Source organism: Hippocampus bargibanti, linkage group LG07 (assembly GCF_051943395.1).
Source record: "Hippocampus bargibanti isolate YZ-2025 linkage group LG07, ASM5194339v1, whole genome shotgun sequence".
Classification (NCBI taxonomy): Eukaryota; Metazoa; Chordata; class Actinopteri; order Syngnathiformes; family Syngnathidae; genus Hippocampus; species Hippocampus bargibanti.
In genome coordinates this window covers 10140393-10212481 of record NC_142740.1, presented here as the reverse complement: position 1 = coordinate 10212481, position 72089 = coordinate 10140393, and the positions used below count along the sequence as shown (strand labels likewise).

Sequence of the window (72089 nt, the reverse complement as noted above, 5' to 3'; positions counted from 1 at the left end):
AATCCGGTTATTACGGTGCTCCTTTTCATCCCCCGCCGGCCATTTTTGTTGTTTATATCGATATATCCGTCGCGCCATTGGTCAACTTGGTCACGTGTCTTGTTACGTGAGCCGCCATGGGTCGCGCCATTGGTCGACTTGGTCACATGAGCCGCCATCGGTCGCGCTATTGGTCGACTTGGCCGTGTGACTTTGTCACGTGACACGCTATCGGTCGCGCCATTGGTCAACTTGGTCACGTGTCTTGGTTACGTGTCACGCCATCAGTCGCGCCATTGGTCGACTTGGTCAGGTGACTTGGTTACGTGCCCAGCACCCGTGTAGCAGAGCCATTTTCATTTTCAGACGCTAGCTCGTGTGTAGCAGACGAGATTGAAGTGTTTGTGTTAAAAGGTAAAAATGGGAAGCAGAAGAAGATTGATGACTTTTTTAAATTGTTTACATAATACAGTAAGATGTAAGCGTTGCAGTTTCCCTGTTGTGTTATGTACATGCCCACTGTACTGTATATGAATGCAATCGTTTTTTTGAAACAATGTTTCTTGTTTTGTCTGCTGAAGCGCGATGATTTTGAAAATTATTAACATTCCATACTGTGTATTAAAGGACAGCCGATGTCACTTTTTATTCAAATGCAAATAAAAATGACTTCACGCCAAGACGTCTTGCATTGCTTGTGAATCCAAACAATGGCTTCAGATTCGGATAATATGCTTTCTTGTTACACATCCAGTTATGAATATGTTTCAAATACACTGTAGTTCTGAAGATTAAAGCATACATGTTTACAATCATTAAAGAATTATATGTGCCATTTTGAGGCAACATTGGGGGAACATCTCTCACCCAAAAAAAAGGGAGCTAATGGCCAGCTCCGTTTCTTATATGGCGCTTGGCTGCCCTCTTTTGGCGGCTTTTGTTTAATGCAGTTCGGCGCAGGATCGGATATATCGATAGTCCCGGTTATATCGATATTTTTTCGGACTCCCTTGAATATCGATATAATGAGACTTTACTGTATATATATATATATATATATTGTTAGGTTAAAATATTACAGGCTCCTATTAGCATTTTACGGTTATCTTTAAAATTGTAAATATTATGAACGGAATTAAATATTTACCTTATTGCGCAATGTTATAACCTAACAATTGGCATGTTCGTTGTGAGAGAGATCACCAAAGAAGCCGGCAAGTTACTCACAGATGATTTATTCCTAACAAATTGATCTAATGAAGAATTCTGGGTCTCAGCTCCCTGACACAGAAAATATTCGTGTGCCCCAAATCAGTAAGAGAGACAAAAGACAAAGACTGAGACTGAGCAGCCCAGATTTAAAGGTGTCCCACATGCATATTCAAATTTGGCTCAAACTAAGAAATCAGCAGTTGATTGGATCCCTCTCCTCTGATGTCGTCATCCTTTTGGTGGGGTGTTGTGGAGACGGCTCCAGTTGCCTTTGCCAAGATAGCGTTGGTTTATGTTGTATCCCTTCACCTCCTTCCTTCAGCCTTGGTCAGGTCGTAACTTTTCCTCTCCTTTTGGTGATACGAATCAGCTTGGAGACGTCTCGAGTTGCTCCTGCCAGGTCAGCGTTTGGTCAGGTCGTAACCTTTCAGCTCCTTCGTGCAGTGTCGGCTAAGTCGTAACTTTTCTACTTCCTTGGGTGACAAGGACCAGCTGACCCCTCGACCCCTCAGTGCCTGCAAAAACAGAACTCCGACACACATTCCACATCTCCTTCCTCATCCATCCACTGGAAACAAAGCACCATTGCTTATTAACTATATATATATATATATATATACAGTAAAGTCTCGTTATATCGATATTCAAGGGAGTCCGAAAAAATATTGATATAACCGGGACTATCGATATATCCGATCCTGCACCGTACTGCATTAAACAAAAGCCGCCAAAAGAGGGCAGCCAAGCGCCATATAAGAAACAGAGCTGGCCATTAGCTCCCTTTTTTTTGGGTCAGAGATGTTCCCCCAATGTTGCCTCAAAATGGCACATATAATTCTTTAATGATTGTAAACATGTATGCTTTAATCTTCAGAACTACAGTGTATTTGAAACATATTCATAACTGGATGTGTAACAAGAAAGCATATTATCCGAATCTGAAGCCATTGTTTGGATTCACAAGCAATGCAAGACGTCTTGGCGTGAAGTCATTTTTATTTGCATTTGAATAAAAAGTGACATCGGCTGTCCTTTAATACACAGTATGGAATGTTAATAATTTTCAAAATCATCGCGCTTCAGCAGACAAAACAAGAAACATTGTTGCAAAAAACGATTGCATTCATATACAATACAGTGGGCATGTACATAACACAACAGGGAAACTGCAACGCTTACATCTTACTGTATTATGTATACAATTTAAAAAAGTCATCAATCTTCTTCTGCTTCCCATTTTTACCTTTTAACACAAACACTTCAATCTCGTCTGCTACACACGAGCTAGCGTCTGAAAATGAAAATGGCTTTGCTACACGGGTGCTGGGCACGTAACCAAGTCACCTGACCAAGTCGACCAATGGCGCGACTGATGGCGTGACACGTAACCAAGACACGTGACCAAGTTGACCAATGGCGCGACAGATGGCGTGTCACGTGACAAAGTCACACGGCCAAGTCGACCAATAGCGCGACCGATGGCGGCTCATGTGACCAAGTCGACCAATGGCGCGACCGATGGCGGCTCACGTAACAAGACACGTGACCAAGTTCACCAATGGCGCGACGGATATATCGATATAAACAACAAAAATGGCCGGCGGGGGATGAAAAGGAGCACCGTAATAACCGGATTATCATAATAACCGGGTATCGTACTAAACGGTACTAATTATACATAAAAAGACTAGAAATGTGCAAGGGAAATGAAAATAGTATCGTAATAAGCGGTACTATCGATATAACCGATATCGATATAACGAGACTTTTATATATATATATATATATATATATATATATATATATATATATATATATATATATATATATATATATATATATATATATACAGTACAAGGAGATGAAGCGCACGCTTAAACAAAAGGTGGCAAAGGCCAAACAAGAGTTTATGATGACTTGTATGCTAGGCTGGACAGCAAGGAAGACGAGACTGATCTTTACAGGCTGGCGAGACAGAGAGACAAAGATGGTAAGGACTTGCAGCAGGTTAGGGTGATTAAGGATAGAGATGGCAATGTATTAACAGGTGCCAGTAGTGTGATAGCAAGATGGAAAGCGTACTTTGAAGAATTGATGAATGAGGAAAATGAGAAGGAACAAAGAGTAGAAGACGTGACTGTTGTGGACCAAGACGTAGCAAACATTAGCAAGGATGAAGTGAGGAGGGCGCTGAAAAGGATGAAGGGGGAAAGGCACTCGAGCCTGATCATTTACCAATCGAGGTATGGAAGTGTCTTGGAGAGGTGGCGGTGGTGTTCCAGACAGGGGTTATTCAACAAGATCTTAGATGGTGAACAAATGCCTGAAAAATGGAGACGAAGTGTACTTGTGCCCATTTTTAAGAACAAAGGAGATGTGCAGAGTTGTACGAACTACAGAGGAATAAAGTTCATGAGCCATACAATGAAACTATGGGGAAGAGTAGTTGAAGCTAAACTAAGTGCAGAAGTGAACATTTGTGAGCAGCAGTATGACTTCTTGCCAAAAAAGACTACAACAGATGAAGTGTTTGCTTTAAGAATGCTGATAGAGAAGTACATAGAAGGTCAGAAGGAATTGCATTGTGTCTTTGTAGATCTGGAGAAAGCATATGACAGTGTGCCCAGAGAAGAGCTGCTCTATTGTATGAGGAAGTCTGGAGTGACAGAAAAGTATGTCAGAGCGGTGCAAGACATGTATCATATGAATGGAACTGTATAGTGCCACTTAGCAGTTTTTTTGACAACGATACTAGTGCAGCGTGTTCTACCGGAAACAAATTCCTTGTGTGTCCTACATACTTGGCAATAAAGATGATTCTGATTCTGATTCTGATTCTGATTCTGATCATGACTGGAAAACAGTTGTAAGGTGTGCTGTCAGTGTGACAGAGGAATTCAAGGTGGAGGTGGGACTCCACCAGGGGTCAGCTCTGAGTCCCTTCTTGTTTGCTATGGTGATGGACAGGCTGACAGACGATGTTAGACAAGAATCTCCTTGGACCATGATGTTTGCAGATGACATTGTGATCTGTAGCGAGAACAGGGAACAGGTGGCGGAGAAACTAGAGATGTGGAGATATGCCCTGGAAAGGAGAGGAATGAAGATCAGTCGCAGCAAGACGGAATATGTGTGAATGAGAGGGATCCATGTGCAAGAGTGATGCTAAAAAAGTATGAATGTTGTAAACGGATTTTGAAAAAAAAATATGTTTGTATTCAAAAATATCTTCAACGTTTTTTTACTCAGAATTTTTTTGAATTCACTTATCAATTGGTTCTGATTTCCAGTTCACCTCGTCTACAAAAGGTGGTCATTTTATGTATCTGCATATTTTTCGAGGACATTAAAAATGATTGTCTTCATCAATAGGATGCAATGATTAACTATAACCATCAGATAGTAGCAATCACTCCTGACCTGCATGGGCAAAGAGAGTTAACGCAATTTTCGATCAAAATAAAAACAAGAAAAGAAAAGAAAATGTCACTATCCAGCCAATAAAACATAATATTTTGTCTTTCAGGAAATCCCAAAAGTTTATGCCACTGTTTTGCTTTGTGTCATCCCTGTTTTCCAATGTCTGTCTACTCTCCAGCAGTAAATATCTTACTTTCTGTCTCATCTGACCCATGGTGGACATATCCTTGTGTTGAAAACATTGCCATAAAAGTGAAATAGATCAATGAAGACATGTGTGTTTTGCTTCTTTTGTTATTACCTTTATTTCAACTTTATTTGACGCATGGGTCATTATGACCAGTAGACCATATTCAGTGACATGCATTCAGGGGAGGCAGGTGAGGCTGTGCCTCACTTGTCATCATGGAAATATCAACTGACAAAATAAATTAAACAGTTATATTTATTTAGTGATTTGTACTTTAACGTACCTTTCCATTTAATGTCACCATTTTTTGATTATTTTTTTTTTCAAAATCGCTGAATTTTCACATTTACCGTTCAAATACTAAGTGGAGACGAGAGGTGAGGCAGCAGCTGGCTGAGCTGTAATGTACAGTCACTGTACATTAAAACTGTGCTACAGTGTTTATTTTATTTAATTTTTATCAAAACGGTGTTCCTTGGTGAGGCACACAGTCCTCCTGCCTCATGACAGGGGGCGCTGGTGATTAGAGATTCTTCTTGCGACTCCTCGGCTGCAGAATAATAGAATTAGTGACAGCAAGCTACAGTAAAGAGTTAGCAAGTTAAGTGCAACCATCCATTCATTTTTTCATGTTGCTTGGCCTTATTTTCAGAATGGTGGATTACATATCTAAATTGAAAGAATTTTCTAAACTGAACATTCAATCAAAGCAGGAGATAATAATTAAAGGAAGACCAACACAGGACTAGAACTGCTTCATGTCATCACAAAGAGGGTACATCAAGTCCTGAAGAATGAATGACTGTGTGTCTTTGTGTTGTCATATTTGTTATTTTTGTTTAGTTTTTTTTTTCCCAAGATGGCGGCGCGTGAACACGCAGCGGTGCCCCTCTCCCGGCAAATTGGCATTTTCATGTTTATTATGTTTGTTAAAGTCGTTATAAGTGCCTTGCATGCTGGGTCCGAGAGGACAGTAATTTCATCTGTGCTATATGTCATACATATTAGCATATTTGACAATAAAGCTGACTTTGACTTTGACTGTATAGCTCACAAACGGCGAGGGATGAATGTAAATCTCCTGGACAGATTCTCAGCTTTTTGGCCAAGAAGGATCTCATTGAAACTATTCCTGAAGCGACAAAGTTGCTCCAGCTCGTGCTCACTGTTCCAGCTACTACAGCATCAGTGGAGCGGCCATTCTCAGCACTGAAAAGACTGAAAAAATACAGTCAGAACAGGACTGATCAAGGACGACTTTCTTCACTGGCAGTGATCGCCATTGAGACAGAGAGACTTGGACTTCATTTACAAGTAAAGGTAACTGTTGAGTGTGCTTGTGTAAATGTGTGTGTGAGGCAAAGACACGATTGAGGAAATTTCATGATTGATATCACCTGCGAAACGAGCTGATCATGTGATACCCGGAAATTGTGAAGCATTTTAAAGAGCATGCGCAGAATAAAATGTTTGTAGAGTTCCCAGACCAATGATTGACACTGCTGTGCATCATTTCTCTCGTGAGTACATTCAATCGCTACGAAAAGTTACCATTTTGGTTACTGTTAAAACTCTAGGACTGCTGCCAGAATGACGAGTGCATCAGGTTATGGGCCCAGTACCACAGGCCAAAGATGGTTTAGACTTTTGTTCGATGGCGATGAGAAAAACTACGAGCTCTGGGAGACGAGGTTCCTGGTGCACATGGAGTTGCGAGGCCTCAGAGACGTTATTTTGGGCGTCCCGAACATTGAGGAAGACAGCGAAGAAGCTCTCGCCGAAGACAAGGCTAAGAATGGAGAGGCATATGCAGAGTTGGTGCAATGTCTGGACAATAAGAGCCTATCACTGGTCATGAAAGACGCAAAACATGATGGGAGAAGAGCACTGGAGATTCTCCGTGAGCATTAAGTTGGAAAGGACAAACCACGGGCGGTGAGTTTGTATTGCGAACTTTCCTCACTCCGAAAAGGCAGCTATGAGACAGTCACAGACTACGTTATTCGAGCAGAGACTGTATTCACCTCATTAAGAAGAGCAGAAGAGCACATTAGCGACGGGCTTCAGATAGCCATGGTGCTAAAAGGGCTTCCTCACTCTTACAAACCGTTCTTTGTGCACGTCACCCAGTCTAATGACAAAATAACTTATGGCGAATTCAAAACTAAGCTCAGAAGTTTTGAGAATACCGAAAAGTATGGAAAAGGTGACCAGAGGTCCAACGAAGACAACATAATGAAGACCAGTGGGACTACAAGACCACATGGGAGAGGGAGAGACAAGGACATGTCCTCACACTTCCCAACCAAGAAGAGAGGAAAGAAGGTGGGACACTCCACATCAAGGCCGATGCGGTCGAGGACGAGGCCGCGACGTCATGAATGGAGCTGCTGACGAGATCGAGTCAGAGCACACATTCTTCTTCAATCTAAATGATCATCCGACAAGTGGAAACAAGAGAGGCTTTATGGTCGACAGTGGCGCCACAGCACATATGGTCAACGACACCACGAAGTTCAAAACAGTCGACAAGAGCTTGAAACCCGAGGAACACATCATTGAGCTCGCAGACGGAACCAAGGTGAGCGGAATGGCAAAGATGAGAGGAGAGGCTGAGGTCTACTTGCTGGACAGCAAGGGATGACGCGTGAAGAGGAGACTCAAGCAAGCACTTTACATCCCAGCATTTCCGCAGAACATCTTCTCCCTCAAAGCAGCAACAGCGAGTGGAGCAGAGGTCCACTTCAAAGACGGTGATGACTGGTTAGTCCATAGGGATGGGACAAAATTCAAAATGGAGGTACTGTATTTGGTAGAAAGTATTACCTAAACACAATAGAAGAGAAAAATGTTGACGAAGCATATGGTTGTTATGATATCCAAACTTGGCACAAAATATGGGGTCATTGTCACTTCGAAGATGTTGCTAAATTAGAAAAAGTGGTTAAATGAATGTCTATTAGTGGGAAACACGAGCCTAATCAAAACTGTGAAATATGCACACAGGGCAAGCTGACACAGAGCAGGAACATACATGCAGATGCTGAAGCTGCAACTGTGCTACAGCTAGTGCACACAGACCTTTGCGGTCCTATAGAACCGACAGATAAAAATGGCAACAGGTACTCAATAGCATTCACTGATAACCACAGTGGGATGATTTTTCCATATTTTATTAATGCAAAGGCTGACACGACAAAGGCTACAGAAAAAAAAATCATAGCCGAAAATAAAATGCATCCGATCCAACAACGGCACTGGGTTCACTGGGCAAGAGTTTCAATCTTTACTAAGTAAGAATGGGATAATACTTGAGACAAGTGCCCCCTACTCGCCCCATCAGAACGGTACTGCCGAGAGAGATTGGTGAACACTATTAGAGATGTCTAGATGCATGCTGTTGGAAAGTAACCTTCCCAAGCAACTATGGACATATGCTATACAAACGGCCACTCAAATTCGCAACAGATGCTACAATAAGCGGCTACAGCAGACACCTTACCAGGCTTTTACAGGAAAGGTAACCAACCTTTCTAACATGCAAATATTTGGCTGTGAATGTTACGTGGATAAACTGGACAAAAAGAATTTAGATTCCAGATGTGAGGAGGGTATTTTCATAGGCTATGATAAGTATAGTCCAGTCAATAATGTGTACTACCCCGAGACAAGAAAAGTCCTGAAACATAGACTGGTGAAATTTGTAATGAAAAACAATACAGGTGGTCAAACTCAAATGGGTTGTGACTTGTGGGACGATATTCAGAGCTACAGTAAAGTACCCCTGAGGGAAATCAAACCGAGTCAAGATCAACTTGAGAATAGCAAAGAACAGAGTGCTGAAGAAACAGTAGAAACAGGCAATATTCAGACTGAACAGGGAAGGAGGTTTCCTAAAAGACAAAAAAGGGCTCCAGAATATTTAAAAGAGTACATATGTAAAACTAAGTGTGATGATGACAAAGCTGAAAATATCGACTATTTCTACAAAGTAACTAATGGTGTACCTAGAACTTTTAAAGAGGCTATCCAATCTGAAAAGCCAAAAATGTGGGCAACTGCAATGGAAGAGGAGATGGAATCCCTGACAGAAAATGAGGCTTTCACTCTGACCCCGCTACCGAAGGGCAAACAAGCAGTGGGAGGTCGCTGGGTGCATACGGTGAAAGAAAACCCAGATGGATCTGAGACTTGTAAAGCCAGATTTGTGGCAAAAGGATTTGGTCAAGTAGAAGGAATTGACTACAGAGAGACAGCTAACATTACTTCCGTTCGAGCACTGATGCAGGTGGCTGTGCAAGAAGATCTCACCCTACACCAAATGGACGTGAAGACTGCATATCTCCATGCCCCAATGGACTGTGAATTATATTTGGAGCAACCTGAAGGTTTTGAGACCAGGTCACAAACAGGAGAATGTTTGGTAAGGAAGCTCAACAAATCACTGTATGGCTTAGAGCAGTCATGGCTTAACTGGAACATGTTACTAAACAATCACCCCATAAAGAATGGTTTTATACCAAATGATGCTGATCACTGTGTTTACTGTAGAGAATCCGAAAATGAAAAGGTCATTTTGTTAGTGTGGGTGGATGACTTAATCATAGCGGCGAGTAACGATACCCTACTCAGTGAAGTAAAAGAAATGCTAAAAAGAAGGTTCAAAATGAAAGATATGGGTCCACTTAGACCAGGGGTGGGCAAACTTTTTGACTCGGGCCGCATTGGGTTCTAAAATTTGACAGAGGGGCCAGGCCAGGAGCATTTGGAGGGAGTGTTTGGGCAGGAAATACTAAACCGAAAGCGTTAAAGGACAACCGACGCCTCCGGACAAGTTATGTCCATAATTTGTAAAATCACTTCAAATGACTTCGACTGAGCGTATTTTACAAAGATTCCACAGCATATAGCTATAGTTTACGTTTTAAGACTTGCGCTGAATATTCATGAAGTCTTGTTTTCGAGTTGATGACGATCCCCACGTGACGTCACGTTTGGACCGCCCCTGACCGAGAAAGCGACACACAATGCATTTTGCGGTACTTTGTTTAGTCTGAAAACTTCGTGTTGATCCGTGTTGATGGCGAAATTAGAAGGAAAACACATAAATAACACGATGGTGAATCGTTGTGTGTTGCACCAAGACAACTAATTGATATTCGCTGACACAAATTCCCAGCTGACTAATCAGCCCTTTTCCAATGGAGCTTGGGAGCCATCTTCTGCATTTTCTGGGTGCTACATTGCTGTCATTGACGGCTCGAATTGATATGGGAGGACTCCTTGAATCAATTGCAAACATTTATGCTTTCGTTTTCAGAACTATTTGAATCATATTCATAACTGGTTGAGTAAAGAGAAAGCATCTTCTCCGAATCTGAAGCGATTGTTTTGATTCTCGAGCAAGGCAAGACGTCTTGGCGTGACATCACGAACAAGCGGGTGGGACCTTCTGAAACTGGCCATTTCCGGATTCATTTTGAAGTCATTTTTATTGGTGTTTTTCATTTAACTAAAAATATCATCCTGCCTGTTTTGGGTATTTTAGATGCTATAAAACGTTTTTGTGATGTCAGTGGGAAACCAAAAAAAAAAATGGTGCCGGTTGTCCTTTAAATGTAGTGTGTACAAACCTCATAGCACAGTAAGTACACTACAACCCAATTTATTAACTGTCTTTCGAATGTGAAAAATATCCCTGATCAGTTAATACATTTGTCTCAAGGAATATGCAAGATATGGCGTTTACATACTATTTCGCAGATACTTATTGGAGGAAATGGAAATAGATTAAAATAACATATGCACTGTGATTTATCAAGATTGCGTCTGTTTTTAATATGTTTCCATCGAAGGGGCAAAGTTAAAGATATCAACATTTATTGAAAAATGGAATCACTTTCACATTCAAAACATATTATTACACAACGAAATATTCAAGCTCAATAATACCTACTTGTATTAAATTCCGCAAAATCATGGATGGTTTGTCCTGACTGCGCGCTCTACAAACTCTCCACTGACGCCCTCGCCTTCACGCGCAAACAATACATGTGTACCATCGCCGAGCACACAGACATAGGCTACCTGCAGTTGAAATTTTCATACTCGGCACGGCAGCCAATCAGAAGCCTGCTTCTTTCTTCCGGACTTTCGCAAGCGTTCTAAGGTCGTGCATTTGCATATCATTTTCCAAAATAGATGCACAGAACCTCAGCCCAGAAGAAAGATTCAAAAGAAGCTAACAACATATGTATGTGACGCTACAAAACGTAAATTTACATTAAACCGTGACTGTAAACTGTACGCGAGACTTATGAAAGGGTGGCTTGTAGCAAGCAACGCAAACGTTGCATTGTGCACAATGATGACAAATGACTACTGCAGTAAAATCTACACTGTAGATTTGTCGTATATTATACTCTTTCATAACTGCCTCAGTTTCAGTGCAGATCAAACATACACACTTCCCCTTGAATTCTTTGAAGAAATATTTGCTTTCCCGCCGTGTCTGAAATTTTCTGCACTCACTCTCTACCTTTCTCTTCTTTGGTTCTGCCATGTTTAATTACGGGTAAATTCTTCTGGGATTGGCCTTTTTGGTGGAGCAACTGCCTTGATCAACAGTAGCTCCCCCTGGTGTTAAAATTTAGAAGTGCGGGCAAAATTTTAAGTGCGAGCCATATACCATTCTGTTTATAAAATTTCTTGCGGGCCAATTAAAAATGGACTGCGAACCGCAGTTGGCCCGCGGACCGTAGTTTGGACACGAGTGACTTAGACACTTCCTAGGTATCGATTTTAAACAAAGTAAAGGATAGATCAAAATAACTCAAAAGAAAATCATTGAGAGAATGTTGAAAAAATTTGGAATGGCTGAGTGCAAAGTAAGAAGCACCCCTTGTGAACAGAAATTGGACTTTAACAGTGAGGGTGAAATTGTCAACTCAACAGGGTACAGAGAGATATTGGGTAGCCTAATATACATAATGACATGTACCAGACCCGATTTAAGCTGGGTTGTTCGCAAACTCTCACGACACCTAGCTGAACCAAAACAGCAGCATTGGACTGCAGTTAAACATTTACTAAAATATTTAAAATGTACTACAGATCAAGAGTTTAATTTCCGAAAATTTGAAGGGAAGTTAAGACTGGAATGATTTAGTGACCCTGATTGGGCTGCCGATATAAATGACAGGAGAAGCACAACCGGATATTGTTTTAGCCTAACTAAGGAAAGTCCAGCTATATCGTGGAAAAGTGGAAAACAGCCAACTGTGGCGTTATCAACCTGTGAAGCTGAGTATATGGCACTGGCGGCCACAACTCAAGAAAGCATGTGCCAGTTTGTACCTTGTGATAGAGTGCTTATGCACATTAGTAAACATATCATGTTATTTCATGTTTACATCAGTACATATTATGTTATTGCATGTTTAATTTAAACTACATGGATTTATGAAGCTTATTAGTTCAATAGTTGAGAAAGCAGAATGTAACAAGCATCAACTCTCAGTCTAATGTTCTTCCAAATACTTGTCCGTAGCTGATTAGACGACAGATCGCTGCTGTGTGACTTCCATTACTTGTCCGTAGCTGATTGGACGACAGATCGCTGCTGTGTGGCTTTAAACTAGTAGTTTGAGGAGGCGGGCTTTGTGCACTTTGCTTCCCGCTTCCGACGAGAGAAGGAAAACACATAAATAACACGATGGTCCTTTTTGTTTTACGAGAATAAAGTAGTTTTTTCTGTTCACCATCTATCGTCCCCGCTGGTATTCCATCTTCGCTGGTATTCCAACTTCGTTGAACTCCGAACCAGAAGAGAAACAGGAATTAGACTCCAACACCTTGTCCAATTATTAAAGGGGATAGACAGCAGTAACGCCACGTACCAGTAAAAATACATGAGGGCAATCAGGGGGCAATAGCTTTGTCCAAAAACCCAATGTGTAGGCAAAGAAGCAAACATGTAGATATTAAATATCATTTTGTACGGTCTGCGCACACCTAAGGGAAAATATCTATAAAATATTGTCCAACAGAAAACATGGTTGCGGATGTTTTTACTGAGGCGGTGACAAAAGTGAAATTTGAAAGATTCAAGAGATATTTGTCTGGAGAAATGTGAATATTTTGAAGCTTGCAGTGTTGCAAATATGTATGATGTTTTTATTTTTACAACAATGTATTTCTTGTTTCGATGTTTTTCGTGTTTTTCTTTTTGTATGCTGCATGAAATTGTGAACATGTCTTAGACTGGGAGTGTTGAGTGTGCGTGTGTAAATGTGTGTGTGAGGGAAAGACACGATTGAGGAAATTTCATGATTGATATCACCCGTGAAATGAGCTGATCATGTGATGCCCGGAAATTGTGAAGCCTTTTGAAGAGCATGCGCAAAATAAAATGTTTGTCGAGTTCCCAGACCAATGATTGACACTGCCGTGCACCATTTCTCTCGTGAGTACTTTCAATCGCTCCGAAAAGTTACCATTTTGGTTACTGTTAAAACGCTAGGACTGCTGCCAGAATGACTACAGTAACGAATGCGCAACAGTAACACGCTAATAACGTGTTTTTAATTCTTTTTTCTATGCTACAGTTTGTATACAGTATATAAAGAATGCTGACATGACATTTTAATCAAAACATATTAACTGTTGCCAATCAAATGGTGAATAAGCTACTCTGTTCATGTTTGTAAATCTGACTGTGATGACGCCAGTGCCTCACCAGCCATGAACCTCACCGCACGTCACTGACCATATTTGTACTTTCGTTTGTAAAGCAAACATGGACATGAAGTGTGAATAAAAACAAAAAAAAATGTGTTTTCTGTAGTTCGGGCCAATCTAGGAAAAGTAACAACATTTTAAGTTAAAAACACGTCATTTAGGGCGGATTTTTTGGCCATTTTTAACACGGTGTTGGGTCCTTTAGACCCGAAGACCACAGGATGGTTCACGATTACGTACAGTGCTTTATTACAGCTGCAGCTGTTGTAAAAGCACTATTTAAAGGACAACCGACATGAGTTTTTTGTTTCCTAACTCATCTCATCTCATGTCATTTTCCATACCGCTTATTCCTCATTAGGGTCGCGCGGGTGACATCAGAAAAACGTTTTATAGCATCAAAAATAACCAAAACATGCAGTATGATATTTTTAGTCAAATGCAATACAACAATAAAAATGACAAAGTGTCTAAAAACGACTTCAATTTCAAACTCGAAGTGGCCAGTTTCAGAATGTTCGTGGTGTCAGGCCAAGACATCTTGCCTTGCTCGAGAATCAAAACAATGGCTTCAGATTCGGAGAATAAGCTTTCTTGTTACTCATCCAGTTATGAATAGGATTCAAATATTTATGAAGAGGAAAGCATACATGTTTGCAATCGATTAAAACATTTATTCCGTGTCATGAGGTATCTGGGAGGGGTGATGTAGCACCCAAAAGAGGCAGAAGATGGCGACAAAGTCCGTGGAAACGGGCTGATTATTTCCTTAATTTTTATTGTCAGTGAATAAGAAATAGATGCTCGGTGCAACACACAATGATTCACCATCACGTTATTTATGTGTTATCCTTCTAATTTCGCCATCAACAAGGATCAACACAAAGTTTTCAGACCAAACAAAGTACCGCAAAATGCATTGGCGTGATGAAAGGACTGCTACAATGTGTCCTTTCTCGGTCAGGGGCGTCTCGTCAGTGATGTGACGTAAGGACTCATCACCAACTCAAAAACAAGACTTCAGGAATATTCAGTGCGAGTCTTAAAACATAAAATATGGCGATATGCGGCGGAATCTTTGTAAAATACTCTCAGTAGAAGTCATTTGAAGCGATTTACAAATTATGGACACAACTTGTCCGGAGACGTCGGTTGTCCTTTAAAGCAGGGGTCCCCAACCCCCAGGCCGCGGACCGGTGGGTCATTTGGTACCGGACCGCGAAGAAAGAATAAATAATGTACATAATTTCCGTTTTATTTATTATCGGAGTCCGACCCATATTTTATTTTGAAAAATGAAAAGGCACCGCTTGCAACGCATTTCCGTGACGAGGAATGGGTTGCAAAGCTCGCTTGTGCGAATATTCAACCTGCTCAATTAAATCAATCTGTCACTTCAGGGGAAAATGACAACTGTCTTCAAGTTGGCTGATAAAGTAGCTGCATTTAACGCCAAACTGGATTTGTGGGGACGGCGCGTGAATTGAATTATTTGACATGTTTCAAGCAGTGGCGGGGTTTTTGGAAGAGCCCGAGCCTTAATTCTCCCAGCTGATGCACGAGCACCTGTCTTTGCTTTTAAAAGTGTTCGAGCGCTACTTCCCAGCCACAAAAGACCCACGAAATGACAAGGAATGGATCCGCAACGCATTTGCCAACAAACCAGGTGAATCTCGCATGCCTGTGAGAGAGGAAGAACAACTGCTGGAGTTCGCAAATGATGGCGGATTTAAAAGTATATTTGAGACAACAACTATGCCGATGTTTTGGATTAAAGTGATGGCAGAATTCCCCGAAATCTCCACAACAGCACTGAAAACCCTGTTGGAGTTTCCGACATCTTATTTGTGCGAAGCCGGGTTTTCTGCAGTGACCGCATCCAAAACAAAACTACGGAGTGTAATTGACATAAGCTAGACACTTTGTCATGATCTGGTTGGCGACCAACGGGGGGCGCTGTCGGCCCCGCCTGCACCTGCACAGGTGCTGGTCGTCCCGATCAAATTGGCGACCAGCGGGTAGCGACGTCAGCCCTGCCGGCAGCCTCGCAGGTGCTGGTCGTTATAATCAATGACACTTAAAAGGACACCTGGCACGATCATCCGGTGCCGATTCATTGTTTGTTTGCTGCTTGGTTGCAGCATGCATTGTGTACGTGTTTGTTTAACCTTGGCGGACTTTTACACTTGGTTTTCTTTTGCTACTTTGTATTTTTTCCATTCAGATCATTTTGATGTTTTACATTTTGTTCCTGCTGACTTTATTTTAATACAATTTGTCAAACAACCTCCTGCTCCCTCCTGCCTGCTTTTTGGGATCCGAACCCGCCATCACCACCTTGCAAACCGTGACAGAATGAATCGGCCTACCATCGGATCCCGCAGGTACATCGGACCCGTCTCATTTCCACCCTGTGCCTGGCAATGCTACGTCCACGTTAGCGCAAGCCTCGTCGAGTTTGAATCGCGTCACTCGACGAGCCGCAACGTCCACGTAAACGTCCGGCCGAGACCTCCTTCCAGGTGGCCGTCCAGGGTGAAACTGGGTGACTGGCATTGCACGCCCATGTCCAGCCACGCTGTCGTCGTACATGACGAATTGAGTCTCATCCACGACGAGCCGTGCAACGTCCGCGTCAACGTCAGTCCGAGACCCCACTCACCGCTGGATCCCGGAGCGGCTCTGGACTGGTCTCGTTCCCCCGGAGCCGGGCAGTTCACGCCCACGTCGGCGTCCGGCCGGCCGAGACCTGGTCCCATACGGCCGTACGGGGTGCCATTCTGCGCCTGGCAGTTCGACGTCCACGCAGAGCCATGCGCCGTCGCGTGAACGTGCGAGAGGGATCGCACTCACGCCCACGACGATCCGTGCCGCATCTTCGTCTACCCCAGGCCGAGTCCCGTTCCCATCAGGCCGCCGCCCGTCGTATGCTGGAGAGGCAGCGGTTGCCCTCTCCACCGACCGTTCCCTGGCGAGTGGACCTTTTGGGAGACTGTTGGGACTTCTGGAAGCAGCCCCTTGAAGGGGGGGTACTGTCATGATCTGGTTGGCGACCAACGGGGGGCGCTGTCGGCCCCGCCTGCACCTGCACAGGTGCTGGTCGTCCCGATCAGATTGGCGACCAGCAGGTAGCGACGTCAGCCCTGCCGGCAGCCTCGCAGGTGCTGGTCGTTATAATCAATGACACTTAAAAGGACACCTGGCACGATCATCCGGTGCCGATTCATTGTTTGTTTGCTGCTTGGTTGCAGCATGCATTGTGTGCGTGTTTGTTTAACCTTGGCGGACTTTTACACTTGGTTTTCTTTTGTTACTTTGTATTTTTTCCATTCAGATCATTTTGATGTTTTACATTTTGTTCCTGCTGACTTTATTTTAATACAATTTGTCAAACAACCTCCTGCTCCCTCCTGCCTGCTTTTTGGGATCCGAACCCGCCATCACCACCTTGCAAACCGTGACACACTTCGGGTGTCATTGTCTCTCATTATCCCTCAATGGGACCGTCTCATTGCAGATGATTCAGTTGTAGTGAGTATTTTTTTCATGCGCTTTGCACTTGTTTTTGTGGTGTATCTTATTTTGGATTGGATTTGCCTTTATTAGTCTCACAGTGGAGAAATTTACATTTCACAGCAGCAAAGTGATGAAAGTAGAAAAAACAAAATACATGAGCTGCTGGAAAGGCAGCCACTCTCGCAGCGCCATCTTGAAGTCAAAAGAACTAAATAACAAATAATATGACAGCATAGAGACAATATGACAAAACAAAGACACAGAGAGACATTCTTCTTCAAGACTTGCTGTACCCTCTTTGTGATGACATGAAGCAGTTCTAGATGAAAGAGGAGAGGATCAAAGCGTCTTTCCACCAGTGGATCAGGGACATCATGGTGGAATGTGCACGTCGACTACAAGCTAAATGTTGAAACCAAACACGCAGCTGTAGCATCCATTGACGAAAAGAGATTGTCTCACATCTCCTGTTCCACATAAATCTTATATAATTCCAAGCCGCAACAGTTCCACATACGCTTTGCGCTGACGCTCCTTTCTTCTTATCGCGGGTTCCTCAAGCCATGCATCCATCCACCCGCAGACTGTCCAACAGCACTGACCTTTCCGCTAAACAAAGCGGGGCTGTGAAGATGCTGCCCATTACAGCCGCAAAAAAGCACAATGGCCCCTTTGGTGTCCAGCGATGGCAGTCGAATGGCTCCGACATTCCTCCTATTCAAAAACAGTGCTGGCATATTCATGCTGCCGAAAGGCGCAACCGCTCAGCACAGTGTCCTCCTTGATGAATGTCGTGGTCAAAAATGCTGAAAAACAATCTATTTGTTCCACACGATGCACAACAACACAACGTGACAAAAGAAAACACAAAACATGACAAAAACAACCAAAAAAAGCAAGGCTCATGAGAGCACTTGCTGAGGCTGCCTACTCGGGCGCCATCTTGGACTTCACGTTTAAACATTACCACGGTGACCATTGAGCGTTAAGAGACACAGACGATGTTACATATGTTGTTGTTGGCGCGATGTTACCAGGACTCTGCTAATAAAGTTGGATGAAAATACACATGGATTCACCGATGAAAAGGTTTCTTCAGCCGTCATCTGTACTTCTTTGAAGGTGTCAGATGTTTCGCTTCTTATCCAAGAAACGTCGTCAGCAAACTAAAGTCTTACTTGTAGTTTAGGCCCTATATATATATCCCTACTGTCCAGACCTGGCGGTGCCGGACTCTGCTATGATAGGTCCCTACTCTCAGGTTGGGGGGGAGCAGGGGACTACTCCCTGCAGCTGCTCCACTGATACTTCCTATCGTCCTGACTAACGACTGGCATGATTGCCCTATTTGAACTGGTATCACCGCATCAGAATTGCTAATCCTATGTTGCCTAAGCAGGCTATTGTATGAACGATCCAAATTGAACCTCACCCCACCAAACCGTTTTAAAGAAGGATTTAGTTGTTTTATGAAAATCACTTCTTTTACTCCCCTTTCAAACATCTATGTTCTTTCGCTGAGATTTTAACCTCATTGTCGACAAATGAGTGGTTGCTAGCTTTCAGGTGTATATGTACGGCTGATTGAGGCCCACGAGTATTATCCCTGCGATGTTGATAAAGTCTTTTTGAGAATTTGTTGAGTCTCCCCAATGTACTGCACTTTACAATTTTCATTCTTACAATGTATTGAATAAACTACATTACTTTGTTTTTCATTTGGCAGCCTATCCTTTGGATCCACAAATTTTTGCCTTAGTGTTTATCGGTTTGAAATAAGTAGGAATTTTGTGTTGCCAAAAGACTCTGTAGTTTTTCAGAAACTCCTGCAATGTAAGGTACTGCTACTCCTCTCCTTTTTTGTATCTTCAGAATTTTTGGTTTCATTCCCTATTCTTTCTTTCTGACATTTGTTAAATGACCACTGAGGGTACCCACAGTTTGTGAGTGCTCTCCTGATATGTTTTGACTCATTGTCTCTGCCTTCGAGCTTGTTGATATTAGTTTAGCCCTGTGCTGGAGGGTTCTGAGAACTCCTAATTTTTGTTGTAAAGGGTGGTTAGAATCGAAAAAGTAAGTATTGGTCAGAGTGCGTAGCCTTCCTAAAATCTTCTGTCCTCTTTTATAATTACTTTACAATTTGTATAATTTCTCTTTTATAATTACTTTACAATGTATGCCTGCCTGCCTGTCTGTCTGTATTACTTTATTTATGTATTTATTTATGTATTTATTTATATTAATAACAAATCTGTGGCGACCCCTTGAAGGGAAAAGCCGAAAGTATGGAGTAGGATCCATTCCTTGGCAGTTCGTCAATGAAGGCTCGGCTCAGTCTTTTCCAAAATCCCCGCCAATGTTTGAAACATGTCAAATACACTGCTATTCACGCGCCGTGCCCACAAATCCAGTTTGGCTTTAAATGCAGCTACTTTATCAGCCAACTTGAAGAAAATTTGTCATTTTCCCCTGAAGTGACAGATTGAGTTCATTGAGCAGGTTGAATATGTCGCACAAATAAGCGAGCTTTGCAACCCATTCCTCGTCACGGAAATGCGTTGCAAGCGTTGACTTTTCATTTTTCAAAATAAAACATAGTATGGACTCAGATAATAAATAAAACGGAAATTATGTAAATTATTTATTCTTTCTGCGCGGCCCGGTACCAAATGACCCACGGACCGGTAGCGGTCCGTGGCCCGGGGTTTGGGGACACCTGGGTTAATGGATCCCTCTAAATTGCCCTTGTTCTTGTGAATGTGAATGGCTGTTTGTCTATATATCTACCCTGAGATTGGCTGGCAACCAGTTCAGGTTGTGTCTTGCATCCTGCCCAAAGACAGCTGGAATAAGTCCAAGACCCTGGTGAGGATAAACCGTTCAGATAAAGGATGAATGGATGCAAAGTTCGGACCTTTATGTCAAGTCTATAGCTCTTTTAACTATATTTCTGTTTGTTATTTATAAATAATCATTGTAATTTGCACTGGTGGCAATTGTTTAAACAAAACCCAAATTTTAATTGCTGAAGTACTTCCAATTTTATTTGAACACATTTATAAACTGAGTTTAAGTCTACAATGTCTGTAGCTTCAAGTACCCACTGTGACTAGGTATGTTTGTCCATGGAAATGCCATCCCTTTTATTTGGTACAAGCTATTTGCACAGGTAAATTATGTCACAGAGGAGAGTATTTATGCTGCCAACCAACCTGGCCCAAACGCACGTGACACAAACAAACGACCCTTTAGACTGTGGTGTATCGTGCAGGACCAGGGCAGGAACGGAATGGCGAGTGCCCATTTGGGAAATCAGACAGGAATGTCGGTCTGTGGGAAGCTAAACTTTCCGCCAAGGCCTGGCGCTTCTGGCGGTCGTGCCTCTTATAGTGAAAGTCCAAGGGTGGACGTAAAGCCAGAATGCCTCCGATCTCCTCAGAGGATGGCTCAGATGAACCGTTTACTGATAGCTGCCGATCTAAAAGATCTTCTGCAGACTCACTCGAAGATGAACTGAAGGATTTTGGGGGAATAAAGAGAGGGTCCTTGGGACAAGGGCTGATCGGCGTGGGTTCAAATGGGGCAGGTTGAAGATCAGGAAGTTGCGGATCAGGGATTGCTGTGGGCTCAGAAATCGCAGACTCCTTCTCTTTACCAGGGTCATCGAATGGAGGCACTGTTGAGATGTCAGGCTTAAAGGGGAGGTCATGACCTTGTGGCTGCAATGGGCGAATGACATCCACATTCTGAGGAAGAGAAAGAAAGACCAGCTCACATCACATTGCTATTAACCAATGTGTTGTTAATGATGATAAAAGGCACTTGGTTTTACAGTTTATTGTAACTGTATGCAGTGTCTGAAACTCATGACAAAAAGTTAGCGGACAACTAACTAAAAAGTTAGCGGACAACAGGGCAGGCAACTCTGAAAAGCCCCATTTTTCCCAACTTGAAACACATTAAGATGACTAATCGCAAAAAAAAACCATTGTTGCAAATTCTTCTTCTTCTTTTCCCTTCGGCTTTTCCCTCAGGGGTCGCCACAGCGAATCAATGTCCTCCATCTATCCCGGTTTTGTGCATCCTCTTCTCTCACACCAGCTACCTTCATGTCCTCTTTGACCACATCCATAAACCTCCTCTTCGGTCTTCCTCTCGGTCTCCTGCCTGGCAGTTCAAGACTCAGCATTCTTCTCCCGAAGTATTAAGGATTGATTTTATTAAGGATGTACCTACCACAAATGCTCCCTTGTATCATCTGCTACAAGCCACGTGAACTCCTCTTTCCACGATGCTTTTAATGTGCGTGCAATTTCTAAGTGCCGTTCAAAACTCTCAAGGACACTTTACAGTCACGGGATAATGTACGTTTACTTTTTGTAGCGTCATAAATTTTCTTAGCTTCTTTTGAATCTTTCTTCTGGGGCTGAGGTTCAGTGCGTCTACTTTGGAAAATGATATGCAAATGCACGGCCTTCTGAGACGTTCTGGAAGTTGTACGCCCGACATAAAAGTTGCATGCCCCGGGCGTCCGGGCAGGCGTTATTTCAGACACTGCTGTATATAATAAACAATCACATACAACAAACAAACAAAGCCGAACAAATCTTAAAAGTACGCAATAGATAGACGTGCATAAACAGATGCTACACTACAAAAGAACACTAGAAATTCAGCCTCTCTTAGTGTACCACTTGGCCCCCTGGCACACAGTGGGGGACTGTTAAAAAAATAAAAATAAAGGAACATCTTGATCTTAATGCGAAACTAGATTGCCACAAAATGTGTTCAGGCAGTGGATTATGAAGTTGGGAATAAATCATAATTATGTGGGACACAGTTTACGCTATGTAAAGAAATACTCCAACACATTTGCTGTTTTGACTCTATCTACTCCTTTTGGGTTACTTCTTAAAGGACTACTGACGTCTCCGGACAAGTTCTGTCCATAATTTGTAAAATCACTTCAAATGACTTCTACTGAGCGTATTTTACAAAGATTCCACAACATTAAGCTATATTTTATGTTTTAAGACTTGCTCTGAATATTCAGGAAGTCTTGTTTTCAAGTTGATGACGATGCCTGACGTGACGTCACGTCTGGAACGCCCCTGACCGAGAAAATGACACACAATGCATTTTGGGTACTTTGTTTGGTCTAAAAACTTCATGTTGATCTGTGTTGATGGCGAAATTAGAAGGAAAACACATAAATAACGCAATGGTGAATCGTTGTGTGTTGCACCAAGACTACTATTTGATACTAGTTGACACAAATTCTCAGCAGACAAATCAGCCCATTTCCAACAGAGCTTGGGCGCCATCTTGTGCATTTTCTGGGACGATACATTGGAGGCCTGACGGCTCTAATTGATACGGAAGGACTTCTTCAATCGATTGCAAACATGTATGCTTTCCTCTTCAGAACTATTTGAATCATATTCATAACTGGATGAGTAACAAGAAATCATCTTCTCTGAATCTGAAGCCATTGTTTTTATTCTAGAACAAGGCAAGACGTCCTGGCGTGATGCCACGAACAAGGGGGCGGGACCTTCTAAAATTCAGCATCTCCGTGGTCATTTTGAAGTAGTTTTGGGACACTAACGTCATTTTTATTGGTGTTTTTCATTTGACTAAAAATATCAGCCTGCGTGTTTTGGGTATTTTAGATGCTATAAAACGTTCAGTTAGGAAACCAAAAAAATGGTGTCGGTTGTCCTTTAAGGAAGCATGGTTAAATGCTATTCGGATCACTTTCAGAACGCCCCCCCCCCCCTTCCCTCCCAAAAAACAAAAAACAAAAACACTTTCTCATTGAAGCAACTTTTATTTATCTTGTCCAGAGGAAATCAAGAACAGGATTGCAAATTTCTCCATTGTGGGACGATTAAAGCCTTTCTGATTCTCATGACACCAAGACAGAAGTGATGGTGTTGGTTCCAATGGTCGTTGTACATCCCTTCGTGCGTACTTGGGTACCTTGGCTCTTTATCTGAAGCCAACAGTCTCAAACTTGGTTCACCTGCACAGTGATTTTAAATCGGTTCCATTCTTAAACTTCTTTCCTCAAGCTGACGAAAGTTAAGTCTCTCAGTTCTCATGAGAACTTTAAAATAGTCATTCAGTCATTAAATGATGAAGTGCTTCCAGTTGGTCCAGAATGCCGCTGACCTCGTGACTGGCACTCATAAGAGGAAGCACGTACTCCTACTCTGTCATTCCTTCATTTTTTTTAAAGAAGCTATCATTTATTTTCACATTTTTTAATAATCTTGCCTCACCTTACATTTCCAAGCTTACCCTGTCACATCCTGATTGGTGTCTGGTGCGCCCCCTCCCCTCCCTGCTCTCCGGGCTCACTCACCTGATTCCAATCCCATTGATTGTGCCTTCTGGCTATAAAAGCCACCCGGTTCTGCTCGGTTTTCGCCGGTGTATTCATGACCCTGTCACCCAGCAGTACGCAGGTTGGTCCCGCTCGGCTGTCGTGCCTCTCTGTTCGGTTGTCTTACCTACTGTTATGCTCTGCGTGTCTCAGTAAAAACACTTTTTGAACTATACTATCTCCATCGAGTATTTTGGTTGCAGTTCCCTTCTTTTTTCGTCCGCCAAGATCTGTTGCCTCCCCTCGTACAGACGTGACCCAGCCCTACACACTTTCAGCCCTGCGAAAACCAACTATGATGTGGGCAGGTGTGCGGACCAGACATTATTCGTAGTACCAAAAACTAAAGAAAAACTCAGGGGGGATTGAACTGTTTCCGTTAGCAAGCTGTCCGTCTTTAAAACTTGTCTTAAAACATATGTTGTTCTTTTGGCTTTTGAATCAATGTGTGACTCGTTTTACTCTTTTTGTCTTTTCTGATGACTTCATTATTAATTGTTATATTGTGTGTTGTTGTATTCATTATTTTTGCTCCATATATATCACATAGAGGTGGTGGTTTTAAAGCGCTCTATAAATACAGTTATTGAGTAATTATAGGCTAAACTGCGCAGGTTTTCGAGGGGGGGCTGTGGAAACTGCTCCCACTTTAATACTTTCCATTTTATCACTTGTGTGCAACTTGGTCAAATGATTCAAGAGCTTTATTGTATTGCTTTGTTTTGTACGACATACCAGTACACATGCTTCCTTCTTCACATCACTCACTTATATTAAGTCCAAGATGGCGCCCGAGTAGGCAGCCGTCAGCAAGTGCTCTCATGAGCCTTGCTTTTTTTGTTGTTTTTGTCTTAATAATAATAATAAATAATACATTTTATTTCAAGCGCCTTTCAAAACACCCAAGGACACTTTACAACAAAAACAATAAAACAAAGCACATAACAATAAAACCATAAGTAAAATGATACATAATAAAATAGCAGATAGAACTATACATTGAAAGCAATTTTAAACAAGTGGGTTTTGAGGTGAGCCTTGAAAATAGGGAGGGAGTCAATATTGCGGATGTTGGGTGGAAGAGAATTCCAGAGTTTGGGAGCAGAGCGGCTGAACGCTCTGCATCCCATCGTGGTGAGACGGGCAGAGGGCACATAGAGGTGAAGGGAGGATGAAGATCTGAGGGAACAGAGATTTGAAGCAGGTCAGAAAGATAGGGAGGGGCAAGGTTATGGATGGCTTTGAATGTAAACAGAAGTATTTTGAATTCGATACGATGTTTAACAGGTAGCCAGTGGAGTTGCTGGAGGACAGGGGTGATGTGGTGAAAGGAAGGGGTTCTAGTGATGATCCGGGCTGAAGAATTTTGGACGAGTTGGAGTTTATGGAGAAATTTCTGGTTGATACCGAAGAGAAGTGCGTTGCAATAATCGATGCGGGAGGTGACGAGACTGTGGATAAGGATAGCAGTGGTGTGAGGGGTGAGCGAGGGACGGAGACGGTTAATATTACAGAGGTTGAAATAAGCAGACCGAGTTATGTTATTTATATGGGACTGAAAAGATAGTGAGCTATCGAGGATGACACCCAGGCTCTTGACCTGAGGGGAGGGGGACACGGTTGGACTGTCAATGGTGAGAGAGAAATTGTTAGTTTTGTGGAGGGTGGATTTGGTACCGACAAGGAGAAGTTCGGTTTTGTCACTGTTAAGCTTGAGAAAGTTATGGGAAAGCCAGGATTTAATTTCTGAGAGGCAAAGTGAGAGGGACGAAGGTGGAAGAGAGGCGTCGGGTTTGCTGGAGAGGTAGAGTTGGGTGTCATCCGCGAAGCAGTGAAAGTGAATGCCAAACTTACGGAAAATATTGCCAAGAGGAAGTAGGTAGATAATAAAGAGAAGTGGCCCCAGGACAGACCCTTGAGGCACACCAGAGGACACAGGAGAGGACCGTGAGGTGAACGAGTTGATTTGGATGAATTGTGAGCGATCAGAGAGATAGGAATGAAACCAGCGGAGTGGGGTATGTGTGATGCCTAGGGTGGAAAGTCTGTCGAGCAGGATAGGGTGGGAAATGGTGTCAAAGGCTGCGGTCAGGTCGAGAAGGATGAGGATGGAGAGTGAACCGGCATCGGCTGCCATAAAAAGATCATTCGTGATTTTTATGAGAGCCGATTCAGTACTGTGGCGGGGGCGGAAACCAGACTGGAATTGTTCGTACAGGTTATTGTGAGTGAGGTGTGAGTGAAGCTGAGACACAACTGTCTTTTCAAGAATTTTGGCGATGAATGGGAGGTGGGAAATTGGACGTAAGTTATTGAAATCGTTTGGGTCTGAGCCAGGTTTTTTCAGGATTGGAGTGACAGCTGCAGTTTTGAGTGGGATAGGAACAATTCCAGTTGATAATGAGGAGTGAATAATGGTAGAAATAAATGGGAGAAGAGAGGGTAAGCAGGACTTTATAAGGATAGTAGGGAGGGGGTCGAGTTGACAGGAGGAGTTCTTGGATTTGGTGATAATGTCTGAGATTATAGAGGAATGGGGGAGTTCAAAGGCAGAAAGTCGTTGGGAAGGAGTAGAAAGGCTGGGAGAGGTGGGGGAGACAGAGGACCCGAGGTGCTGATGGATTTTGTTGATCTTTTCACTAAAAAACATAAGCAGAGTGTTGCATGTCTCAGAGGAATTGAAGTGTGAGGGGAGAGAGATAGGAGGTTGTGTGATTTTGTGATAGAGGGAAAAGAGGGCCCGTGAGTTTCCAGGATTAGAGTCAATGAGTCCAGAGTAATATTGCGATTTTGCACGAGTGATAGAGTCCTTGTAATGGGTAAGGTGAGTTGCGTACATGTCCTTGTGAGTAGTGAGCCCAGACTTCCTGTAAAGTCTTTCAAGTTGGCGAGATTTTGCCTTGATGGAGCAGAGATGGGCAGTGAACCAGGGTGCAGACCGGGTAAATTGGACCGACCGGGACTTTACAGGAGCCAGGGCGTTGAGGGTGTTCGTGAGGTCGGCGTTGTACCGGAAAACAAGTTCATCAGGAGATGAGTTGCAGTCCGGAGTGAAAGAAACCAGGAAATGGTCTGTTATGGGGAGTTCATTAGCTGTGCAATTCTTAGGGATAAGGCCAGACATGCAAATGAGGTCCAGGGTGTGGCCTTTTATGTGGGTGGGAAAGTCCGAGAATTGATGGAGACCAAAGCTGTCGAGTGAGGAGGTGAAGTCTTTAGTGAGGGGAAGAGTGGAATTGTCCATGTGGATGTTGAAGTCCCCGAGAATAATTACATTTGGTGACAGGGTGGAGAGGTGTGTGAGGACATCAGAGAATTCTTTTAGAAAGTCACAATGTGGTTTTGGTGCACGGTATACAGTGGCTATGGTGGTGGGTCAGGGTTCAGAAATTTTACAAGCAAGGCATTCAAACGATAGGGTTTCCTGGAGTGAAACTTGAAGGATTTTCCAGTTCTTGCGGTAAATTATCGCCAGACCACCTCCACGGCTTGAGAGGTGGGGCTTAGAAATGTAAACAAAGCCTGGCGGAGTCGCGCCATTGAGCTCGGAGAAGTCTCCCGCCATTTGCCAAGTCTCATTTATACAAAAAAAGTCAAGCTTACGGTCACTTAGAATGTCTTGGATAAGACACCCCTTTCCCGTAAGCGAGCGGACGTTGAGGAGGCTGAAGTTGACGCTGGTGGCGTCCCCACTACGAGGCGCATTAGCCGACCTAGCCAGGCCGGCTACCATACGGTGATCGACCGAGCGGCTGCTCCTTCTGCGCGGCTGGCGGACGGATGACCAGAGGGAGGTGATATCCTTGGAGCCATCGAGGTGAAAGCCTCGACGTGATCTGCGGTGGATATACCTCCGGGAAGGGCGACGAGCGATTCCCGGGAACCGGAGAATCGCCGGTGGCACGCTCGTTCATCGGGAGCGGAACTTCAGCAGCTCCGCCGCCGAGTACTGTAGCCGTCCAACAGATGGAGAACCGACATGATATTCGCCAGCAACACCGAGAGAGAGGCAGCGGCCAGGTTAGCCCTCGACAGCGGGAACAGGTGGGTGGAGATGATAACGCGGCTTCGTCTGTGATCCGGATAAGCGACCGGGATCAAGAGATGGATCGATAGCCTACGTTCGTAGGTGATTGTCTGGTATTTCCAGAGGCTCGTGAACCATAAAAAAGACGTTAAAAAGGCTAAAAGAAGGTAAAAACATTTCGCGGGAGAGCAGCGGCAGCCAAAGCGCGCCAGCGTTCGCTCGTCCCGGAAGCGGAAGTCCAGTCTTGTTTTGTGTTTTCTTTTGTCCCTTTGTGTTGTTGGGCGTCGGATTGTTTTTCTGCATTTTTGACCACGACATTCATCAAGGAGGAGACTGTGCTGAGCGGTTGCGCCTTTTCGGCAGCATGAATATGCCAGTACTGTTTTTGAATGGGAGGAATGTCGATGTCATTCGACTGTTATCGCTGGACACCTCTGGGGCCATTGTGCTTTTTTTGCGCCTGTAATGGGCAGCATTTTCACAGCCCCACTTTGTTCAGCGGAAAGGTCGGTGCTGTTGGACAGTCTGCGGCTGGATGGATGCATGGCTTGAGGAGCCCGCGACAAGAAGGAGCTACAGCGCAGAGCGCCGATGCGTATGTGGAACTGTTGCGGGTTGGAATTGAAGCAGATTTATATGTGACAGGAGATGTGAGACAATCTCTTTTCGTCAATGGATGCTACAGCTGCATGGTTGCTTTCAACATTTAGCTTGTAGTCGACGTGCACGTTCCACCATGATGTTCCTGATCCACTGGTGGAAAGACACTTTGATCCTCTCCTCTTTCATCTAGAACTGCTTCATGTCATCACAAAGAGGGTACAGCAAGTTCTGAAGAAAGCATGACTTTCTGTGTCTTTGTTTTGTCATATTGTCTTTGTGCTTTCATATTATTTGTTATTTAGTTTTTTTTGTTCTCTTGACTTCTTTTTTTGTTCTTTTGACTTCAAGACGGCGCCGTGAGAGTGGCTGCCTTTCCAGCAACTCATGTATTTTGTTTTTCTACTTTCATTCCTTTCATCACTTTGGTGCTGTGAATTGTAAATTTCTCCCCTGTGAGACTAATAAAGGCAAATCCAATCCAATCACTCTCGTGCAGGTGTCGGGAACCAATGGCTAGCGAGCCATATATGGCTCTTTTGATGATTGCATCTGGCTCGCCAATAATATTAAATACATATTCTCGCTTTTTCGCTGTTATTTTCCTGTTTGGGATGCAGTTGGCGGAAAGCGCAATTTTGATTGGATGATACTGACTTAGGTTGGCTGAAAGCGCAATTTTGATTGGATGATACTGACGGAAGGTAGCTGTTGGTGTTCAAAGAGCAAGTTTGACTGGATGATACAGACCTCGGTGGCCGTTGATGTCGAAACAGGTAAATTCCCCCTTTTAAATGAGTAACATAATATATAGACTTCAGGTTGAATGAACTGACTTTGACAAGCCCATGCTAACGTTAGCATGAATATACTTCTGCGAGAGACAGCAGAAAGCAAGTGTGCAAGCTAATGAGCCGTGTGCAGGCTAACTAGCAGTAACTTCACGTATGGACCCGGCAAGTTGAATTTCATTCCGATCCTTTAGCTGGATTTTTACCAATCATGAGGAACAGAAAACCATTCATGTTAATGGTGAGTACTATCACACATTCTGCCATTTTGTTGAAAAGTGGCCACGCGTGCGTGTGTGTGTGGCTCTCACTGAAAAACATTTCTAAACATTTTACTTTTATGGCTCTCTTAGTCAAAAAGGTTCCCAACCCCTGTTCTAGACTCCCGAGTGATGTGGAGGAGGAGGTCTAGATATGGTCATGGTCGAGTCATGGTGCAGAGATACCACCACGAGAGAAACTACTATTCTCAAAATATCTTCTTTTTCAGAATTCATGGCTGACCATCAGATGCGGATTATGCTGTACCTTTGGTCATTTTGTTACGATCAACTTTTCTGTTTTAGCTGTCTCTGTGTGCCCTATGATTGGCAACTAGATCACAGTGTCCTTCTCCTACTGCCCAAAAAGCAGCCAGGATAGTCTCCAGTAATTCCCGTGACATTTGTGTGGATGAAGTAAATCGGAAAATGGATGGAAGGATATCATGCAAACCAAAATTAGAAGAAAAACTCTAGACTTTTTCTAGAGTGTACGTTTCCGACACGTTTGGAGTAAATATGCTCACAGCTGGTCATGTACAAAAACAATTCTTAATTATACATTGCCCGTCAACCCCAGATTAGTTGGGTAAGGTTGACTACTGCTATGCATAAAAAAAACCCTCACACACACATAAAGAAACACACACACACACACACACACACTCTCTCTTCTCTTGGCAGTCCATCGAAGTCGAGGATGACGTCGCTTCCATTGCTTTGTGGGGTATTGGACAGTGGTTATTGGCGCTGGCGGCGATGCCACTGTAGGTGACTATGAATCCCGATTCTGGAGCCACAAATCCTGCCACATTCAGGACATGTGAGGCCAGGACCGGGCTGGCGAGGCGGTACTGAAGCAGCACAAAGGTGTCTTTGCTCGTGCCGCACGATCCTCCTCTGGGTGCGCTTGTCTTCAAGTTGTGTCACCCCTTCGTGGCATAAGGAGCGCCACAGTGGCCTGTTCGCTGCAGCAGACTCCAGATCGCTGGGCTTGATGTTGCAGTTCTTTAGAGTCTGTTTAAGCTGGTCTTTGTATCGCAGCTTAGGACCACCAGGGTTCCTCTTCGCTGACAAGAGTTGTCCATAAAGCACCTGTCGAGGCAAGCGGCAGCTAGGCATCCGGATGACATGTCCAACCCACCGAAGTTGCCTCTTTGCCAGTATGGCCTCGATACTGGTGGAGGCAGTGCGTTGAAGGATGTCGGTGTGTGGAACACGATCCTGCCAGGTGATGCCAAGGATTCGTTGGAGGCACCTGATGTGGAATGCATCAAGGCGTCTCACATGGCGTCGATAGACGGTCCAGGCTTCTGCGCCATATAGCAGCGTGGACACACACACTGCTTGGTAGACTGCGACTTTTGTTGGAGTTCTTAAGTGGTTGTTTTCGAACACACGAGTACGCAATCTGCCAAAAGCTTTGGAGGCTTGATGGATGCGGGCCTGGACGTCATCATCAATTAGACAGGAGGGTGTTAGAATGCTGCCGAGGTAGCTGAATTGTTGGACAACCTTGAGGGGTGTGCCACTGAGGGTGAACGCTGGGGTTGGAGAACTCTCTTTTGCCATGACCTCCGTTTTGGTTACATTGATCACGAGACCGAGTGATCGGTAGACGGAGGACATGGTATCAAGGGCATTTTGCATGGCAGCTGGGCTGTGGGCCAGCAGAGCACAATCATCTGCATACTGTAGCTCGTGGATGCCGCTGATCAGGGTCTTGGTCTTGGCCTGTAGGCGTCTGATGTTAAACAGGTTACCATCCAGGCGGAATTGGATTTGTACGCCGCCACCTTCCTGGATGGACTTATGGAAGAGGAGCGTAGCTGCCATCAGGAACAGGTTGAATATAGCAGGGGCCAGTACACAGCCCTGCTTCACCCCGACTTCCACAGGGAACGGGGAAGATTGCTGGCCACCAACAAGTACAGTTGCTTGCATGCCGCTGTGGAACTGTTTTAGGATGCTGAGAAATTTGGAGGGGACGCCAAATTTCTGCAGTATGGTCCAGAGAATGTCACGGTTAACTGTGTTAAATGCCTTTGTAAGGTCAATGAAGGTGATATAGAGGTCCTTATTTTGTTCCTTGCATTTCTCCTGAACTTGGCGCGTAGCGAAGATCATGTCCAGAGTGCTTCGATCCTTCCTGAAGCCGCATTGTGTCTCTGGGAGGATGTCTTCGGTAATGTGCGATGTAAGACGGAACAGCATTACTTTTGCAAGAATCTTGCCAGCAACAGAAAGTAGGGAGATGCCACGGCTGTTGCCACAGACTGACTTGTCCCCCTTCCTTTTGTAAATGGTGACAATGTTGCTGTCTTTCCATTCCTGAGGAAGTGTCCCGTTTTGCCAGATGTTGCAGATGAGGTGGTAAAGCTTCCGTGTCAGGAGATAACCGCCGCTCTTGAAGACCTCAGCTGGAAGTCCATCAGGGCCAGGGCTTTTGTTGTTTTTAAGGCTCCGGATTGCAGAGAGGACCTCTGTGAACTGAGGAGGTTCATCAAGGGAGGGAACTGTTGGAAGCTCTGGGAGGGAGTCAAGGACAGATGTGTCTGAAGGGTTTACTTGGTTGAGCAGGGAGTCAAAGTGCTCTGCCCAGCGCTCAAGTATTAGCTGTTTGTCCTTCAGTAGTACAGAACCGTCTGCAGATTTAACTGGGACAATGTGTTGTCTTCGTGGGCCGTGCAGGGATTTTACAGCATCATAGAAGGCGTGTGTGTTGTTGTTGTCTGCATGCCTCTGGATTTCTTGGGCTTTGCTGAGCCACCACTTGTTCTCCATCATCCTCAGCTGTTTCTGTGTTTCACCACGGATGGCCTTGTAGTGAGAGAGAAGTGGAGAATGAGGGTTGGAGAGAAGTGTGGTATGGGCTTTGCGCTTGGCTTCCAGAAGCTCCTGTATGGCAGCTGAGCTGTTATCGAACCAGTCTTGATGACGTTTCTGAGTGAAGCCGATGGTCTCAGAGGCAGCTTGATGAATTGTTGTCCTCAATTTTTTCCACCTGCTTTCAACATCAAGGTCACCGTTACTGGTGTCATTGTCCAGGCTGGCAAGTCCCTCTGCCAGCTTGTGGCGGTAGCTGGCTGCACATTCTGGGGACTCCAGGGCCCTGGTGTTAAGACGCCTTTGGGGCTGCTGTTTCTTATGAGGAGGTCGAATTCTCAGCTTGAGCCTGGACTTGATCAGTCGATGATCAGTCCAGCATTCAGCCCCACGCATGGCCCGCGTGATGCAGACATCATTTTGGTCTCGTTGCCTTGTGATGATGTAGTCCAGTAAGTGCCAATGTTTGGACCTGGGGTGCATCCATGATGTGATGTATTTCTTTTTCAGCTGAAAGATGGTGTTAGTTACAATCAACTGATGCTCAGAGCACAGAGTGAGGAGTCGGAGGCCATTGCTGTTTATTTTCCCCGTCCCGTGCCTTCCGATTACTTGTTTCCAGAGCCTGGCATCAGTACCTACTCGGGCATTGAAGTCACCCATCAGAACAAGTTTATCAGAGGCAGGGATTTTGGATATGGTAGCATCCAGGGACTCGTAGAAGGCATCTTTGGTGTTATCGTCAGCATCCAAGGTGGGAGCATAGGCGCTGATTAAAGTTGCGAAGCGACCTTTTACCAGGGGAATACGCCAGGTCATAAGCCGTTCACTGATGCCTTGGGGGGACTCGGGGATGTTACTGAGTAAGCTGCTTTTCACAGCAAAGCCAACTCCATGGAGTCTTCGCTCATTCTCTGGGAGACCCTTCCAGAAGAAGGTGTAACCTTCACCAACTTCTGTGAGTGAATCCTCGCCTGAGAACCGAGTCTCACTGAGTGCGCCAATATCGATGTTGTACCTCCTTAGCTCATGTGCGATGAGGGCAGTTCGTCTTCGAGGTCTCTCCATCCCGTCTCGAGCATCAAGGAGGGTGCGAACATTCCAGGAAGCCAGGTTCATAGTCATGGGTTTGATTATATTTCGTTTTCGACCGCAGAGGGGGGATGCCTTGGTGGCTGCGGTGGGCCACCCAGGTGTGGTGGAACAAGCAATGTTTAGGTCACCTTTTCTAGACCCTTCCCCTATAAGGGGTGAGCAGTGCGGACCCTGAATAGGGCTGCTCAGACGCACAGGATGCTGCCGAAGGATAATGTTGCTCCATCCCATCTTCGCAACGACCATCAATCCTGTACCGCCCCTGTGTAGGATTCAAGCTAGAAGCTTCCAGTCACATCCATGACCTGCCCCCGTCACTTTATCCTATCGCCAGTGGACTTATATGGTGGAAGCTGAAACCTGCGCTACTAGTGGATTTAGTGTGAGGGACGGGGCGCGCAATTCCTTCCCCCACATACTTGGCCGCACTCACTGTATTCCAGTGGCAAGAGTGAAGACTCGAGACGACCTTCAGGTGAGTGCGGTTGCAAGGGGCTGCCGGTGGTCCGATCTGTTGGACTCCGCCTACGCCTACCCCTGGGTGCGGATTTGGGATCACTCTTTGTCTGGCCTCTACCCTCCGACCTGTTCGGCTTGGGTGACCCTGCCAGGAGTACAAGACTCCAGCCGACATAGCTCTCGGGGTCACGGAGACGCGCAAAGTGCCTCACCACGATAAGGTGGTGATCCCAGTCGAGGCACACACACACACACACACACACACACACACACACACAAAGTGCCCTTCTTATCAGCTACAGGAATCCAAGCTCACATTTGACAGTTCTTGTACTGGATTTCAAGACAATTTTAAAATCTACTTAATTCTAATTAATTGGTCTGATTTGCTTAAGAATGCAATGAAGTGTCAGCTTCTTTACCTGTATTTTGAACATCTCGCAGGACACTTGGACATCCGGATGAGCATGCAGGTCTCCATGTACCGATGCTGTACAAAAGCCCGCAGTCTATGGGAATCATATAAGACCAAGATTCATGAAACGTTGCAGAAACTAAAATGCTTTGTTTGAGAGCAAAATTCATTGGGATTTATTCATAAAATAATACTTTCAGGGTCAAAGCACTTTAGGGTGGCGTGGCACCGGTGATACGATAACTCACCGAGGACAAACAATAAAAGGTGTGTGTATGCAGGTGCACATACATACCTCCACCCCCACACACCTGTACCCTTACAGGTTGGTAGGTCAGTCTCAGGTGCACAACAACCATGACAGACACATCAGTGATTTCTCATAGCAAACAAAAAAAACCTACATTGTACTGAAGAGGCCATGAAAAACAGTACCGACTATTTTTTAAGGCAATTCGGTAAACGAACATTTTTAAAGATCTTTTGTATTTCCTTTTGCATTATTTTGTTTTTCTTGGACTTCCTGACATGTCACATCATGCCTGCCTTTGAATGACATCACATTCTGCCCGCCTTTACATGACGTCACATCCTATCGGTCTTTATAAAAGCTCTCCCAACACACCCCATCTCTCTCTCTCTGGCCCTCTTCAACCCGACCTCACAATGTCTGTGCCGTTTACAAGATTAAAATAATCTTTTTTTGTTCAACACCTTGGTTCCTGCTGATTTTACTACCAACTTCTAACACCGTGAAGAGCCATGAACCAGAGGGTACGATCATTTTTAACCCATCAATTTTCTTACATGGTGGCCAGATGTGTTGTTTACCTCAATGTCTAGAATACCAGACGTCTATTAATGGTCTGGAGTTTATTTGTACAAATGTATTTTACAAAGATTTGCTTGTGGAGCAGAAGTAGAAGTTGACTCATTGCTTACCTCAGTGTCTGAAGTGGATGTCAACCGCTGGCAGGTGCCTTTTTCTGTTACTCCCTCTGCACACTCTTGGACTGTATATTCCACAAACCTGGCTTTCACTGGCAAAGTCTGAAATGCAAAATTCATATTGTGAGAAGATGACCAAAAAAGACAAACAGAAGTAGAAAGTTGTGAAAAAAAAATAAAAGTATAAAAGTTTTTAGTTTCCTTCCTGCTCATACACAAAACCCCACATTTTCTGTTAGCCCTTTGCCCATTAGTTTCTTGTTGCATTTTCACTTTCAATATGGGCTAAACCTTCAGCAGACTGCTGTGTACTCAAATCCACGACAGAAATGTATCCATCCCAAACTTTAGTGCTTTTAAACATCACACTTGTTCCGCAGCTCTCGTGATCCGCTTCACTCCAAGCCCTGCACCTACAGTGGACCGTCTCTTATAGGATGCCAGCGCCACCTGAACAGCTAGCACAGCTTGTTGACTGTCAACAGGGAGAAGAATGGGGCATGTTGGGCATGTCTGTTGCAGCTTCTCCGCGGGGTCTGCAACAAAAGGGTCGTACAATATTAGGTCACTGTGTAGCTATTTTATTTCTATGTATTGTCATACAGCCTAACTGCCAAATGAAAATCAAGCACAATGTCAGAAATTGACTGAATCTTAACTGGAAAAAAACTCATCTGTTGAAAGGTTCACATTACCTGGAACAAGCGTGCAGTCATAACTGTACAGGTAAGAGTAACCTTCCAATGTGTGGAGGACGGTTGTGTTGCAGTTACCAGAGATTTGCTGAAAAGATAAAAGGAGAAGAAGAAATGACAAGCTCTTCTAACAGTTAAAGTGTAAATGTAGATACAGTGATACCTTGGTTTACGAACCTTTCGGTTTACGAACGTTAAATTTATGAACATTTTACCTTGGCATACAAACTTTACCTTGGAATGTAGCCACAAGGGGGCACAAGCCAGTGTCTTATTGTGCCGGTCCCAAGCCCGGATAAATACAGAGGGTTGTGTCAGGAAGGGCATCCGACGTAAAATATTTTGCCAAAACAAATATGCGAATCAAACCTCTGAATCCCATACCGGATCGGTCAAGGCCCGGGTTAACAATGGCCACCATTGGTACTGTTGACCTTCAGGGTGCCAGTGGAAAATGGACTACTGTTGGTCGAAGAAGGAGAGGAGGGATGTGTGCCCGGAGGAAAAGAGAAAAATGCAACGGTAAGAGTATAGAACTAAGAGTAGGAACTTTGAATGTAGGAACAATGACAGTTAAAGGTAGAGAGCTGGTTGATATGATGCAGAGAAGGAAGCTAGACATACTGTGTGTCCAGGATACCAGGTGGAACGGGAGCAAGGCTAGAAGCTTAGGGTCAGGGTTTAAGTCGTTCTATCATGGTGAAGACAGAAATAGAAATGGAGTTAGGGTTATCTTAAAAGAGGAGTTTGTTAGCAATGTCTTAGAAGTAAAAAGAGTATCAGATAGAATGATGAGTCTGAAGCTAGAAATTGAAGGCGTGATGTTCAATATTGTTTGCGGGTATGCCCCACAAGTAGGATGTGAGCTGGCGGGAAGGAGAAATTTTGGTTGGACTTTGATGAAGTCATACAGAACATCCCGAGAAGTGAGAGGGTTGTAATTGGTGGAGACTTCAATGGACATGTTGGCACAGGAAACAAAGATGATGAGGAGGTGATGGTCAGGTTTTGACTCCAGATGAGGAACGCTGAAAGACAGATGGTGGTTGACTTTGCTAAGAGAATGGAAATGGCTATTGTGAATACATTCTTTCAGAAGAGACAGGAACATTGGGTGACCTATAAGAGTGGAGGCAGAAGTACATAGGTAGACTACAATTTGTGCCAAAGGCGCCATCTAAAGGAAATCAGTGACTGCAAAGTAGTGGTTGGTGAGAGTGTAGCCAGACAGCATATGTTGGTGATATGGAGGATGACGCTGGCAGTGAGGAAGAAACCAAAGGCTGAAGTGAGGACAAAATGGTGGAAGTTGAAAAAGGAAGAGTGTTGCATGGCATTTAGGAAGGAGGTAAGACAAGCACTGGGTGGGCAAGATGTCCTTCCAGATGACTGTCAAACTACAGCGAACATAATCAGAGACACAGGTCGGAAAGTACTTGGTGTATCAAGTGGAAGAAAGGTAGATAAGGAGACTCGGTGGTGGAATGGGGAGGTGCAGGAGTGTATACAGAGAAAGAGGTTAGCAAAGAAGAAGTGGGACACTAACAGGACGGACGAGAGTAGACAGCAGTACAAGGAGATGCAGCGCACGGTTAAAGTAAAGGTGGCAAAGGCCAAACAAGAGGCTTATGATGACTTGTATGCTCGGCTGGACAGCAAGGAAGGCGAGACTGATCTTTTCAGGCTGGCGGAACAGAGACACAAAGATGGTAAGGACCTGCAGCAGGTTCGGGTCATTAAGGATAGAGATGGCAATGTATTAACACGTGCAGTGTTGATACAAGCAAGCAGTGTGATGGCAAGATGGAAAGAGTACTTTGAAGAATTGATGAATGAGGAAAATGAGAAGGAACAAAGAGTAGAAGACGTGACTGTTGTGGACCAAGACGTAGCAAACATTAGCAAGGATGAAGTGAGGAAGGCGCTGAAGAGGATGAAGGGGGGGAAAGGCACTCGGGCCTGATGGTTTACCCATCGAGGTATGGAAGTGTCTTGGAGAGGTGGCGGTGGTGTTCCTGACTGGGTTATTCAACAAGATCTTAGATGGTGAACAGATGCCTGAAGAATGGAGACGAAGTGTACTCGTGCCCATTTTTAAGAACAAAGGAGATGTGCAGAATTGTACTAACTACAGATGAATAAAGTTTATTAACCATACAATGAAACTCTGGGAAAGAGTAGTTGAAGGTAGACTAAGAGCAGAAGTGAACATTTGTGAGAAGCAGTATGGCTTCATGCCAAAAAAAGAGTACGACAGATGCAGTGTTTGCTTTAAGAATGCTGATAGAGAAGTACAGAGAAGGTCAGAAGGAATTGCATTGTATCTGTAGATCTGGAGAAAGCGTACGACAGGGTGCCCAGAGAAGAGCTGTGGTATTGCATGATGAAGTCTGGAGTGACAGAAAAGAATGTCAGAGTGGTGCAAGACATGTATCATGACTGTAAGACAGTTGTGAGGTGTGCTGTCTGTATGACTGAGGAATTCAAGGTGGAGGTGGGACACCACCAGGGGTCAGCTCTGAGCCCTTTCTTGTTTGCCATGGTGATGGACAGGCTGACAGATGATGTTAGACAAGAATCTCCTTGGACCATGATGTTTGCAGATAACATTGTGATCTGTAGCGAGAACGGGGAACAGGTGGCGGAGAAACTAGAGAAGTGGAGATATGCCCTAGAAAGGAGAGAAATGAAGAGCAGTCGCAGCAAGACGGAATATATGTGTGTGAATGAGAGGGATCCCAGTGCAAGAGTGATGCTACAGGGAGAAGAGATAAAGAAGGTGGAGGATTTTAAGTACTTGGGGTCAACTGTCCAGAGCAATGGAGAGTGTGGAAAAGAGGTGAAGAAGCGTGTCCAGGCAGGCTGGAACGTCTGGAGAAAAATGTCAGGTGTGATGTGTGATGGAAGGGTTTCAGCTAGGATGAAAGGAAAAGTGTATAAAACAGTGTTGAGACCAGCCATGATGTTTGGACTGGAGACAGTGCCACTGAAGAAAAGACAGGAAGCAGAGCTGGAGGTAGCAGAGCTGAAGATGTTGAGGTTTTCTTTGGGAGTGACCAGGTTGGATAGGATCAGGAATGAGTACATTAGAGGGACAACTCATATTAGAGGCTTTGGAGAGAAAGTCAGAGAAGCCAGACTGAGATGGTTTGGACATGTCCAGAGGAGAGAGACCGACTACATCGGGAGAAGGATGCTGAGCCTTGAACTGCCAGGCAGGAGACCGAGAGGAAGACCAAAGAGGAGGTTTATGGATGTGATCAAAGAGGACATGAAGGTAGCTGGTGTGAGAGAAGAGGATGCACAAAACCGGGAAAGATGGAGGACAATGATTCGCTGTGGCGACCCCTGAAGGGAAAAGCCGAAAGGAAAAGAAGAAGATACAAATTTTACCTTGGCATACGAACTTTTTTCGTCCACGAAGATGCCTCAATGCGTGATGTGTCGTTCGTGAACGAGCCTGTTCTTCTAACAACAAAATGGCAGCCGACTGTTTTTGTCCTCTATTCCCCGCCCCCAGTCTTCGGTTAAAGCCATGTGATTGGTCAAGAACGCAGCAGTGAGGGGAGGTGGTTTAAACATAAAAGAGACAGGCAGACGACAGCGAGAGAGTCTCAACTTTGATAGTTCAAAGGTAGACTGTAGACTGCAAGGTAAAAATATCCCATTAATCAGGCTCCACAAACAACCCGCACAAGCCATCTGTACACTTGCTGAAAAAGCTATCAACCCAGCTAAACAGAACACAATTGATGAGGAACTAGATAAAATTATCACAGCGAAAGCACCTACAAGGGATCATTCCTCGAGATGGTGAAAGAAGGTTACGTTCCTCATCACGTGTTTAATGCTGATGAAACCCGCCACTCCATTCCATCAAGCCATCAACGACCATCACAAAGGTAAATAAAACAACTTTATTATAAAGTACCGTTTAATCTTCATTTTATTTATCTATTCTGAGATGTGCACTGTGAGGGTGATGTGCTAATCAGTCATCACAAGACTTTTACTGAGCGAGTTGCTTGTTCTGTGCCACAAAGGTACATAAGTCTTCTTGTGCCGGTCCCAAGCCCGGATAAATACAGAGGGTTGTGTCAGGAAGGGCATCCGACGTAAAAGCTTGGCCAAAACAAACATGCGTACCATACCCCTGAAGATGGACGTTACTGATTCGCTGTGGCGACCCCTTGAAGGGTAAAGCCGAAAAGAAAAGATTTCTTTAATTATAATACCACAGCACATTTATTCTACATAAAATAAGGTATATTTTGTGTAATTTTAAGGCTTAGAAAATTTTAAAGTACAAGTTATGTTTTATGGGGTCCTGGGACTTGATTATTCTCATTTTAATGGTTTCCTATGGGAAATTAATTTTTTGGGATACACACTTTTCGCCTTACACAGTCTGTCTTGGAACCTAATAAGTTCGTAAGCCAAGGTATCACTGTAATTGACTCTGGAGTTTACGTGTTCTCTCTGTGTTTTCTGCTTATACTCCGGTTATTACTCACATTAATAAAACGTGTGGAAGGTTTATAGAACACTGTTAATTTGCCTTCAGTGTCAGTGTGACCATGGATGATATGTCTAAGTGTGAACTGTGATTGGCTGCCAACCAATTCTTGCCTACTGCCCAATAGGCTCTGGCATGCCTCATGATCTTTGTGAGGAGACCCAGAGTAGAAAATGGATGAATGGAGGGATGTCATCTAGGCCAGTGGTCCCCAACCCCCGGGCCGCGGACCGGTACCGGTCCGTGGGTCATTTGCTACCGGGCCGCGAAGAATCAATATTTTACATAATCTCCGTTTTATTTATTAGATGAGTCCGAACCATGTTTTATTTTGAAAATGAAGTCACCGCTTGCAGCGCATTTCCGTGACGAGGAATGAGTCGCAAAGCTCGCTTGTGCCAATATTCAACCTGCTCAATGAACTCAATCTGTCACTTCAGGGGAAAATGACAACTGTCTTCAAGTTGACTGATAAAGTAGCTGCATTTAAAGCCAAACTGGATTTGTGGGGACGGCGCGTCAATAGCGGTGTATTTGACATGTTTCAACATTGGTGTGGCGGGCACTAGGACCAGGCATCTCACCCAGCAGGTGCAGGGGAGGGGGCAGTTCATGTTGCATGTATTGCACTGCTTTTGCTGTTCAGTTCAGATCCACTTTTTAGCCGTTGGAATAAACACGTCTCCACATATTCATCGTGTGTGCTCATTCCTCAACGGCTACACTGGTGACCCCGACAATGGAAATGTTCATGGCAACGGACGAAGATGTTTCTACGACGGCCATGTCGCAACGACCGGCGCCCAAACTCGCAGCTGCCGCCTACGCCGCGAAGTTGCCCGAGTTCTGGCACAGCGACCCGGCTTCGTGGTTCCAGCATGTGGAAGCACTTTTCCACCAACAAGGCGTCACGACAGATGACCTAAAATATTACATGGTCGTGGCGTCCCTCGACCAACCGACAACGCATCGCATGATGCAACTTCTGCGCGCGCCTCCACGATGCAAGAAGTACGACGCGCTCAAACAATGGCTGCTCCGACGGTTCACGCTATCAGCTCCGAGAGAGCAGACAGACTTCTTTCGCTTCCCGGACTCAGCGACGGAACAGCAGTGGATCTAATGGACAAAATGCTGTCGCTGTTAAATGCGGATGATGGCGGATTCCTTTTCCCCCACATTTTCCTTCGCCAGCTACCACCCGAAGTGCGCGCCGTGCTCGCTAACTCGACGTGCCTAGCCACCGGCGGCTATCGTGGCTTGGCGGAAGAAGCAGATCGAGCGCTTCTGGCGATACGGCGGTTAGCCGTGCAAATTGATCCGACCGTCGTGGCCGCAGTGGGATCGCAGAAACGGCGCGGGAAAGCCACCTGCTATTTCCATCAGCGGTTTGGCGCCAAGGCTCGACGCTGCGCACCTCCCTGCTCCTACGAGACGGCGGGAATTTTCAACGCCCAACACCCAGTAGCAGCCGTGGGCGCCAGCAACAAAAGCGAGCTGCTTTTCGTCACGGACTCCTCGTCAGGAAGACGTTTCCTTGTGGACAGCGGGGCACAAGTAAGCCTGCTGACGCCCACCGCTGCGGACAAGATGGCAGGTGGATGCGGGCCTGCCTTGTGCACAGCTAACGGCTCGCCCATCGCTAACTTCGGTTCCAGGTCGGTGACTGTGCGTTTCCACGGACGTGAATTCAAGTGAAACTTTATTGTTGCCGCGACCACAGTTCCCATAATTGGCGCCGATTTTTTTTTATGTGCTCACGGACTTCTTGTGGACATTGCCAACCGTCGTTTGATTGACGCCATCTCTTTCGCCACTTTTCCGTGTGAGGGCGTTAACGCTCGGGGCGTTAACGCATGCAAATTATTTAATATCGGGTAACGTTTATGAATGCCTGCTGACCGATTATCCGTCATTAACCACACCCGCCTTTTCCAATGCCGATACTAAACACAGGGTCGAGCATTTCATTCCCACGGTTGGCCCGCCAGTTTTTGCCCGCGCTCGTCGCCTCGACGCGGCAAAATTGGCAATGGCGAAAGGGGAGTTCGCGACGATGGAGCGCTTGGGCATCGTGAGGCGTTCCAACAGCCCGTGGGCTTCACCATTACACATGGTGCACAAAAGTGACGGTTGTTGGCGGCCGTGCGGTGATTTTCGTCGGCTAAATAACATAACCACACATGACCGTTACCCCATCCCGCACATTCAAGATTTTTCCGCACGTTTGGCCGGCGCCGTGATCTTTTCAAAAGTAGATCTAGTTCGCGGTTATCACCAGGTGCCGGTACGGGCGGAGGATGTGCCCAAAACAGCGGTGATTACCCCCTTTGGCCTCTTTGAATTTCTCCGCATGCCTTTTGGCCTGAAGGGGGCGGCACAGACCTTCCAAAGACTGATGGACTCAGTCTTGCGAGGTCTTGATTTTGTATTTGTCTATCTAGACGACATCCTTGTGGCCAGCCCTTCACCGGAGGAACACCTGTCGCACTTAACCGAAGTTTTCAAGCGCCTTGATTCGCACGGCCTTATAGTTAACCCTGTTAAGTGCCAATTTGGTCTGTCCAAGATCGATTTCTTGGGGCATCGCATTTCTCCACAGGGCGCCATCCCCTTACCCGCCAAAGTACAAGCAGTGGTGGATTTCCCCCGCCCGGCCACAGTTAAGGCTCTGCAGGAGTTTTTGGGAATGATCAATTTTTACAACCGGTTTCTTCCTCACGCAGCCGACCTCCTACGACCCTCTACGGCGCCTTGAGAAAAAAGAAGGCTAACGACCCCGTCGAGTGGGCACCGCAATGAGCACAATCCTTCCAACGGGCCAAGGAAGCTCTTGCGGGTGCAACTCTTCTGGTCCACCCAATCTCAACCGCACAGGTAGCTTTGACTACCGACGCGTCTGATGTTGCCGTAGGGGCGGTGGTTGAGCAGCTTGTGGAGAACGAATGGCAGCCCCTTGCATTTTTCAGTCGGAAACTGCAAGATAACGAACGCAAGTACAGTGTTTTCGACAGAGAGTTGTTAGCACTCTATCTTGCAACGCGCCATTTTCGTTTCCTCCTCGAGGGGCGCCGGTTTACCGCATATGTGGATCACAAACCACTCACATTCGCCATGTCAAAGGTGACTGAACCGTGGTCGGCCCGACAGCAACGGCATTTAGCGGCCATTTCTGAATTCACAACAGACATTCAGCACGTGGCCGGCAAATGTAACCCTGAGGCCGATTGCTTGTCACGCGCGATTGTGTGTCCAGTCCAGCTCGGGGTGGATTTTTCAGAGATGGCCACCGCCCAATCTGAGGATCCGGACATCCACGAACTCAAGGCAGCAGGCACAGCCCTGAAACTTGAGAAGGTGGCACTGTGTGAAGGGGGTCCCGCTCTCCTCTGCGATGTGTCTACGGGTCGCACTCGTCCCGTGGTTCCGCAGGAGTGGCATCGGCGAATTTTTAATTCTATTCATTCCGTCTCACACCCTGGTGTCCGGGCGTCAGTCAAACTTATTGGGGCCAAGTTTGTCTGGCCTGGGTTACGGAAGGACGTCAGGAAGTGGGCAGCTGCATGCGTGGCATGTCAGCGCGCCAAAGTCCACAGGCACACCCGAGCAAACCTGGAAACTTTTCCAATTCCGGACAGGAGATTTGACCACGTCCATGTGGATCTGGTCGGGCCCCTCCCTCCTTCGCAGGGTTGCACACATCTCCTCACCATGGTCGATCGAACCACTAGGTGGCCGGAAGCAGTCCCCCTGTCCTCCACGACCTCGGCAGATATTGCTCGCGCATTTCTGTCGTCCTGGGTCGCACGTTTCGGCACGCCATCCGATATCACTTCGGACAGAGGCCCCCAGTTTGTGTCCGAGCTCTGGTCGGCCATGGCGCAGTCCTTGGGTGTGCAGGTACACCGCACTATGGACTACCACCCGCAGGCTAACGGGATGTGCGAACGCTTCCACCGGTCACTGAAAGCCGCGCTACGGGCTGCGCTTTCGGACGGTAACTGGGTCGACCAGCTTCCGTGGGTCCTGCTCGGGTTACGTTCGGCCCCTAAAGAAGACCTTAACGCCGCCCCCGCAGAGTTAGTGCTCGGTCAACCACTCCGCGTTCCTGGTGAATTTCTGCCTGAAGCTTCGGGTGCACCTTCATTCCCCCTTTTGCCAGCAGAGCCCCTGACTCCAGCACCAATTCACCACTGCGTCCCCAAAATATTTGTTCCGTCTGCTCTTAGGTCAGCCCGTTTCGTCTTTGTGCGTCACGATGCCCACCGCTCTCCCCTCCGACCGCCGTACGACGGCCCGTTTAGAGTGCTCGAACACGGTGAAAAGAGTTTTGTGCTCGATATGGGTGGGCGGAGGGAGGGAATTTCAATAGACAGGCTCAAACCGGCTCATTTAGTTGCAGGCGAGGACGTTTCGCCGGCCGAGGCCCCACGTCGCGGACGCCCTCCGAAACCTCCAGCCTCACCGCGGCATGCCAGGGTTGAGTGTCGTTCCCCCACTGAGGTCTCGTCCGAATCACCTACACCACCTAATGACGGACTGCGTAGTCGTTGGGGCAGGCTGGTTAAGCCCCCTGCAAAATTTTCACCTTGACCTTCCTTCTGGGTGTTCTGGGGGGGGCTGTGTGGCGGGCACTAGGACCAGGCATCTCACCCAGCAGGTGCAGGGGAGGGGGCAGTTCATGTTGCATGTATTGCACTGCTTTTGCTGTTCAGTTCAGATCCACTTTTTAGCCGTTGGAATAAACACGTCTCCACATATTCATCGTGTGTGCTCATTCCTCAACGGCTACATTGGCATGGTTTTTGGAAGAGATTGAGCCCGAGCCTTAATTCCCCCAGTGGATGCACGAGTACCTGTCTTTGCTTTTAAAAGAGTTCGAGTGCTACTTCCCAGCCACAAAAGACCCACGAAATGACAAGGAATGGTTCCGCAACGCAGTTGCCAACAAACCAGGTGAATCTAATGAGTTTGATGGTTCTCTTTATTTGTAAGTAGGTTCGTTGTCAGATCTCCCAGGCAAGTGACACACAGATGTGATGTGCCCCAAAGCTTGATCGTGGCGTGGAGTTGAGCAAGGTCCGTCCGACGCCCGGCGTGAGCCGGGCGTGCCTGTGCGGGTCTTTGCGAGCTGTGTGTCTGTCTGGGTCTGAGATGATACTGAATTCACTCTGTCCCGCGACGGCTCTTATACCATTTTCAAGCATGGGACATGTGTCAGGCTGAGATGCACATCAAAGAGATCAAAGGGCTTGAAAGACATGAAAGGGTTGAAAGGCGCACTTCAAAATCATACACAACGCAGCGGTGCGCACGTGTGATGCCACAAATCTAGCATGCCTGTGAGAGAGGAAGAATAACTGCTGGAGTTCGCAAATTATGGTATACTTTAAAAGACAAATAGATATACTTTAAAAGTATATTTGAGACAACAACTCTGCGGATGTTTAGGATTAAAGTGATGGCAGAATACCCCGAGATCGCCACAACAGCACTGAAACCCCTGTTGCAGTTTCTGACATCTTATTTGTGTGAAGCGGGTTTTTCTGGAGTGACAGCAACCAAAACAAAACTACGGAGTAGAATGGACATAAGCAAGACACTTTGGGTGTCATTATCTCCCATTATCCCTCGATGGGGCCGTCTCATTGCAGAGAAACAAGCTCAGGGGTCCCACTGATTCAGTTGTAGTGAGTTTTTAATTTTCATGCGCTTGGCACTTGTTTTTGTGGTGTATCTTATTTTGAAGGCACATTTAAACATTACCACAGTGACCATTGACCGTTAAGAGACACAGACGATGTTACATATGTTGTTGCCGCGATGTTACCAGGACTGCTAATAAAGTTAGATGAAAATACACAATGCATTCACGTTTATTATTACAGTAAAGTCTCGTTATATCGATATTCAAGGGAGTCCGAAAAAATATCGATATAACCGGGACTATCGATATATCCGATCCTGCGCCGAACTGCATTAAACAAAAGCCGCCAAAAGAGGGCAGCCAAGCGCCATATAAGAAACGGAGCTGGCCATTAGCTCCCTTTTTTTTGGGTGAGATGTTCCCTCAATGTTGCCTCATAATGGCACATATAATTCTTTAATGATTGTAAACATGTATGCTTTAATCTTCAGAACTACAGTGTATTTGAAACATATTCATAACTGGATGTGTAACAAGAAAGCATATTATCCGAATCTGAAGCCATTGTTTGGATTCACAAGCAATGCAAGACGTCTTGGCGTGAAGTCATTTTTATTTGCATTTGAATAAAAAGTGACATCGGCTGTCCTTTAATACACAGTATGGAATATTAATAATTTTCTAAATCATCGCGCTTCAGCAGACAAAACAAGAAACATTGTTGCAAAAAACGATTGCATTCATATACAGTACAGTGGGCATGTACATAACACAACAGGGAAACTGCAACGCTTACATCTTACTGTATTATGTATACAATTTAAAAAAGTCATCAATCTTCTTCTGCTTCCCATTTTTACCTTTTAACACAAACACTTCAATCTCGTCTGCTACACAGGAGCTAGCGTCTGAAAATGAAAATGGCTCTGCGACACGGGTGCTGGGCACGTAACCAAGTCACCTGACCAAGTCGACCAATGGCGCGACTGATGGCGTGACACGTAACCAAGACACGTGACCAAGTTGACCAATGGCGCGACCGATGGCGTGTCACGTGACAAAGTCACACGGCCAAGTCGACCAATAGCGCGACCGATGGCGGCTCATGTGACCAAGTCGACCAATGGCGCGACCGATGGCGGCTCACGTAACAAGACACGTGACCAAGTTGACCAATGGCGCGACGGATATATCGATATAAACAACAAAAATGGCCGGCGGGGGATGAAAAGGAGCACCGTAATAACCGGATTATCGTAATAACCGGGTATCGTACTAAACGGTACTAATTATACGTAAAAAGACTAGAAATGTGCAAGGGAAATGAAAATAGCATCGTAATAAGCGGTACTATCGATATAACCGATATCGATATAACGAGACTTTACTGTATATTTAAAAGAGAGGAAAAAACAGTTTCCATGCCTGTCGTATAATTTTATTTTGTTATATTTATCCGCCCTTCCGTGAAAATATTGTCTGACATTAAACCGGTCCGTGGTGAAAAAAGGTTGGGGACCCCTGATATACGTCTGTGTAAGCTCTCAGTCGTACAGGAGTGGTCCATCGATCAGAAGGTTTCTTCAGCCGTCATCTGTACTTTTTGAAGGTGTCGGACGTTTCGCCTCCTATCCAAGAGGCTTCGTCAGCAAACTAAAGTCTGACTGGTCTTATCGGCCCCATTTATATATCCCTAATGTACGGGCATGGCGGCGCCGGACACAGCTATGATAGATCCCTACTCTCAGGTTGGGGGGAGCAGAGGACAACTCCCTGTGGCCCCACTGATTGTTCCTACATTCCTGACTAACGACTGGCCTATTTGCCCCACTCCCACCGGTATCACCTCAACAGCATTACGAATGTTGCCTAACCTGTTTTGCTTAAGCAGGCTATTTTATGAACGATCCAAATTGAACCTTACCCCACCAGACCGGTTTAATGAAGGATTTAGTTATTTTATGAGAATCGCTTCTTTTACCCCCCTTTCAAACCATCTATGTTCTTTCGCTAAGATTTTAACCTCATTGTCGTCAAATGAGTGGTGCCTCGCTTTTAGGTGCAAATGTACTGCCGATTGAGGCCCACTAGTATTATACCTGCGATGTTGATAGTCTTTTTTTGAGAATTTGTTGAGTCTCCCCAATGTACTGCTCTTTACAATTTTCATTCTTACAATGTATTGAATAAACTACATTACTTTGTTTTTCATTTGGTAGCCTATCTTTTGGATGCACTAAATTTTGCCTTAGTGTTTGAAATAAGTAGGAATTTTGTGTTGCCAAAAGACTCTTTGTAGTTTTTCAGAAACTCCTGCAATGTAAGGTACTGCTACTCCTCTCCGTTTTGTATCTTGATAATTTTTGGTTTCATTCCCTATTCTTTCTTTCTGACATTTGTTAAATGACCACTGAGGGTACCCACAGTTTGTGAGTGCTCTCCCGATATGTTTTGACTCCTTTTCTCTGCCTTCGGCGCTTGTTGGTATTAGTTTAGCCCTATGCTGGAGGGTTCAGATAACTCCTAGTTTGTGTTGAAAAGGGTGGTTAGAATCGAAAAGTAAGTATTGGTCAGTGTGCGTAGCCTTCCTAAAAACTTCTGTTTTTAGTGCTCTGTCCTCTTTTATAATTACTTTCCAATTCAAAAAGGCTCCTTGGTTCTCTTTAATGTCCTCACAAGTAAATTTAATGTTGATGTCTACCGAGTTGAGGTGATCTGCGAAGGATTGAATTTCTTGTTTTTTAATTATGACAAAAGTATCGTCCACATATCTAAACCAGTGTCTAGGTTTTGTCCCCGGGAAGGATGTGAGGGCCTGTTTCTCCATCTCTTCCATGTACAGATTAGCCACTATGGGTGAAACTGGTGAGCCCATAGCACAACCATGAATTTGTTTATAAAATTTCTCCCGAAATTGAAAATATGTAGTATTAAGGCAGATTTTCAATAATTGGCAGATGTGATCCCGTTTAAGTTTGGTTCTTTCATGCAGAGAAACGTCCGCCAGCAGTCGTCCTCACCACTGAGACTGCTGCTGGGGTTGGGACAGATGTAAAGAGAGAAGTCACATCGTAAGATGCCAAAGTTTCCTCAGGTTCCAATATGAGGTCTTTGATGCTCTCTACAAACCCTGTGGTGTTCTCTACGTGATAGTCTCTGTTACCAACCAATGGAGCTAAGATAGTTTTTAAAAATTTGGCTACATTGTATGTAGAGGAGTCAATGCTAGAGAGGGTCTGAGGGGGAACCCTTCTTTATGTATTTTTGGCAGGCCATAGATACACATGGCGTAGCCGTAGCCTCTCCCGGGTATAATCTAAAATACATCTGTTTGTCTATATATTTTCCTTTCTCTAAATTTTGGAGGCAGTCTATCATTTCTTTCTTGTATCTATTGGAAGGGTCCCTTTTTAGTTGCTCATAAGTGTTAGAATCACTGATTAACCTTTTCATTTTGTCTTCATAATCCAATGTGTTGAGAAGCACTGTGCATCTGCCCTTGTCTGCTGGCAAAATAGTAATATTTTTGTCTTTTTGTAGAGTAGTTAACGCCTTTCTCTCTTCTAATGTTAAGTTGGATGGAGGTAGTTTGGCACTGCTGAGAAGGGCTGATATTTTAATGCGTAGATCATCTGCCTCTGCATACGAAAGTATGTTATTTTTAATAGCCGATTCAGTAGGTGTGATGTAATCTATTGTAGGTATTGTTTTAGGAGTTACTGAGAAATTTAAACCGTTGGTTAGTACCGCCTTTTCTGTCTCTGAGAGATCTCTGTCTGACAAATTTTTTATCCAATTCTCCCTTGAAATCTGCTGAAATTTAGTATTTTCCTAGTATAATTTTGTTGCATTTTATCGGCTAAGTATCCAGGTTCCAGGGGTGCTTGCTTCAAGCATTTAGGAATTAACCGGCTCTGTCTACATCTAAGATTGAATCTGAGGCGGTTCTTTAAGTCAGCTAATTTAAAGGTGGCCTTTTCTAACGTCCGACACCTTCAAAAAGTACAGATGACGGCTGAAGAAACCTTCTCATCGATAGACCCCTGATATAGGCAATTTACAATCAGAAAAATGGGCCTCAGGCAATACAGTATTTCAGTAATTTTAGAATGTGATGTACTCTATTACACACCATATTATTTGTGAGACAATTTTTAATAAAGTTTGATTGATTGATAAGTTTGGCTGATTGAGTTCTTTTGTTTTTTTGTGCTTTTGATTTGGAATTTGTGTCACAGCACAGCAAAATACGATAATGAGAGAATTATAAAACAGAGACGTGTTTCTTGATAACTTTTTGATCTTGTTGGACTACATTTGCAGTCATGTATCAGTGACTATTTACATCTCAGAGTCCTGACAATGACAATCAAAGTGGCCAGTTTATTTCTACTGTATGTGGATGTCCCTTACTGTTTCCATGAATGGTCTGACGTCACAGCGTTTCCATGTTTTTCTACTGCCTATGTAGCACTTGGTTTCCAGAACATCGAGGTCCAGGTAATACACATTTCCTGCTGGACCCTGACATACACACATGATACATTACACAGGGTCATGAACAAAATTGAAACAATGGTCTTCTGGAAAGTTTTTATGTCATCATTCAGCTTTATTCTTGTATGTAGTCAAGGTGGTTTCTAATTATATTATATTATATTATATTATTATTTTATATTATATTTATGTTGTTATTTATTTTATTGTATTTATTTATTTATATTTATTTATTTATTTTATTATATTGTATTTATATATATATATTTTTTTTATGTAATGTAGGGAAAGATGCCCATTTCAAGGTAAGTTCAGAGCATTGTCATATTGTCATCAAGTATAGTTTTTGCTTTTTTGAATGTTGCTGTGCCGATGACTATTTTGTGTTTGAGAGCCTTTTACTGAGCGAGTTGCTTATTCTGTAGCCACAAAGGGGCATAAGTCTTCTTGTGCCGGTCCCAAGCCCGGATAAATACAGAGGGTTGTTTCAGGAAGGGCATCCGACGTAAAAGCTTGGCCAAAACAAACGTGGATCAAACCTCTATTTATTTGCTGTGGCGACCCCTTGAAGGGAAAAGCCAAAAGGAAAAGAAGATATTAAATTATCTTATCTTATCTTATCTTATCTTATATTGTGTGGTGTGTGTGGTATTGTATTATATAATATTATATTAGGTTAAATTAGATTACATTAGATTAGATAACATTTATTCATCTCACAATGGACAAACTCACAGCAAAAGTATGAAAAGAAGATAAAAAAGCTGAAAAGCCATGCCGTGGGTTGTCTGCTTTAATATGTTTCATTTGTTTTGAGAAAAACATGGGTAATTACATTGGTTATTCATATTTTAATGATGTCCACCGATATTTATGTTTTGATTCAGTAAATCCAAATAACCTTTTGGTTCCAGGCGGTATCTTCAGAAACATTCTCAACAACCAAGCGGATCTGTTACACAACCCTGAAGGATGTGTGTCGTAGAGCTGCCACTGTATGGTATATTATGATTCATTAACCAGCATGACAATGCACCTTTTACCATTTCACTTTGATTAATAGCATCTCAAGTATCATTATGCTGGATTTTATTGGAAATTATATTCACATTTACATACAATTTATGATGGATATTTGACAACAAAACACGAGAATTGTCAAACATCCAAATGGTTAAAACTAAAATAAATTAATTTAAAAAATACACAGTGGAACGACCTTCAAATGAGCATGTTTTCTTCTGCACTCACCTGAGCATTTAGGTGGACATTTGCAACACGATTGAGAGCAAATTTATACCCATCTGCACGATCCTCATTGATGTAAGTGACAGCCAGACGGGACAGTTTCTCCACAGCTTTGTCATTGCAGGGCACTGGAGCAAGTTCAGTGGGCACCAGTGCGAATCCCTCAGCATTCAAAAACAAATTCTGAATAAAAAGCACAGCTAACTGCAGGAACGATGTGTAAATGGATTCATGCATCATTGCAGAGGATTCTGCTCTAGCAGCTCGATGGCACACCACTCAAAGTGAAATTTGTACCCCTCTGTTTGTTCTTCATCTAGCTTGTGTGTTGACTTTTGGAATAGGGAGGGCGTTTGACATCAAGCAATGGACAAATATTTATTTTTGTGAATGAACATTGACCGTTATTTGACCCGTAGAAAAGAAAATATACACACGACAAGTAAATCCAGGGTTTTCAATTAATAATAATAGTAATACATGTAAGAAGAATAAGGTCAGAAAATGTTTTTTTTTTTTCATTCATCTGTCCGTCCGTCCGTCCACCCTCCCGTCATCATCCATCCATCCATCCATCCATCCGCCCCGCTCTGGCCTCCCTGTATGGAGTTTGCATGTTCTTCCCAGCCCCGCGTGGGCTTTGTACCGATCTACAGTTTCCTCCCATATTCCAAAAACATGCATGGCAGGCAGATTGAACACTCCAAATTATCCCTGGATTATTTGTGTGATTGGAACTGTTGTTTGTATTTGTGTGCCCTGTGATTGGCTGGCAACCAATTCAGGGTGTTCCCTTGCCTAGTGCCCGAAGATGGCTGGGATAGGCTCCCGCACCACCCGTGACCCTAATGAGGAATAAGCGGTACGGATAATGCAGGGGTCGGGAACCTATGGCTCGCGAGCCATATATGGCTCTTTCGATGATTGCATCTGGCTCTCCATCCATCCATCCATCCATTTTCCGTGTCCCTTATTCCTCCACCCTGAATTGGTTACCAGCCAATCGCACATCTGGCTCACGGATAAAACTAAATACATATTCTCGCTTTTTCGCTGTTCATTTCCTGTTTAGGTGGCAGTTGGCGGAAAGTGCAATTTTGATGATACTGACCTATGGCCGTTGATGTCGAAACAGGTAAAGCCCCCTTTTAAATAAGCCTGACTAGTAAAAAAAAATATGAACGTCGTACACTTAGGTTGAATGGATGCAAGGATTAGCCTTTGTGGAGAGAAAAAGTTCTGCTGTGATTCTAATTTGCAAAGAAACAATACCATGAATGAAACAGTTGAATATCAGTGGCACTTTGTCAAGCCCCATGCTAACGTTAACATCAATGTACTTCTGTGAGAGACAGCAGAAAGCAATCGTGCAAGCTCATGAACAGTGTGCAGGCTAGCTAGCAGTAACTTCGCGTATGGACCCGGCAAGTTGACTTTCATTCTGATCGTTTGGCTGGATTTTTACCAATCATGAGGAACGGAAAACCATTCATATTAATGGTATTATCACAACGTCATTTTAAATCATACATTTTGACATTTTGTTGAAATCAGGTGCGTGCATGTTTGCATGCGCGCACGTGTATGTGTATGTGTGTGTGTGTGTGTGTGTGTGTGTGTGTGTGTGTGTGTGTGTGTGTGTGTGTGTGTGTGTGTGTGTGTGTGTGTGTGTGTGTGTGTGTGTGTGTGTGTGTGTGTGTGTCACTGAAAAACATTTCCAAATATTTTACTTTTATGGCTCTCTTAGTCAAAAAGGTTCCCAACGTGTGCTGTAGAATGACCAGCCACTGAACATTCGGCAAGCCCCCTCGCTGCCTATCTTCAAAACCCGTCTCAAAACTCAGTTGTACTCTTTAGCATTCGACTCAGTATGATTCTGACTTGATCTTGGTTTCACCCTCTGGTGCTTTCTACTAACGCTGCGACGGCTTTTTTCCTGTAAATGTATATCAAACCTGTCAATGTTAAGCCTTTTGTTGCAGCTTCAGGTGTTGTTAAAGTGCTATATAAATCAATATGTATTGTATTGTATTGTATTGTATTGTATTGTATCGTATTGTGTTGTATTGTATTGTATTGTATTTTATCTTTATTGGTCACAAGGAATTTGTCTCCGGTTATAATGGTTCCAGTAGTTTAGCAAGCAACTATGATGAACAAATATGTTTCAAAACACTTTCTGTAATGTAGTCAAAGTAATTTTAAAGAATACATTTTGACATTTTGTTGAAATCAGGTGTGTGTGTGTGCGCGCGTGTGTATGTGTGTGGCTCTCATTGGAAAACATTTCCAAATATTTTACTTTTATAGCTCTCTTAGTCAAAAAGGTTCCCGACTCCTGGGATAATGGATGGATAGATACGCACACTCCCACACAAACACACACGCACACAGTTTTGGAGTGGTGGGAGGGTGGATCACAGTCACCTAGTTCTTCCTCCGTATGCAATGAGTATATTTCGCCAAGAGATGTCACTGTGTGTCTTATTGTTGGCGATGGAAATGCTCACCAGACAAAACTGGGTTAACGAGTCACTGATGTCAGTTTTATCATTCCCATCCATTCACCCAGCCACCCATACATGCATTCTTCACCATACCGCTTTTTCGCAATGATAAGGGCCATTCTACAAGATGACTTTGGGCAAGAGACGATATCTGTGTTTGTCTGAATGTGCGCGGGTGTGTATTTTGATTGTATACTACTGATGTCAGGAGGCACACTTTAATCAAGCACAGCCACACTTGCATGCACCAGTGTGTTCAATAGCTTTTTTGCGTTGCAGCAGAAAAAGTCTGTAGGGAGGAGGTAAGAGATGCTCCAAGGACTTGCTCTCCTCACACAATGCCAGACCCAAGTTAGACAAACCTTCTTTGATGTGAGCACTCCCCACACTGCTTCATGGAGATATACTTGGCTGAAGTAATGCCCATCTTAAGACACAACTGAGGCATATGGGCCCCTGCTGTTCACAGTATATGAGAAAAGGGAGGAGGTGGAGATGGGTGATTTCCATTTTGTTGATATACGTTTTGGCTTATCCAGACATAATTTTCGTATTTCATACAGGTTTGAACACATTTCCACATTTCTAGGAAATATATTGTGCACTTAACTTGGCTTTACAAGCAGACTTGAAAGATGAGATAAATGCTGTCTGAACCAGGTGGGTCTTGTTAGCCAAGGGAGACACAACCCCGGTGAGTTTCATTTCACATTCTACCTTTCTGTTGATTATAACTAAAATAATGTCAAAGTAGTGATAGAAATTATTGTGAATGAGTTGCATTCATGTTCTGTGTTTCCATTTGTAGGTTTATGACCTACTTCACTGCTCGTCTACCAAACAAAAAAGAACCAATGTATTCAAAACTCAATCAACAATCAACGAGAGTGAGTTGAGTTGTATCAGTGTGGTCTCTCTAGGATCCCTTTCGGTGGGAAAACGTGGAAACGTAAATTGACCGAACATTCACACATCAGCAAAGGTGAGTTAAACCGAGCCTCTTCATCCCTTAATAATCTGAGAGCGTTAATGCGTTTGTTTATTTCATTGTGTATTCTTTTTTCATTTGACTAATTGCTTTTTAACTTAACTGAGTGCTTATCCCAAGTAGGATGCTTTTTCCACACTCCTGGTAATTCATCAGCAAAGGTACAGCAAAGGTACATGGAAAGGAAATGTTGACGTCACTCCATGGTTGTAGGTGAGGCTTCAGAGGTCAAACAGCACATACAAGCATGATACAAGCTACTTTGACAGTACACCACATTTCAGATTATATGAAGCCACTTTTGAAATGCAAAAATGAGATGTGTTTGTGATGTGTGTATCTTGACTGTTTTTTTCCAGGTGTGCAGCAGCACAGAACATTTGGCAACACTATCCAATTTGAGCTTCTCATCTGATCGCAGTCACAGCGAGGACTAAGAGCTTCGTCCCTCGATAGGTCGAGCAGACGCCGTTCTGGAGCCCAGACTCCCGGGATGCATTGCCAGATACTCAACGCCGTCTTAACATGTCAGTTCTACTTTTTGCATTGCAGGTTTATTTCTTTATTAATTTTGATGGTGTATTTTTATTTTATTGTTTTTATTTTATTTTGGGTGACTCAACTGGCCAATATATTGGTACTTGGTTGTTGCATCTTCGGTTTGCTGTTTGTATTGAGGGTTTGTTTTTTTATTGATTGTTTTTGTTTTAGATTTATTTGTATTTAATTTTGAATTTATTTGTATTGTATTTTTCTTTTATTTGTGTATCAACTGGTCAATATATTGGTACTTGGTTGTTGCATCTTCCAGGTTTGCTGTTTGTATTGAGGGTTTGTTTTTTTATTCATGGTTTTTGTTTTATATTTATTTGTATTTTATTTAGAATTTATTTGTATTATTTTTTTTCTTTGTGTGTATCAAGTTGTCAATGTATTTGCATCATTGCTGTTTTCATGTTCTGAATGTTTTTGTTGGTTTCATGATTTGTTAGAACTGACGCGTCAAGTTTATTTTTTTGCATTGAGCGTTTATTTGTTTGTTTATTTTCTGTTTATTTTTTGTTTGCTGATGCGGTTCATGATTTGAGCCAATTTCATTCTTCTCCACTCTCTGTACTCTAAACCTTTCCCTCAAACCTCTCTTGACCACAACTGTGTGGAAACCCTGGCCTTCATGCTTGGCCAACATGAAGGCCTAACAAGCTGGGTTGCTTGTGCACATTTTTCCCCCCCCGTGAGCCGTCACCTTACCGTGGTGGAGGGGTTTGCGTGTCCCAATGATCCCAGGAGCGAGGTTGTCTGGGGCTTGATGCCCCTGGCAAACAGGTCCGAGGTGAGGGACCAGACTAAGAACGGCTCAACAGACTTCTTATAAAGATAAATTGATCTGAATTTCTCTTGCCCGGATGCGGGTCATCTTCCCCCACACCGTGGACAATAAAAGTGACCTGGTGCAGCAGTCCAGACAAGTCTCAGTTGATAGTAAGTCACAATAACCTGAAAGCAATTTTAATAAGATGCATCTTTAATTTAATAAGATACACTTGGAGACTGCTGTCTCCAAGTTTTCTGGTGTGCTCAACTGTTTAGAATTTCTCTCTTTCTTTCTCTGCTTTTTCTTTATTTTTTTCTGCTTTTTCTCTTCTTTCTTTTATCTATTTGATTGGATTGGATTTGCCTTTATTAGTCTCGCAGTGGAGAAATTTACATTTCACAGCAGCAAAGTTATGAAAGGAATGAAAGTAGAAAAACAAAGTACAGGAGCTGCTGGAAAGGCAGCCACTCTTGCAGCGCCGTCTTGAAGTCAAAAAAATAAAAAAATAACAAATAACATTTTCTCTGTCTTATCTCTTTTCTCCATTTTCGCGCTGCGGCTAGAAACAATCGCGAGCACAAAAGGAAAAAATACAAAAGTGAGAAGACGTCTGTGTAAGCTCTCAGTCGTACAGGAGTGGTCCATCGATGAGAAGGTTTCTTCAGCCGTCATCTGTACAAATTTGAAGGTTTCGGACGTTTCGCCTCCTATTCAAGAGGCTTCGTCAGCGAACTAAAGTCTGACTGGTCGTATCGGCCCTATTTATATATCCATGGTGGTGGTTGGGGGGAGCAGAGGACCACTCCCTGTGGCCCCACTGATTGTTCATACATTCCTGACTAACGACTGGCCCATTTCCCCCACTCCCACCGTATCACCTCATCAGCATTACGAATGTTGCCTAACCTGTTTTGCCTAAGCAGGCTGTTGTATGAACGATCCAAATTGAACCTCACCCCACCAAACCGATTTAATGAAGGATTTTGTTGTTTTATAAGAATCGCTTCTTTTACCCCCCTTTCAAACCATCTATGTTCTTTCGCTAAGATTTTAACCTCATTGTCGTCAAATGATTGCTTGCTGGCTTTTAGGTGCAAATGTACTGCCGATTGAGGCCCACTCGTCTTATCCCTGCGATGTTGATAAAGTCTTTTTTTGAGAATTTGTTGAGTCTCCCCAATGTACTGCTCTTTACAATTTTCATTCTTACAATGTATGGAATAAACTACATTACTTTGTTTTTCATTTGGTAGCCTATATTTTGGATGCACTAATTTTTGCCTTAACGTGTTTATCGGTTTGAAATAAGTAGGAATTTTGTGTTGCCAAAGGACTCTGCAATTTTTCAGAAACTCCTGCAATGTAAGGTACTGCTACTCCTCTCCTTTTTGTATCTTGAGAATTATTGGTTTCATTCCCTATTCTTTCTTTATGACATTTGTTGAATGACCACTGAGGCTACCCACAACCTCAAAAGAGTTGGAGCCCCGACCCCCATCACGACCTCCTTCTACCGCGGTACCATAGAGAGCATCCTGACCAGCTGTATCACCGTGTGGTACGGCGCCTGCACCGTGTCCTTCCGTAAGACTCTGCAGCGCATCGTGAGGACAGCTGAGAAGATCATCGGTGTCTCTCTCCCCCCCCTTCAGGACATCTACAACACCCGCCTCACCCGCAGAGCCATCCGGATCGCTGGCGATCCCACCCACCCCTCCCACAGCCTCTTCAGCCTGCTGCCATCGGGTCGGAGACTGCGGAGTCTCCGAGCCATGACCAGCAGGCTCAAGGACAGTTTCTGCCACCAGGCAGTCCGGAGACTCAACTCCCTCCCAGCCCTGCCCAGCCTGCCCCTTCCCACTGCCACACTCACCGAACTCTGAGTACACGCTACATGCTGTACGATCACCCTGAACTCTATTTTTTTCTGCAAGACCTCACTTCAACCCTTTCTTGTTGTTCGTTTTTGCATTACTACATTATGTCACTTAAAATACGTCACTTCCTCACTTTACATATGTCACTACCTCACTTTACATACGTCACTGCCTCACTTTCCATACGACACTACCTCACTTTACATACAGAAATTACATGTATTGTCTGTTGTCAATTGTATGTCTTTTTTAGCCACGTTATAAGTGCCTTGCATGTCTTGCACGCTGGGTCCGAGAGGACATTAATTTCATATGTGCTGTATGTCATGCATATTAGCATATTTGACAATAAAGCTGACTTTGACTTTTTTGACTTTGAGATCTACTTGTTAGCCGTTGGAATAGACACCTACATTCAGTCGTGTGTATTCCTTCCTCAACGGCTACATTACTACCAAAAAGATACAATACAGTATATCATTCTTAAAATGTATGTGACTTTATTTATAGTCCTGTGTGTCTGCGCGTGCGTGTGAGTGTGTCTCCTACCACAGGTTTTGACCAATCACGTGCGACTTTAACCGAAGGTCGTTCACTTCAAAGAGAGGGCTATAAAAGCCGATACGTTTGCGAACGGCACATCACTACAAGCCAGCGCTAGAACGACAAAACGAGCACGAGCGCAACTCAACTCACTCTTGTTGATTGTTGATTGAGTTTTGAATACATTGGTTCTTTTTTGTTTGGTAACGAGCAGTGAAGTAGGTCATAAACCTACAAATGGAAAGAGCATCCACTAACTTTCACTTATGGTTAATCTGGTCTGATGATCAGATGTCACTAATTTGGTTTTCATATTAATAATGCTATCATATCAATTAGTAAAAATATAACAATTGAATAATAGTAACCGCATAATGTGATAACATTTGTCCACCTGTCTATCCTAACCACCCCAACCTCTTTGTCCTCCCCCTTCTCCTCACTGCTGCGCGTGTCTGTAATTCTCCCCTCCCTCCTCTACCACGGATACCGACCAATCACGTGGGGCTTTAACCGAAGACTGGGGGCAGGGAAAAGAGGACACAAATATCGGCTCCCATTTCCGGCTCCTTGTGAGGAACCGGCTCTCTTCGTTCACTTCAGAGATCCAGCTCTAAGAACCGTCTCGATCGCGAACGACACATCACTAGAGGCTATTTCTGTGCTCTCCACTGCCAGAGACCAGGAAGTGAAAGTATACGCCTGGTGGGTGTGTCTTTCGCTTCCTGCCTATATTTTATGTTCAATAACACAGTCCGGCTTGGATAATCGAATGGACGACTCCGCAAGGACCAAGTGTCGGGAATAACTGAAGCGCCGGGCCGGTTCATGTACCGACAAAGCGTCGGCCTTGCCACGGCGTAGATGGTGAGGAGCTGGAGGCTGACCTGCATGACCCGTCCATCGAGCAGCCCATTTTAAAGGACAACCGATGTCACTTTCTTGTTTTTTAACTGACACCAGAGAAACGTTTTATAGCATCTAAAATACCCAAAACATGCAGTATGATATTTTTAGTCAAATGCAAAACACCAATAAAAATGACTTAAAGTGTCCAAAATCTGCAAAAAAATTGAGCTGCGAATTGGGCATTTTCAGAAAGTCCCGCCCCCCTTTCGTGACGTCACGCCAAGACGTCTTGCATTGCTTGTGAATCAAAACAATGGCTTCAGATTCAGAGAATATGCTTTCTTGTTACACATCCAGTTAAGAATATGATTCAAATAGTCCTGATGAGCAAAGCATACATGTTTGCAATCGATTAAAGAATTTATTTGGGCAATTTTGAGGCAAACGGGGGGGGGGGGGGGGGGGGGGGGGGTAATGTCTCACCCAATAAGAGGCAGCAAAAATGGCGACCAGCTCCGGTGAAGAATGAATCAGCTCGTTTCCACAGGCTGATACATTCTTTCCATGGAGTTTGCCTCCCTCTGCTGGCGGCTTTTGGGTGTAAGACATGGTTTAAAGAAAAAACAGTACAGCAAAATACATAAACGTGATGGAAAGTCGCTACAATGCGTCTTTTTTACAGTGAGGAGGCGGTCCTTTTCTGACGTCACGTACGGACTTTTCACCAACTCAAAAACAAGACTTTCTGAATGTTCAGCGCGAGTCTTAAAACGTAAAATATAGCTATATGCGGTGGAATCTTTGTAAAATACGCCCAGTAGAAGTCATTTGAAGCCATTTTACAAATTATGGACACTGAGACGTCGGTTGTCCTTTAAGGGGTGATGAAAGTAGCCTGCCCAGCAAGAGACGGTGAGCAAAACCTCTGTTAAACACAACTAGCTTGCTGCTCTGATGGCGAATTTCGCTCCAAGATCCTAAAATGAAAGGATAGAAAACAAGATATTCTAAGCATAACAAAATAAAAATAAAAATGTCAACTGTATACTGTGCAAATGTAGATGTGCAAAAACCGTTCTATAAACAGGACTCTACATAGTGCAGAATCAAGAAATGCATTTAGATATATTGCAACAACCCATATTTACAAGTGTCCATTTTTTTTTTTTTTCACATGTGATCATTGGGAATTGTGAAGCCTGACAGCAGTCGGTAGGAACGAGCGGCGGTACCTCTCCTTCTTGCAGCACGGGTGAAATAGTCTCTGGCTAAAGGAGCTACCCAGAGCTGTCAGGATGGGCAGGAGGGGGTGGGAGGGGCTGTCCGTCATAGCTTTTAGTTTAGCTAGCGTCCGTCTGTTGCCCACCTCCTCTAGAGTCCAGCGAGAAGCCCACGGCAGAACTGGCCCGCTTGACAAAGCGCTCCAGTCTTTTTCTGTCCCGGGTGGTGATGCTGCCTGACCATGAGACAATGCCATAGTGGATGGCTGATGCCACCACAGAGTCATAGAAAGTCTTTAGGAGTGACCCCTGAACTCCAAAAGACCTCAGTTTCCTGAGGAGGAAGACGCGACTCTGTCCCTTTTTGATTAGGGCATCCGTGTTTGTTGTCCAGTCCAGTTTATTGTTGAGAGTAACACCCAGGTACTTGTAGGAGGTCACCCTCTCAATGTCCGAACCCTGGATGTTCAATGGTGCAGGTGAGGATTGTTTCCTGCAGAAGTCCACCACCAGCTCCTTGGTTTTCCCGGTGTTGATCTGGAGGTGATTCTGCTGGCACCAGTCCACAAAGTCCTTTGTCAGTCCCCTGTACTCCCTATCGTCTCCCTCTGTAATGAGGCCGACAATAGCTGAGTCGTCAGAGAACTTCTGAAGGTGGCAGGTTGGGGTGTTGTAATTGAAGTCCGAGGTGTAGAGGGTGAAGAGGAATGGAGCCAGGACTGATCCCTGCGGCGCTCCGGTGCTGCAGAGAAGCCTGCCCGACTCACAGTTCTTTACTCTCACGTACTGTGGCCTGTTTGTGAGGTAATCTGTAATCCAGGATGTGAGGTGATGGTCGACTCCGGCATGCTGCAGCTTGTCCCCCAGTAGACTTGGCTGGATGGTGTTGAAGGCACTGGAGAAATCGAAGAATGTGATCCTCACCGTGCTCCCAGCATTCTCCAGGTGCAGCAACGCCGTATGGAGGAGGTAGATGATGGCATCCTCCACACCGATGCTGGGCTGGTAGGCAAACTGTAGCGGGTCCAGCGATGAGCTTGCCAGCGGTCGCAGGTGGGCGAGGACGAGTCTCTCCAGCGTCTTCATCAGGTGAGACGTCAGCGCCACCGGTCTGTAGCTGTTGAGCTCTTTGGGGTTGGCAATCTTGGGCACTGGGACCAGGCATGACGTTTTCCACAGCTGTGGAACTCTGCCCAGCTTCAGGCTCAGGTTGAACAAGTGCTGGACAATGACACACAGCTGGTCGGAGCAGGTCTTGAGGAGTCGGGAACTGATGTCATCCGGACCTGCTGCCTTCCTCACCTGCATCCTCCTCAGTTGGTTCCTCACCTGCGCAGTTGTGACAGACAGGCAGGAACCAGGAGGCAGAGTGGCGGCTGAGGGTGTGGCAACGGTTGGGAGGGCAGATGTTGGTTGTGGAAAGCTGGTCGTGAGAGGGGGCAGGGAGGGTAAGGCCACAGTGAGAGTTGGTGCAGGTGCAGCTACAGGTGAAGTTGACGGTGGGCCGGGGGCGGCTGGCGTCTTGTCAAACCGATTGAAAAAGCGGTTGAGTTCATCTGCCCAGTCCTTGTCTTTTTCGTTCAATGTCACTGGGCTTTTGTGGCCTGAGATGTTTTTCAGGCCCTTCCAGACACCAGCGACATTGCTGGCTTGCAGCTGCTCCTCCATTTTCATCCTGTAGGCCTTCTTCCCCTCTCTGATCTTCCTCCTCAGTTGGATCTGCACGGCCTTCAGTTCCTCTCTGTTGCCCGACACAAAAGCCCTTTTCTTCTCCTTCAGGAGGACTTTTATGTCGGGATTAATCCATGGTTTGTTGTTGGCAAAACACCGCACAGTCCTGGTGGGTACGGTGTTTTGTTCACAAAAGTTAATGTAGTCTGTGATGGTGTTGGTGAGTGAGTCAATGTCCTCCCCATGAATCTCAGTAAAGATCTCCCACCTGGTTGAATCAAAACAGTCCCGCAGAGCTTCTTCAGCTTCTGTGGACCATCTTTTGATCGTGCGGGTCACAGCTGGTTGCCTCTGGACAAGGGGTTTGTACACAGGCTGGAGATAAACTATATTGTGGTCTGCTCTTCCGAGAGGGGGGAGGGGGGAGGGTTTGTATGCATCCTTGGCGTTTGAATAAAATAGGTCCAATATGTTATTGTCTCTGGTGGCACAAGTTACATACTGTGTGAATGTTGGGAGGGAGAATTTCAGGGAAATGTGATTGAAGTCCCCTGAGATGATAAACAAGGCGTTGGGGGACTGGGTTTGCAGCTTGTTTACAACAGATATGAGGGCAGCGGAGGCAGCGCCGCCATTTGCCGTAGGGGGAATGTACGTCGTCACGGCTATGACGTGTGAGAATTCCCGTGGCAGGTAATGCGGCCGGAGGCTAACGGACAACGAACCTGATTTCGACTACCATTCTACAAATAAAGCTTTATTACTGGACACGGCACAGTGTTGCGTTGCTGTTGCTTCCCGGACGGGCACCTACTGGATTTTACACATTATTGTGTTGCAGACTCTATCTATACGTACATTACAAAACTTAGATGTGTTTGTATTGGATTGGATTGGATTTGCCTTTATTAGTCTCACAGTGGAGAAATTTACATTTCACAGCAGCAAAGTGATGAAAGGAATGAAAGTAGAAAAAAAGAAATACATGAGCTGCTGGAAAGGCAGCCACTCTCGCGACGCCGTCTTGAAGTCAAAAGAACAACAAAAAAACTAAGTAACAAATAATATGACAGCACAACATATGACACTACATGACAACACAAAGACACAGAGAGTCATTCATTCTTCAGCACTTTCTGTACCCTCTTTGTGACATGAAGCAGTTCGAGATGAAAGAGGAGAGGTTCAAAGCGTCTTTCCACCAGTGGATCAGGGACATCATGGTGGAACGTGCACGTCGACTACAAGCTAAATGTTGAAAGCAAACACGCAGCTGTAGCATCCATTGACAAAAAGATTGTCACACATCTCCTGTCCCACATAAATCTGCTTCAATTACAAGTCGCAACATTTCCACGTACGCATCAGCGCTCTGCGCTGACGCTCCTTTCTTCTTATCGCGGGCTCCTCAAACCATGCATCCATCCAGCCGCAGACTGTCCAACAGCACCGACCTTTCCGCTGAACAAAGTGGGGCTGTGAAGATGCTGCCCATTACAGGCGCAAAAAAACACAATGGCCCCTTTGGTGTCCAGCGATGGCAGCCGAATGGCACCGACATTCCTCCCATTCAAAAACAGTACTGGCATATTCATGCTGCCGAAAAGGCGCAACCGCTCAGCACAGTCTCCTCCTTGATGAATGTCGTGGTCAAAAATGCTGAAAAACAATCTATCCGTTCCACACGACGCCCAACAACACAAAGTGATAAAAGAAAACACAAAACAAGACAAAAACAACAAAAAAGCAAGGCTCATGAGAGCACTTGCTGACGGCTGCCTACTCGGGCGCCATCTTGGACTTCTTCTTATTATTATTATTAGCTATCTAGCTACCTGGCTGGCTATCTGTTAGCTATCTATCCAGCTAGCTCGCTTTCTATATATTTGAGTTACTTCCGGGTTCAGTGAACGCTGGCGCATGTGGCTGCCGCTGCTCACCCACAGAAAAACTGATCCAGTGACTGTAAAGTGACCTTGAGAGTTTTGAAAGGCGCTTACAAATGAAATGTATTATTAGTAGCTATCTATCAAGCCAGCTATCTGTTGGATATTTATCCAGCTAGCTAGCTGGCTGGTTAGCTGGGTATCGATTGGCTATCTATTGGCTAGCTGGCTTTCTGTTAGCTATCTATCCAGCTAGCTAGCTATGTATTGTCATCTGTAGGGCCAGAGCTACCGGCAGAACTTCAGTTCATTGACGAACCTCTTCGGATGAGAAGAGAAACGTCCGACACCTTGAAATTTGTACAGATGACGGCTGAAGAAACCTTTTCATCGATGGACCTCTCCTGTACGACTGAGAGCTTACACAGACTAACTGAGTTTGAGCTTACAATTGTTTGCTTTTGCTACAATTACGTCACAAACAGAACTTTCACTTCCTTTAAGATGCTTTATCTTCCAGTCACAGTTCCGGATAATTTTATTTCCTACAAAACCTGGCTAGAAAAGATTGATTTGAAGCTCCCGAAAGAAATAATTGGGATGATTAAAAAAAAACTAAATACAGTATCTGATTGAGAATAAGAAGTTATCATGTTTAAAAGTGCTTCGCTGGCCAACCAAACAATAGGCCCACAGTCAAGGCGCAGATGGCCACAGTAAATCTGAGTGAAACAGACACAGCAAGATAAACTGTCAGCTTCATCCAGGAGATCCGGCCTTGACTTGGGATACTCCTTTATCACCAATGTTATTCACGGCTTGAACATCCTGCACAAGCGCTCCAATTACAAACGCGCTCCAGGTTACAAACTTATCAGTTCATAGATATTTTAACTAATTAAAATATCTATGTTTTATTGCTTACAGCTGTTGGTGCTCAGAACGTCCAAGAGGCGTGGTATTATAATCAATAAAACTATGTTTTACTAATGTATCCCTTTAATTTGCATATACAGTAAAGTCTCGTTATATCGATATCGGCTATATCGATAGTCCCGGTTATATCGATACTATTTCTATGCACGCACAGAGAAAATTACATGCAGACAGGTTCGGATATATCGATAGTCCCAGTTATATCGATATTTTTTCGGACTCCCTTGAATATCGATATAACGAGACTTTACTGTATTCTCAATAAATGGCTTGGCAGAGGGGCGCAGAATTCAGACATATGTCATTGATGACTGCGTTTCCTGCCGGCAGTAGGGACAATCTTTCTGGTTCCGAGTGTCTGTCCACAGTGTCTGACTGTCATATCTTGAGCAATATCGTAAGAAAATCACCCAAATATATACAACTAAATATCATATAAAAAAATCCGCCAAATATATGAAACAAATTAACTGGCAGTAGTTAAAGTCATTCACAATATTATTTTAAAAATACTAAATCGCTTGTGAGCACAACCTATACATATTGCGCTGCTGCAAGTCAGTCTGATGAGATCCTACGAGAGCCACACATGTCAATTGCCTTCTCCCTCCAACCAACACAGCCGTCCTAATAAAGAACCTCTATCCAGAAGTTGTATCATTTACCTAACCCGCTTACACAAAGCAATACAGAGCACACAGACATGAACAACCATCCGGACTCACTCATAGCTGAGGACAATTTAGAGTGTTCAATCAGCCTACCATGCAGGTCTGTGGAATGTGGGAGCAAACCGGAGTACCTGGAGAAAACCCACCCAGGGACGGCGAGAACATGCAAACTCCACGCAGGAAGACGGGAGCTGACCAAACCCTGTATCTCTGCGCTGTGAGGCAGATGTGCGAACCAGTCAACCACCGGGCCATCCTGTACTATATTTGAAATGTTCAAAATCACATTTTTGATTGGTCTCAGACAAATGTTGCTAAACTGTAACATGATCTAATTGGTCTGGGTTTCTTAATGACAAACGAAACTAGACGTTCGTGTTGTGTTTACATTCCGTAAACTGCAAACCATGTGTTTTGACATCCTATTTTTGCAAACTTTTTTTTCATTAATTTTCTGATCCGCTGAATCCTCTCGAGGGTCGCGATGGGTGCCGGACCCCAGTCGTCATCGGGTAGTAGACAAAGGACATTGAACCGGTTTCCAGCCAATCGCAGATGTACAACCATCTGTGCTTGGGATAATTTGGAGTGTTAAAACAGCCTGCCATGTGTGTTTTTGGGCAGTGGGAGAAAACCAATGTGGGCCCAAGGAGATCATGCAAACTCCACATTCTGAGGCCGGAACAAGCAATGAACCCACGACCTCTGCATTGTGAGGTCGACGTGCTCACCATTGGACCACCGGGCTGCCACTTTTGCTAACCTAATAATCATTAATAATTGTAATAATAAGCCATAGGATAGGAATAAACAGAACCTGCAATGAATAATACTTTGTTATAAGCAAGCGGGAAGGGGGGGTTAAACATTTCTTTTTTGCACGTGTTGGAGAATAGGCACTTTATTGAATCCCCTAGACTGAAACAGCATGTAATGGTCTGGTGTATTTCTTACTTTTATATTCGTATTGGGCATGCCTGTCTTGCTTGAGACTGCTCCAAAACAGAAGTGGGTTGCATATTATGTGGGAATGGGGCAGTATTATGCAGTGTAATTGCAGTTGTCACAAGTAAACTCCAAGAAAAGTACAGTGAGACCTCAACTTGCAAACACCTTATCTTACAAACTTTGTCTTACAAATGTCAAATTTATGAAAATTAAACCTTATGATAAGCACTATTTTCATAATACACACCCACCACGGCTGGCGGAGTGATCTTCGGCGGAAGCACACGACCAAACAGCACCAGGGGTTAAGTTACCAACAGTCCTTGGGTGACTCTCTTTCCATAAGCCATCAACGACCATCAAAAAGGTAAATAAAACTTTATTTTACAACACAGTTTATTTCTTTAATTACAGTCCTCATGTAATGTGCCTCTCTTTGTAAACAGCAATTCCCTTTGACCTTCGACCTCCAACGCCATTCCATCAATCCATCAATGACCATCACAAAGTGACTTTATGATACAATGCAGTGTATTTCTTTCATTACAATACAATAGCACATTTATTATACATAGAATAAGGTATGTTGTGTGTAGTTTTAAGGCTTATTTAGTTGAAAAGTATATTTTATGGAAACCCGGGAACGGATTATTCCCATTTTAATGGTTTCCTATGGGAATTTTTTTTTAGATACACACTTTTCGCCTTACACACTCTGTATGGGAACCGATCAAGTTCGTAAGTTGAGGTCTCACTGTATTAGATTGGTTAAGTGATGGATTTGCAGTGTTGATGCATCAGCGCATGTGTAAGTCAAGCCTTGCATTGACTTAAAAGGAATAACACAACAAAATAAATCACTTCACCGAATCACCTCCTGTTTTACTCATTGTTACCCGTCACAGAGGTGTCAAACTTTTAAAAGAGGCACATCTGTCAACGGGTTGCGCCTCTGCCAAAAGAATCGTTTCCCTTTTCAATTTTTACATTTTCCTTTAGAGGGCCGTTGGAACCGCGACTGTAACCATGTAAATGTTTCATAACTGTGAAATAAACAGTACACAAAAAAATGTAAAGGATAACTTCAAGTTTCAAATAATTGAAAACCTTATTATTTATTACATATGACAGTTAGAATTTTTGGTAAATTCGTTTTTAGCAAGCATTGTGGAAGTTGACAGGCTCGATTTGTTTTTTTTCATGACAAAATTATTTGTCAGTCCGGATGTGGTGCCAGGACCTTGATTTTGACACCTGTGATCAAGAATGAACACTGCTGTGCAGATATTTTCCAAATTTCTTGTGGCCATTTTAAAAATAATGAATTCCTAAATTAATGTGTTTTAATTAACTTATCACAGTTTTGAATATCAGAACATTCTGAATTTCATGAGCCCTTACATTTTGCCAAACATTCAGGTTTGCAAGGAAGATGTACATTTAAGTACATAGACAGTATTTAATTCATTCATCCATCAATTTCCCAAGCCATTTATCCTCACCAGGGTCGCAGGGGGTTGCTGGAGCCTTTCCCAGCCCTCTTTGGGCAGTAGGTGGGGGACCCCCTGAGCTAGTGCAGCGTGTTCTACCGGAGACAAATTCCTTGTGTTCTTCATACTTGGCAATAAAGATGATTCTGGTTCTGATTCTGATTACCAGCCAATTTCACGGTACACAAAGAATGAACAACCATCCACGCTCACACACACGTCAAGGAATAATTTCAAGTGTTCAATCTGCCTGTCATGCATATTGTTGGAATGTGGGAGGAAACCGGAGTACTCGGAGACAACCCACACGGGTTCTCCAGTCCTCAATCTTGCCATGATTTTATCTCTTATCTCAGCATCTCATCATTCATTGGGGCTTGCCTCCCAATCTCTGGTCTAACCTCTTCCTCTGATCTGGCAGCCTGGGGTCCTTCACCTCGGAATTTGTGTTGTACCTCTGAATCTCTTTCTTTGGCCACCTAAATATTCCTGCAGGGTATATGATCACTGGCAGGGCATAGCTATTTATTGCCCGGGTCTTGTTCTTTCCATTGAGCTGGCTTCTTAGGACTTGCCGAAGAATACCTTTGAGGTATTTGGTTGTAGCCGCTTTCCTTATGGCTAATTCGAGGTTGCCATTGGCTTGTGGTGTACCAAGGTACTTGTAGCTGTTTTCAATGTCTGCTATTGTTCCTTCAGGGAGTGAGACCCCTTCAGTATGGACTACCTTGCCCCTCTTGGTCACCATCCGATTATATTTCTCCAGCCCGAATGACATCCTGATGTCACTGCTGTAGATCCTGGTTGTGTGGATCAGGGAGTCCCGTTCGCTCTTAGCATACAGCTTTATGTCATCCATGGAGAGGAGGTGACTGATCGTAGCTCCATTTCTGAGGCGGTGTCCATAGCCTGTCTTGGCGATTATTTGGCTGAGGGGGTTCAGTCCTCTGCAGAACAGCAGTGGGGAGAGTGCATCACCTTGGCAGATGCCATATTTGATGGACACTTGCTTGGCACACCTAGGAAGTGTCTCTGTGGCAATTGGTTAGCTCAGTCGGCTGTTAACTTAAAGGTTTGTGGTTCAAGCCCCCCCAGGGACCAACTTCATTATGTCTGATTCTTTGGCCAGGACGCTCCCGGAAGTCAAAAATTAATTTTGCATTAATTTACAACTAGCATGCGTCTCTCTGACACAATTGCTTAACACATGTGACTGTTAACCGAAAGGTTGGTGGTATAAACCCACTCAGGGATGGTCTTCATCATGTCTGATTTTTTGGCCAGGACGGTCCTGGAAGTCAATACTTTTCAATATTTTTTTAAACCTAGCAAGAGTCTCTGTGGCGCAATTGGTTAGTGTGTTTGACTGATAACCTTAAGGGTGGGGTTCAAGCCACCTCTAGTGCGTTCAGCTGTGAACTGCAAGGTTGACCGTTCAAGCGCACCCAGGCATAATCTTGATTAGCTCTCATACTTTGGCCAGAACGCTCCTGGAAGTCGAAAATTAATAATGCATTTTTTACACCTAGTGACAGTCTCTGTGGCACAAATAGTTAGCTCGTTCGGCTGGTAACCTGAAGTTTGGTGGTTCAAGCCCCCCCCAGGGATGATCTTGATTATATCTGATTCTTTGGCCAGAGCAGTCCTGTAAGTTGAAAATTAATTTTGCATTTTTTTCACCGAGCACCGAGTGTGTGTGTGTGTGCATCAGTGGTGGGCCTGCAAGGCCTTCTCTGCCGGCCTAAAAATAGCCAAATTACAGACCAATGTTAATTATATTTTGTCCATGAATTTTTAGTCAATAATTTTAAATTGTCTTTCAGCTTCCTTTCAATACTTTTCCCTTGTGCTGCTTCCAGGTGTGTTTCATATGCAAGCCTTTTCACCAGTGTTTTAAATAACGTCTGCCCGGAGGCCCCGGGGCGTACAACTTTCAAAACGTCTCGGCCCGGGTGGCCGACATCTTCAAGGAAAAAAAAGAAAAAAAAATATGATTTTCAAATCAAACATTGGTCTTATTCAATAACGCAAAAGCTACAAGCAAACTGCTACAAGCCACGTGGACTCCTCTTTCTGAGCTTTCAAAACGTTCAAGTACACTTTTCAGTCACGTTATAGTCCGAAGCACGAAACAGGCTTCTGATTGGCTGCCGTGTGGCGAGTATGCAAATTGCCAAACGAATGTTCGTTTGGCTGCTCTAAACAGTGTTGAAGAGCGCCGATAATAGCGACATACTCTGCAATATCACGGTAGCCGCAGGATGCAGCAACGTGCAGGGGTGTCCAGGCCTCACTGTCAACCTCTTTAAGACACAATTATCATTTTAAGATTTTATCATGTCTGTTCTTAATCCTGTTTCTGTTACATTTTTCATGTCATGGAGCCAGGGATCTGAAGCCAATCTCAGCTGAGTTTCAACTAGGGTAGTAAGTAAGAAAGCCAACACATAACAACCATACGCATTGACACCATCTGACAAGTTTCATTTTTCACTTAGCTACAGTGATAAAATGTGCTTGTAACCCCCTAAAAGAAAAAGCCACAGTGGTCGCAGAAATAACTGGAGTCTGACAAAATAGTACCAGAGACAATCCATCCATTTTCCAATTCACTGATCCTTACAATCGTTCGCCAGGCGAACAAAAAAGCGATCCCAGATGTCTTTTGCTAGCAGGCGGGAACACCCCAAACCGGTTGTCAGCCAATCGTAGAGCATGTAATGATATGAGCAAATCGTATTAGCATGTTCTACTAGTGATGCCTGGCTATAAACCAAAGGTGCATTCGCGCTGCTGCAAGTCAGTCTGATGAGAGCCTACGAGAGCCACACATGTCAATTGCCTTCTCCCTCCAACCAACACAGCCGTTCTAATAAAGAACCTCAACTCTATCCAGAAGTTGTATCATTTACCGAACCCACTTATGCAAAGCAATACAGAGCACATAGACATGAATAACCATCCGCACTCACTCATAGCTGAGGACAATTTAGAGTGATTGGAACAGATACTTATTTGTCACAAAAAACATCAATGAAGTTGGGTTCTTTTATGACTTTATTTGTGGTGAACAGAATGAAAACTGGACAACCAAGAATCCAATTACAAAGGCTATGTGAAGTACCACCTGAAAGTCTCATGGAAACTGTGAATGCAGCAGTGAGGGCGATCCCGACCGAAACGATCATGGAAACCAATGAGCTGATATACGCCTAACGCTAGATAGAGCCTAACACTCCAACCATTTGCGCCACAGAGACGGACGGTTGCTCGGTGAAAAAAATGCAAAATTAATTTTCAACTTACGGGACTGCTCTGGCCAAAGAATCAGATATAATCAAGATCATCCCTGGGGGGGCTTGAACTACCAAACTTCAGGTTACCAGCCGAAGGTGTAAAAGGTGTAAAAAATGCATTATTAATTTTCGACTTCCGAGACCGTTCTGGCCAAAGAATCGGATATAATGAAAATCATCCCGGGGTATTAATTTTTTACTACGGAGACCGTTCTGGCAAAAAAATTCGAGATAAGGTAGATCGTCCCTAGTTGGGCTTGAACCCCAACCTTACGGTTATCAGTCAAACACACTAACCAATTGAGCCACAGAGACACTTACTAGGTGTAAAAAAGCGTACAATTAATTTTCGATTTCAAGGGGCGTTCTGGCCAAAGAATAATAGCTACTCAACATCATCCCTGGGGGGGCTTGAACCACCAAC

The 72089-nt window shown here is 44.3% G+C and overlaps 1 protein-coding gene across 2 annotated transcripts; it reads right to left on the bottom strand.

Annotated features, from left to right (window-relative positions):
- Nucleotides 1–20072: 20072 nt before the first annotated feature.
- LOC148895386 (fetuin-B) lies at nt 20073–53024 on the bottom strand. 2 transcript variants are annotated; one of them, XM_088999998.1, is made up of 7 exons: nt 51472–53013; nt 50137–50247; nt 35561–35648; nt 35235–35401; nt 34860–34967; nt 33925–34011; nt 20073–20802 (listed from the first exon to the last, which is right to left on the bottom strand). In XM_088999998.1, exons 1-7 carry the CDS (start codon nt 51706–51708, stop codon nt 20305–20307), a joined length of 1296 nt encoding a protein of 431 aa, XP_088856124.1. In that variant the 5' UTR covers nt 51709–53013; the 3' UTR covers nt 20073–20304. The 2 variants fall into 2 exon arrangements, with proteins under 2 accessions (XP_088856124.1, XP_088856125.1); XM_088999999.1 differs by lacking the exon at nt 50137–50247 and having other exon boundaries at nt 51472–53024.
- Between the last annotated feature and the right edge of the window lie 19065 nt (nt 53025–72089).

What these genes read in the sequence shown, in the direction of transcription:
- LOC148895386 (XM_088999998.1), bottom strand. Translation starts at nt 51,708, where the DNA reads ATGATGCATGAATCCATTTACACATCGTTCCTGCAGTTAGCTGTGCTT. An exon ending in ATGTCCACCTAAATGCTCAG is followed by an intron (nt 50,248 to 51,471) that starts GTGAGTGCAGAA and finishes TGTGTATGTCAG; the next exon opens with GGTCCAGCAGGAAATGTGTA. An exon ending in GCGAGATGTTCAAAATACAG is followed by an intron (nt 20,803 to 33,924) that starts GTAAAGAAGCTG and finishes TCTCTTCCTCAG; the next exon opens with AATGTGGATGTCATTCGCCC.